This window comes from Lonchura striata, chromosome 1 (assembly GCF_050655825.1).
Source record: "Lonchura striata isolate lonStrDom1 chromosome 1, ASM5065582v1, whole genome shotgun sequence".
NCBI lineage: Eukaryota > Metazoa > Chordata > Aves > Passeriformes > Estrildidae > Lonchura > Lonchura striata.
The window spans coordinates 7,959,999-8,032,087 of record NC_140703.1 but is presented as its reverse complement, the minus strand read 5'-3'; the positions used below and the strand labels follow the sequence as shown (position 1 = coordinate 8,032,087).

The following is a 72,089-nucleotide window of genomic DNA, read 5'->3' as shown; positions in this document are numbered from 1 at the left end:
TTTTTTTTTAAAGTAATTATCCATTAAAAATGGAAGGGAAGAAAGGATAAAATGCTCTAGTAAATGCAAATATTATTTCATGGAGAAACAGTGTAATCACTGAATAAAAGGGACATCATTTAATAATGTTAGTGCCATCCCTTCCTTGGCAATCAACAATAAATAAAACTAAAATTAATAAAACTAAAAAATATTTTTCATATGAAGACAGATCAGTAATTTAATTTAATCATGACATTCAGAAGAAAGAAGATGTTTTCAAAATAACTAATGGCTATCCAATTAACCTAAAAATATTTCAAGTATTTTTGTAGTTTTGAAATAAATTAAGCTGCTTATTAATTAGGTATCAAAATATTAAGATAATTTTACTTGTAAAAATTAATAAATCCATTCCATTGTCAACAAAAAAAAAAAAAAACAAACAAAACCAAAAACACCTAGTTTCAGTAGTTTTAGAACAAAAAAAGAAGAAAAGATAAGAAATCTGTGTATGTCTTTAAGGTTTTAAGTGGGTTATTTCTGAATTACTTGAAAGAACTGATCAATATTTCATTGAATCTCACCACTGTATGTAGTTGTTTAAGGCACTTTGATCAAATTGAATTATGGGTCTTTTATCTCACTGTGGCAGTCAACATTTCCAATAGATAAATGTTGACAACAGCGATTCTTAGTCTCTAATTATATTGTCCAAAAAAAAAGACAGCTTTTTGAATAACAACTGAAACAGTCATGACCTGATACTACAAAAATAGTCAGACATTAAATGCAAGGAAAGAACTGAGTCACTGGGAAATGTGCAAATAATAATAAAGATATTAAGAGGCCAAATATCTGTTGAATGCTATTTCATGGAGGCTTTCAGTAGTTCAGGAAAGACAGAGAAAACTGCACCATTTAGATATTTTTCAGATACTGAGAAAAGAGTAATCTCATTTTCACAGAATCACTGAGTTGGAAAAGACCTTTAAGATCTGCAGGTGCAACCCTCAACCAACCACCACAGGGTTCACCACAGGGTTCACCACTCAGCCAGTGCTACACCTTTAAAATCCCTCTGGGGATGGTGACCCCAGCACTTCCCTGGGCAGCCTGTGCCAGTGCTTGACAACTTCTCAGTGAAGAAATTTTTGCTAATATCCAATTTAAACTTACCCTGGCACCACCCAAGGTCATTTGTTATTGGGAGAAGAGAACAACCCCCAGTGGCTACAAACCCCAACCAGGTACGTGTATACAGGACAAATAAGGTCTTCCCTGAAGATCCTTTTCTATAGACTAAACAACCCAAAAATCCCTCAGTTGCTCCTCACCAGACTTGTGCTCCAGACCCTTCCCCAGCTCCATTGCCCTTCCCCAAACAAGCCCCTCGATATCTTTGTTGCAGGGGCCCAAAATTGAACTCAGCATTCAAGGCATGAACTCACCAATGCAAAGGGGGAAGACCTGTGCCCTGATCTTCTGGCCACCCCATCTCTGATGGAAGACAGCTTTTATTTGCCTTTTTGACCACCTGGGCACACAGCTTTTGTAGCCACCTCCTTGTAACTACAATACCACAGATATTATAACTCCCCCACCTGGTATGTATGTCAAGGCTACCTGCCTTCAAGAGTATAATATGTTAAAGTAGGCAGAGTAGGTGCCAAGGACTAAATAAAAACCCCCAATCTGATGAAAGGTTGGAATCATTTTGGTTTTGTTAACACATATGCCAGTTAAAAGCAGTATTTGGTGTCTTATGAGATGCTCTTTTCTTTACTGAGAGTTGTTAAAATTTAGTGTGACTAATGAATTGTTATTGCAGGAAATGTGAGTTAGAAGTTGGTAGAACATAAAATAAGTTTTATCAGCCAAAAGTTGAGTTTTCTGAAGATCAAAAGGTTGGGGGAAAAGCTGATTAAGTTAAAGATGTGAGTATATTACTTGAAAGTAACCATTACTGAAGTAAAAATCAATTATGGTAAAGAAACATTTGCTACTTTTAAAGCCCCTTTAGACAAATGCAAGAGGACACCCTCTTTTCATTGTCTGAAGAAGGTCTTTGAAGAAGGTCTCTGATGTTTCAGGCAGACCCTGTATTGATCTGTAAATTGGTAAGCCACATACCACTCCTTTGCAGTCTTCAACTGCAGGAGTAATTTATTTAAATTTTAAAGAATTTCATAATTTGAAGACATTTTAAGAAAATAAATTTGATGTAATTAAAGAAATAATTTTTTTTTCTAGGTTTAAATTTTGTTAATTAAATAGATTTTTTTTCCCCTAGTTCCATTCTTTTTCTGCCCACAGAGGTGTCAGACATGCATTTTTCCACATCTTCAAAAAACATTTTTTTAAAGTTATAAAGGTTAATGTCAATATAAGAACCAAGACAGTCTGCTAATTCCTAAGTATACAAGGACAATTTTGAAATTTCTGATAAAAACTCTGTGTTATCATTTCTCAGAAAAAAAAAAAAAAAAGAGTCTGGGGAAACAGAGTGAACTTCTTTGCTGGGTTTAGGAAACCATAGTCTAATCCATTCTGCCCAAAAAGTAAATGGGTGAATCCACAAATACTAACACTTGGTAGAAATTCCCAAGTCTACTCAGATGAAATGAATAGTAGCAGAAAACCTTGTAAAGAATACACAAAAAAAATTCTAGTTTATAATTACCCTTTTTAGCTTGCTTTCTCCTCACTCTCTGTAGTTCCTTTCTTCCATACATTATTTTCTTTGCTAAAATATCCACTATATAAACTCTTTTTAAAATCTCTTTCTGACTGCATAAAAGTCAGAAACTGATGTGGAGTTCAGTTGCACTGTAGTTTCTGCTCATCTTAATCAAGATCTAGTCAAGAACTGAATCAAGATTGCTCCTATCAATCCTATGTATATCTATGCATTAATCATGATTGTCCCTAAATGTATTAATATAAAATGAACAACTCAGAAAAAAGTTTTACACTGAGAGGCACTTCTTATTCCTATGATTTTACTTTTTAGTTAACAGTCAATTCAGTAATAGCTTAACAAATTACTAAATCACATAATCATCCTTAGGATTGTTAGCATTTACAAAGAGAACAATTCCTCATGCCTGGAGGAATGTACAGCTCCAGAATCCAAGATTTCTTATCTTAGAATCAGATAAGAATCAAACGGAGCCCTCTGGGAATTGCTGAAATGATGAGTTTGCTGATTGTGACAGGAAAAGTTTTCTTTTCTGTTAACAGCTGACACACATCACATGGAACAGAACTGAGTGGCTGACTGTGGGATCACATATAAACAGTATATCAAAGACCTACTGTGGGGAAAAAAAAACATATTTTGGTTTAAAAATGTCCCATTTTGCAAAGAAGGGTGTTGCTTTCTTTTCTTTGCATATTTTGCAATTAAGGGCTGTTACTTGCTGATATAAACGGAAAGTATCTAGGAGCAAGATTTTAATATTTAGGGCAGGGGAGAATCTCATTAGTGTATTTTGAAACACCTAGAGAATCCTGTATATCCTTCTCAAGATTAGCAAAGATATATCTAAGATCATTTCTGACCATGACATATGAAACTTTTTTTTCCTATAATAATAATAATACTAGTTATACAAGACACAGTCATATAATTCCAACAGAATTAATATACCCACTGCAATTTAGAAGCTTAATTTAGGAGTACACTTCTAGTTCTCTGATTTCCCTGAATGATGTGTGACAAGGATATTTTTTCCCTTCTGTTTTATTATCATTGCAAATTATTTCTCAACCTGCACAGATTTCATGAGGAACCCCAAACGTACTAGGTGATTATGTAATTAGATCTTTTATTGTAATGAGCATGCCATGAAAAAGAATGAATTAAGGTCATAGAGAATAAATTTAGCTCTGACATTTGCTACTTCAGAGTGCTTGCTTTTACAGCTCTAGTAGTCTATTAATAGCTTTGTTTGTACAAATGTGTAGATGTGGCATGCCACTATGACATTTTCCTCTCACTTGCAAATTCCAGAAGGAGTTGGATTAAACTGCTTTAAAAGTAATGTGGTACTCATTTGGAACACATTTTTTTTTTTCTTCTCAGCTGAAGATGTTAGCTGATTCTATGCTTAAAACAATAACAGAAAATTCAGAAACAATAACAGAAAATTCAGTAGTTTAGACATCTACAGGTGAGCTTCTTCTGTCCATATATTAATTACAGGAAGTGGTGACTAGAGAACTCACCTGGGTTGATATCAGAAAAATCTATGGGGCTACTTATGGAATGCAGATTCACTAATTACTTTTTCCCTGAAGGAGACCTGTAAAGAGAACTGGGCATTTAGAACCTGATTTGCATTCAGGCTTCTTCTATCTTCATATCTTCTTGTTATAAGGCACAGATGCATTAATTTAGGACTTGCATAACTTAGAAGAGAAAACAATTGGGGTGGTTTGAGCATATAAACTCTTCTAGCTTTAGATGGCTCCTGAAGTTTTGACAAAAGATTCTCAAAATACAGATAAAGCACTCTAAGTCTCCAACTATGTTACGGTTCATTTAGTTTGGTTTTAATTCTATGGTTTGTATAATGAACCAAAATATATCAAATAAATTATTTTCAGTTTGGGATGTAGAAATATATGTACTGACTTTATACTACGATGACTTGACATTTATTTCACTAAAAACAACCTCTGAAGTAAGGAAGTTTTCTCATGCTTTTTTTTTTTCCAAAAAAGTCAATTTTCTTGGCTTAAAGCCAAGTTTATGTCTCAGTTACTTTAGATTCCAGAAGCAGCATTCTTGTTTGTTTGACTGCCTTTTTTTTTTGTATGCAAATGGACTATATTTTAGCAATAGGTAGGATTCAGGTTTGCATCTTAATTGGTGACTTAGAATGCCCAGCATTATCCTTCAGCAAAGTCAGCCTTTCATATTGAAATTCTTGAATGTCACAAGGACTGAGAGTAGATGGAGAAGTATTATTATGTTTATTCTAAACTGTCCTAGAGTTTCAATAACTCTCTCTAAAGGATCTGAAGAGCATAGCATTTACCCACTTGTATAGATGTTACTTTATATGAATTTTTTAAAATGTTCTAATTTGTGATACTGAAAGAGAGACTGTGTGACTTCTTTTAGCTGAGCAGGAAGAGTCCTTGCAAATACAATATCAACAGATATGTAGAAACATGCATGTGTGATTATATTTTTGTGTTTGGATCTATATAGAGGCACATACACAGACAATAAATTATCTATAAAGGCATTATGTATATCCTCATGCACAGACAAGATCACGAGGAGTTTAAAAACTATTAGGCTAAACAGCAGTGGGTTTAACCCCCCAGTAAAACATCAGAAGAGGCTTTACTGGTCAGTCAGGCACCATTCAGGCAGGAAGGAGCCCTCTGTGTTAGCAGATTGCTGTCTTGCAAATCCTCTCAGACTGATGCTTTTCCACATTTTTGCTTTAGTGTTTTAAGCCTGTGCAGTTCATTGGTTTTCCACCTTGAATTTTTTAGGTAGTAATGATCTCTACCTCTACAGCTCTGTCAACATTTCCTATCTTGCATAACCCTCACTGATCTATCACAAAATGTAGCAAATTTTTCTTGTCTCTGAGCCATGGTATCAGTGCTGGGCCTTGGATCCTTGAAGAACACCTGCAGTATTCCCTGCTTGATGTGAGAAGAAATCACAGTGATTTAGGAAGGAAAGGATTATATGTGTATTCTGATCACAAACTTTCATTTTAGTTAAATCAGTTAGCTTTAGCAAAAAAGTATTAGACATGTCCATTAGAAATAAAATGTAGTGAGGATGGAAAAGGAAAATGTCATAAGGAATGTTGAAACAGTCCAATAATTTTTGAAGATTGTAGGAGGCAGCTACTGCTAAATGGTTTATTAGTCTTGGCTTCAGACAAAAAAGAACTAGCCTTGGCACATAAGACTTTATCAAATCCCATAATTCTCCACTTTCTTTTTCTCTGGTATATGAGCTAAAGTAGGAACATCTTAGAAGTCTGGTAAATGTCTGGCACCAACAGATGTAAAACTGGAGTATGACAATGTAAAGTGCAATACATATGGAAACATCTTTTCCTTCACATAAGCATGTGATTTTTATGTATAGCACATCTAGAACAATAATAGTCTATCTTAAATCTTATCATCTGAACACTTGTTTCAGGAGGAGCAGAACTGTTATTCTCAGTTTACAGATATGAAAACTAAAACCACAGAGCCAGAATACAAGGGAGAAAATATAACACAGAGGCTGCAGGGCAGGTCATAATTTAATTCTCAGTTCAATATTCTGTCTGTGTGGCTTCACTGCACTCTTGTCCACACTTGAAGCCCTGCTAAGACTCCTAAGTGTATGATAAAAAGTTTATACATTCATGTCAGACCACTGGGTAACCTCAGGTGATGAGCCATGATAAGCTCTATTGTTTGAAAAAATAATTCATCCCTAAATTCATCCACTGAAGCTATCTAAATCAAATCAGATACTAAAATGACATTTCAATAGGTTTATTGGCAAGGTTAGGTGTTTAACCACCTATAAAGTTCTTGGTCAAAAGGCAGGAGGATTTAGACATGAAATCTCTGCCTTTCTGCTTTGGTATCATGTCATGGTGCAGCCTTCATTTCCCTTGCTTGCAAAAGGAGGATACAAAAATGGTATTTCCAAATGACTTGATATCTAGAGCAAAGTTATGTTTTCTGATGCAAATGAAAGCCAGACCTCCTTGAAAAGCTTCTAATATTCAGTACCTGCATTATAGATATTTTGATGGGAAGGGAGTGAACTCAGAAAAATGAACATTAGTTGTATAGGATGAGGAGCTAGGAGAGGGACACTGATACGATCCCCTCTACATGTTTCCTTGAAATGACCCAATACCTCTTGATATGTGAGAAGAGACACTGTTCTGATATATAGTGCAGAAATTATTGCCTTCTGTGTCTGTCCAGCACCACACTTACAGTAGAAGGCCTTTAAAATATTTGTGAAAGATCCTGCAATATGATTTTTTTTTTTTTTTTTTGGCAGCAGTGGGGTTGTTGAAATACCTCAGACTGTCTTCTGAAGGTTAATTAATTTTATGCTAAGGAGCTACTCTTTCAGAAGCAGCCATCTAGTGGAAATAGAAAAGTCTTTAATTAACAAACATTGGATATCATACTCAGTAGTTATATGAAGACACACAAACCTGCAGTTTTTATATTATCACACCATATAATTATTTCTCCATATCTTCCACCACCCCAGGTTTTCATCAAAGGAAAAATGCAAAACCTTTGTGCTTCTTCAAATTGGATCTTGCAGTATAAACTGCTGCTAATACTAGAAGAATACTTCAGAATATAGAATGAGTAGAAAGATTCTTTTCTTGGAATGTGCCACAAAATAATGAATATTAAGTTTTTTTCTTTAAAAAAATTACTTTTTTTTTGACTGTGTTCTTAACTCCAAACATTAAGAAGCAGCATTCTAAGAAAATATATCCATTTTTAAGTAAATTTTAAGAGAAATGTAAAGATATTTTCTTGTAAATATCTGAAAATTATATTACTCCATTACACAGCAGGGATTTTTTAGGACATAAGTCACTACAATATAAAAGAACTGTTGATTATAGTTAAGCTTTTTAGTTCTGCTTTAAATTTCAGTTTCACTCTGCTAAACAATGACAGAACAGATTATTTGAATTGTAGAAGATGATTAGGAAAAGCACTTGTGCTTGTGTACATTCTTTTAGTGCTGTGGGCAACAATTTCACTGCATGGAGAGGACACCGGTTAAAAGGAGAAACCAAATTATTGATAAACCTGTTCCAGTATGGAATCTCCACAGACTTCAATCCCTTCAGAAACAGCCATCTGCTGCAGTGTGGGGTCCTCCACAGGCTGCAGTGGAGGATATTTGACCAGCTGTGCTCTCCCTCTCTCTAGGGGCTGAAGGCATGCCTGGCTCACCTCCTGCTCCTCGCAGCACCTGAGCACCTGATGGAAAAAATAATTCATCCCTAAATTCATTCACTAAAGCTATCGAAGTCAAATCAGATCCTAAAATGACATTTCAATGTCTTATCTACTTGAAATCTGATCGTATTCTCATCAGGAACTGTCTAGGACTCCTCGAGGATGTCGACCAGCATGTCTAAGGTGCTGGGAGTTCAGGTGACTGTTTTGACTGTCCTCTCTTTCCAAACAGGCCCCTGTGTTGCCTGTTCAAACAAGAAGTTGGGGAGTTGTGCCTTTGTTCAGGGAGTCTGCCAAGGATTTAAGAACAGCAAATGTGCACACATGCTCAAAGAGCCTCTAAATCTCCAGCAGAAGTTGAGAAGAGCACAGAGTCTCATCCTTACACCTTGCTTTGCTCTTGGGCTGCTGCAGGCGGACTGTGAGTGAGATTTGCCACGTGTCACTCTGCCTCCCAGTGGGAAGGGGTCACCCCTCCAGCAGCCTCTCAGCACCCCTGTGTCTCACAGCAGCCTTCATCCCAGCTGCAAGCACCACCAGAAGACACATTAGCAGTGCATACTGGTGACCCACAATAGCTCATGGAAGCAGCTCGGAGTCAAGCCCATTATATAGCTAGCTGCTAACAGCTCTGGCTGTGCTGAGGTCTCTTCCTGTTGCCCTGATTCTTAAGATTTTCTAAAGCCTTCTGAGTTTACATTCTTCTAGAGAACTTTCTCACACAACTTTCTGTAAACAACCTATTGTTTTGCATTCCTCCATAAAGGTGGAGAAATTTGATGTACTGGTAGTTTGTCTAATGTCACTGGAGAGGTGGCACATTCACCCTCCAATCCACTGTCACTTTTGGAAAAGTATAAATGCTGGAATCAGAAAATAAACTTCCCCTTTTTCACCTTTGCAATAGCAGTGGCTCACGTCGTGCTTTCACGTCTCCTGTAGTGACATCTTCCCATTGTAGCTACTTGAATTTTAAGTATTGTAAATTTTGACTCCACCTTATAATCCATCTTAATGTTCCTCTGTTATTGGAAGGGGCAGGGAGAAAAGGGAGCAGCTTGAGTGGGTTTAATTTTCTAGCTGTGTTTTAAGCCAGCACATTTATAGAACTGGTTGCAAGGCTAATATATTAACATAATTATTCAGTTTAAGAATGTTTAAATATAATAAAATAGAAGTGCTACAGAAACTTAAAAGTTAAGTCCTAACATCATTTGATATGAGAAAGACAGATGCAAAAACTCAGATATAAACTTTTGAAACATTTGAGTATGAATATAGTCATTGATTTGGATGTAATATTTGAAATTTAAAGGGTGAATAAAAGAGGAATAAATTCAAAATTAACTAATTTAAGTATTTAAAAAGAGTGACCTCTTCTTCACTGAAACTAACTATGCTTTACATTTTATTCTGGGTCAGGTCAGAAGAAATATTTAATTACTTATTCTACTTCTTAATTAGCTATCTTCCAGTTAATATTCTTTTTTTTTTTTTTTTTACTTCCACCAAATTAATCTTGAACTTCCAAGATAACCATTTGTTCTTAATAGTTTAAATTTGGACTTTATCCTTGATCTCATCCAAGTTAAGACAAAAGCCATACCTCCCAGGAAGAAAGCTGTTTGAAGCTTTCCCAGTCACAGAAAAATTTGGGCAATCTTAGGCATAAATATTCTATATAATCATCATCACAGTAAAAAAAATTCAAGATAAAATATCAAGGAAAATTTTAAAGATCTTTTTGTTGGGGGGAGGTGCAAAGATAAATAAGTTGTAATATACATAAAGCTGGTATAAGTTCTTCAGAATAGCTGTAGGCATGCACTGAGGTGGTTTTGCACTCTGTATTCTTGCCTGTCCACTGTCCTTTGCACAGCAGCATAAGGCAGCATTTCTAAGAACTGACATCTCATTGTCCATCCTTACCCTAGCCTTGATGTTGAGGAAGCTTCCACTTTGTTAAAAATGGCTAGTGATTTCTCTATCAGGAAAGAATTTCTAATCTGGACAAGGGAATTTTGCTGCTGGAGACAGAAAATTAGTATTGTATTAAAGAATTTTCTGGGGTATAGGAGCTGTTTTACTAAATTCATATGGATGGGTGTGCCAGTTTTGACTGAGATAAATTGAATTATCTTCTTAGTAGCTGGTACAAGGCTGTGTTTTGTATTTAGTATGAGAATAATGTTGATAATAGACAGTTTGGCTGGTGCTAAATTGTGCTTACTTTAAGTCAAGGATTTTCAGTTTCCCTTGTTCTGCCAGGAAGCAGGGGCACAAGCAGCTGGGAGGGACCATGGCTGATCCAAAGTGGCCAACAGGATATTCCATAACATAGAACATCATGGCCAGTATATAAATGGGCAGCAGCTGGATGGGGAACGTGCTGGGCATCAGCAAGTTTGTGATGAGTAAATACATTGAGCATTGTTTGTTTCTCTTGGGTTTTATTCCCCTCTCTCCCTGCCCTCGTCCCTCTCTCCCTCCTTCCCTGTCCCCTTCCTTATTATTGTTACTACTATGATAATTGCTGTTTTTTGTTGTTGCTGCTGTTATTATATTTTATTTCAATTGTTAAACTCTTTTTATCTCATCCCATATGCTTTATATTTTTCCAATTCTGGGGTACTTGCAGACACTGGGTATGAACCACAATACTGGGAAACAAAACTTAGCTGGTACCCTGCTCCTCATTGGTGCCAGAGGTACAGATTTAGAGACAAGTACCTGCTCCAGTGGATGAAATGGTATTAGTTGTAATTAAAAAACTAAAATAATCCTGAGTTTCACATACCCGTATCCAAAACTGTCATTGGCTGTGAAATTTTCTGTATTTGTACAGAACAAAAAAATGGTGGGGTTTTGCTGTGTTTCCTTCGTTAATTTTTTAAGGAGATGATACTTCAACATAAAAAGATCAGTGTATTTCTATATTTAAAACCCAGTGAGATTTACAGTGTAAAAAGTTAAAGTTCCCTGAACATTGTGTTCAGACAGCAAGTTGTTTCACTCAATGTGTTAACTCTAAGATTTTATTAAAAATAGAAAAGACTCATCAAAACATATTTCCAAGGCATATGCTTTAGAATCATAAGAAGTAGAGATTTTTTTCCTCTTCTCCTTTTTTTTTTTTTTTTCCTTTAATGTCTATATTTGTCAACCTTTAAGATGATTTCTGAGAAAGTAGTCTGGAAAAGCCAAAGTATTTCTGGGGACATTGTAAAACTTTTGAAAAAGGCAGATGGACTTTCTGGACTTGGTATGGATGATTGCAAAACAAACCAATAAGGCTGAAAGATCTAAAGGTAGACACTGGTGTTTTCCATTCTGCATCACTGAGATTTAAATTATTAGGTGTAGAAATGCTACTGTTCTTAATTTTGTGATAGTTCTCACTAATGGCATAGCTGGAATCTTGCAAAAATGAATAATAAATATTAGCAGCTTTCTTTTCTGTTATTCATGAAAATTTCAAGGATCAGAGGCTTTGTAATTTCTGGCCAAAATCCAAAGGGGTACAGTATACTACAAATCCACTGTACAAGTATCAGTGAAATGCACCTAATAATTTAAATTTTGATGTTTTCTTCCCAATAAATTTTATTGAAAATACCATTGAAAGCATGCTCATGCATTTCAGTAAAATCAATTCTCAAGCTAATATAGATTTTGTCAATTGGTTGTACACACAGTTTCATGCAAGGTCCTTCTGCAGACTTCTGATGGATAAGTAGAATGACAAGAAATTTTGGGTTTACCTTTTTTTCCTTTCTATCCCTAGGCTTTTTTTTTAGAGTTGGTATGAGGGAAAGGGTGCACAAACAGCCTTTATCCCTTCATTCTTGCATGGCTGCATTGATCCCAAATTTTATTCTAAGCACATGGAAAAGCTAATGGATTATAGTGCAAACACTAGAATTAGAAGACAAGAATTCCATTTACAGACTTACAGCTGGCAGATCATGCCCTTGTTTACATGGAGGATAATGATCATTTCATTTTCACCAAGGGCATGAAATCCTAATGCCATACTAGAATAAGACTTCACACCTATGCTGAAAGCCAACAAAATCTCCAGGTCCACTGCAAAGACCTTTTAAATATAAGAGGCAAAGTTAAAGCAAGGCCATTTCCTGTATCCTCTGACAGAGGTAAATTTTGATCAAGCTCTGAGAAGAGCTGCTATGTACACTTCAAATGTTTTGCAGTCCATACTGCATGCTTGTTGGGATGATTTTAACTCAGTAACTAGTGCTATGTATGATAACCAAGATGTGAAGAACAGGGTGACAACCCTTGATAAGGACAAGTATGAAGAAGAGAAGACATTTAAGGAGTGTGAAATAGCAGCATGTAAAGTTAACACAGAGTGGGGAGACAAATGAAAATAGATTTTCACATTCCCTGTGCTTTCAAGATCCTTGTAGTTTTCACCATTACAAATAGAATGGGAAAGAGTGGAAGGCACAATGAACATGAGCTCACTGGATTTCTAGTTGTAGGCTTCATTCACCCACTTTTAAACAGGCTGACACATTCACCAGCATGAAATATATCCTTCTGCTTAAGGTGAGCATATGCAAATATTTTGATTATGCAAATTGTTTCCTGAAATAATTACATAAATGCCAGACATGGAGGTGTGCAAAATATGGTAGTTATATAAGACAAGCAACCTCTAAACAGATTGATTTAAATGTTTCTCATTTCTATGTCCTTTTCCATAAGTTGTTTAATCATGTGTAGGATTTTCAGTCTTGCAATCACAAAATGAATTCTGTTTTATTTCAGTCCTTATTGTCACCAAACATATGAACTTGCTCTTCCCTGTGTGAAGAATCACTAAATAAGCAGTTCAAGACTCTGTTGGGGTCCCTGGGGCTCTGGGAAAACAAGTGGCCTTTTCCTGCCCACTCTACTCAGTCTCCACCTACCTCCACCCATTCAGCACTCACTCCTGCTGTTCACTGAGCAGATCCAAAACAAGCTATCTGTTAACATGAAGAGCCCATTCTATCTTCTGTTGAACTATAACAGAATTATAGAATCATAAATTCACAGAGCTGTAAAGTTGGAAGATTCTCTGAGATCACTGATTGTTAGCCCAGCACTGTCACATGCTAAACACCATCCCAAGTGCCACATCCACACAATATTTTGATACTGCTAATGGTGATTCCATCACTTCCCTGGGCAGCCTTTCCAATGGCCAATCACACCTGTGAAGAAATTTTCCCTCATGCCAAATCTAAACCACCTTTGGCATGACTGCAGGCCATTTCTCTTATCTTGCCACTGGTGGGCTGGGAGAAGAGATTGACTCCTCATTGCAACCTTCCTTCAGAGGGTTGTAGAGAGTGAGAAAGACGCCCCTGAGCCTCCTTTTCTCCAGGCTAAACACCCCCAGCTGACTCAGCTGCTCGTCCTCAGACTTGTCCTCCAGACCCTTCCCCACCTCCCTGGACACGCTCCAGTCCCTCAATGTCCTTCTGGCAGTGAGGGGCCCAAAACTGAACGTAGGAATCGAGGTGTGACCTCACCACTGCTGAGTACAGGGGACAATCACTGCCCTGGTCCTGCTGCCACACCACTGCTGATAAAGAGCAGGTGCCATTGGCTTTCTTGGCCACCTCGGCACACACTGACTCCTGTTCAGTTGCTGCTGACCAGCATCCCCAGATCCTTTTTCCCCATGACAGGTTTCCAGCCACTCTGTACCCAACCTGTAGCACTGCTTGGGATTGTTTTGACCCAAGTGCAGGCCCTGGTGCTTGGCCCATTTGAACTTCATGCCACTGGCCTCAGAGCCTGTCCTAATCCCTCTTCAGAGGCTTCCTGCTCTCCAGCAGATCAAAAATCTCACCATGTTACTTGCTTGCCCTGTTGGTTTTCCTCCTGATTCTTACCCACAAACACTCAACACTAGCATCTCCAGGCTCCAAAGAAAGCACTCCCTGATTTACAGGGCATCCCCATTGTCTCTCCTTCCTTGCCTATCCCCTCTGAAGGGTTTATAGCCATCCATGGGAGTACTGCAGTTGTTTGAGTCACCACCACATTTCTGTGATGACAAAATCTTCCTGCTGCACCACAATTTCCAGTTCCTCCAGTTTGTTGCCCATCCTGCGTGCATTAGTGTAGATACCCTTCAGTGGGTTATTGATCCAGCTTCCTTTTCATGGAGAAAAGCTCAAATTCCTGCATGATTGTTTTCAGAAGCCCTGTGGTTTCTACCACACCAATAATCCTTGTGTCCTCGCTGCTGCAAATTGCTTTGCAAGTAATACATAGACACCAAAAAATGGTTTAAAGGATGCTGTCATCATAGTTACAAAGAAAGGACTGATATTCTGAGCTTAAATGCCATTGCAGGTTTTGAAAATTTTGATAAATATTGATAATTTTACCTCAAAATTTTCTAAACTGAAGCTCCATAAATGCCCTAAATGTTTCAGTTTCCCAAATGTCCTTGAATATCTCAAGTTCGGAACAGACATGGCTGCTGAACTGAGTAATGTGCAAGTGCCATAAATATTTAACGGTTTTTAAATATTCCTAAATTAAAAAAATGACACAATGAATGCTATTTGGAACTACTCCATTGATATAAGTATGTCTTCAAGAAAGAAATATGGATAATGTCTGAGTCCAAGGTGTCAAGACAATGGCAAAAAGCCTCGATGCTTCTTAAAAGGTTTAAATAACTCAACTGAGGTTGAATAAAAAGTTGAATTTAGATAATGGAAATAGAAACGGTCTGGCATTAATAGGTAGAAAACTTACTGGTAAGTTTGGGTCTGGTACACAGTATTTTTAGTTCACCTTTAAACAAGTAGAACTCCAGTGACTTGAGTAGTTCTGATTTATGCTAGGATAAATGAGAGAAGAATCTACCCATACGTCTTCCTGCATGCCTGTAATAAATCCTGAAGGCTATTGGTGCTAGATAAATAACATAGTACGGTTGGGATAAATTGCTAGACAGAGGGTTACATATAAATATTGTCAGAATTGGGGTTTATGAGGTGATTTTTGTGACATGGCTTACAAATAATGTCGTCACACTCAACTTTTTCACAAATTATTCAGGAACAAGATGAAATAGCAAAAGAAAATAATTTGAGATTCAAGTGAAATTTCTAAGCAGTTTGTAGCAAAATACAGAATTATTTTCAAGTTGTAATTTTTGTATTTATCTTACTGTCCAACTTTTGTTCTTTTTCTTGTAATATTGTTTATAATGATAATAAAAAAGACAACTGCCCCTTGCAGCCTTCAGCTGGGAATACTTCTATTGGAGCAGGCAAAGATTCTTTGCAAATACTGGATTTGGATTCACTTAAATTTCAATAGTGGGTTGAGAGCTTGAGTTTTTTTGCTCGTCTCCTTCCATCACCACTAACAACACCCCTGCTTAACTTGGTTCTTAACTGCGGGAGGACGTCAGTGCCATTTATAGAGCATTTAACTGTGAAGGTAAAATCATTACTTTTCAGTATACTCCCAACAGGCTTCAATGAGAGCTTTTTATGTCATAGTTTGTTAAATTGTAAATAAATAAGCAAAGATATGTTGACCTTCAAGAGCAGTTAGATTTAGGCCCTCTTTTTGTTACTGTTCTGGACTAAGGACTGCCTGATTTTTCTTTTATCTTGTTTATCTATTTAAGCACAATACTATTAGAAAACTGAGTCAGTGATATGATTTCCAGACAGCAAAAGCTAATTTGAATTTAGGGCTTCTCCCTAAATCACAACTAACCAGATTATAGACTAATAAACAAACCTTAGCCCTCAGATTACAAGTAGTGTAGCCACATAGAAGACCATATGTCTAATCTTTAGTTTTAATTTATGACCAGCTGTAGGTGTAAGTTTTCATTAATTGTCCAATGCCCAAAACTTGTGAATGCAGTTGTTGTCTTAGAAGTTCAATGAATGCTTATTTTATTTTTTATCTCAAAGTTAATATTTATCCTTACTCTTATTTTTAAGCATTTTTAAATGTGTGAATGTTAGGATGGCTTTGGTTTCTGCAATATACTTATGCTATGATTGTTAAAAACTGATTCCAAGAAAGAAGAAATTTATAATTAATAGTCTCATTTTACTGTCTGTACATTTTGCTAATACACTTATATTTTGCTCCAAGCTTTCTGGCATAAGTCTCTATGTATTCTTGATGGTGTGTCTTCAGAACCTCCATTAATGTTAGAAAGATTTATATCTGCACAGTAAAAGGCATATGCTGTGTCTACTTTTAATCCACCTCTCCTAACTAAACTAATTCCCAGGAATCTGTAAAAGTAGAGGGAAAATAAATTCAAGTTCAAATTTCTTGGATGGTTACCATGAAGACTGTTTCTCCTTGGGGATGCAATATTTTTAAACCCACATTCAATGCAGTTTTGTACTGCTGTTTCTTTCTATAGCTATATCCTATAATTTTCCCCAAGTTCTCAGTATCACATCTGTAAAAAGATGAAAAGTCTTGTGGTGTATTCATGTGGAGGATGGATTGGATCCCTGCTTTCAGTCACTTTCTGAAGAGTCAAGCTTAACTCCACCTATACTCAAAGCCCACAGGTAAGGTTTGTGGTCTTGTCTCATGTCCTGTCAGGGAAAGTTAACATTGGTTCACAGTTTATCAGAATAATGATGAATATTTAGCAACTTTGACAGACTCTGGATTTTACTCAAGATTAAGCAGAGTGGAAAATTTTGAAATTTGATGTATTTATGTAGGATTCGTATTCTACCAGCTCAGATTGTATGTGTCTTCATTCCTTCAGAGTACAATTAAAATTCATTCCTACATTTGAGCAAACTCTGTCTGGTTAATACATATTCTCTCACTTGATGAGAGAGGCTGTGATCCTTCATAAGCTGCTAACCCTGCTAAATCTGAAGGGGTGGATATGGATGCAATCAGCTAAGTGGGTCTTTATGCTGCCTGGCATCAGCACAATCAGATTTCATCATGGGACATAAGTGAAGTGCAGATTTCAGACTAGGAACTGAAAAATAAAAAGTATTTTGCTGTAGTAACCAGGGAAAGGAACATTATTGGGAGCAAGAGTGGAGTACAGTATATTAAAATAATCTGAGAGAGAAATCACAGAGGTAAGATTTATACATAGTCAAACAGAGAACATTTTATTGTTATTTTGGAGGCCTCAGTCAGAGCTGAGCTAGGACGGTAATTGCCTTATAATGTGCGTATATTATAACAAAATATATAATTTTCTAAAAACAGAGATTCTAACTTGAGGTATCTGTTTCTGTGATAGCTGTTTAACTGAGAAGACAGAAACTGGCACCTCTTTGGATATCACTAGGGAGAAAAACTGTGAAACTGTGAAGATACTCTATTACTGTGTGACAGATTTGAAAGGTAGTTCTTTAAAGACAAACAATCCATCAAATTAATTTTTAACAGATTATTGATCACAATGCAAGGAAAGGGTATGGTCTCAGTTAATCTAAGTTCTACAGTCTTACATACCTGGTTGTAGAAGAAAAAAAAACGTGTTTATTCTGAGCCATGATGTATCTCTTTTTGTGGTATCCAAGGTGGGAAAGCCATTTCCTCTGATATTCATTTATTAGTTTCAACTGTGTCTGTTTCATTATTTCCTGCAAGCTCCATTAAGAAAAGGTAAAAGAGACATAATCTTGGTCATGATTGTGGAGTTCTTCCACAGTAACGAAAAGAAACAAGCAATCAGGGTAAGAAAAATGAGAAATGATAAGGAAATAACAAGGGGGAAAAGAGAAAACAGTAAAGAAAGAAATAAGGAAAATAAGGAGGAAGAAGAAGTACATAGTGTTCAGGGAATAGTGTAGGAGATCAGATAATTATTGAAAGAGGAAGCTAAATCATCCTAAGGGGAGCCCTTGATTCTTCTGAAATCCCAGATTTTATGGATATTAACTCAAATATATTAAGTACAAAGCATATAATTACAATTTTCAGAATGTAAAATTGGTTCAGTGTTTAAAAGCAGTTTTCTTCTGCACCAAAAATAATAGCTTCAAAAGAAACTGAACTACCTGGGAAGGTAGTGTGCAGGGGTATGTTTTTTTTATTTTATATTTTAGGGTTTTTTTGTTTGTTATTTTTTTTTCTGTGCAGTATGACTCTTTTAGTCCTGTCAGTTTACTCCCATTTGTATTCGTTATGCAGATCCCAAACAATTTTTCTTTTTAAATTTAGTATTCATCGTGTGGCTTTCTCAGTGACACTGAAATGTAATAAACAAAAGTGACTCACAAGGTCACTTGCTGCCACTCCTATGTTAATAAGCTCAGTTTTCCCCAATTCCATATGGAAGAATTGCTTCTGCTATGAAGGTGAAGAAAATTCTGAGGGCAGAATCTGTGACCATGGTGACCTACCCTAAGCATTACAACATAAGTGAGCACATTCTTCTCTCTGAAAAACAGTTGAATCCAGTTTTGTTGTTTATGCAAGTAAATATTTACATTCTCATGAGAGCTACTAACACACAAAAAAACCACCAACCCCAAAACCTCATTGTGTTTGAAAAAACCCTCCTTTTATAAACTCTTTTATTGGGTTTTGAACTCCTTTAGTTTAAATGCTGCAGTGAGAAAAAGAAAATGTTAAAGCTCTTAATAATGATTTACTAAGCATGTTCTGATTCTTTGCAATTTAGCCTGTTCATTAATTTATATTTATGAATATGAATGTTCATGTGTCTGTACCCTAAAGAATATTTGCTGTAAAGCAGAAGTGAACGAAAAAAAATCAGCCAGAGAAATTTCCAGCAAATGAAACTCAATTTGTTTCTTTCATGAGGCAGAAAGCCCATTTGGAACAGCCCTTCTCTATCAATAGTAGACAATATTCTAAAGTACAGGTAAATTAGGATAAAAACTAAATTAGAAATACAAGGTCATGGTAAAGAAAATGAAGAAAAGCTGTTCTAATTTTATACTGTCTTATCAAACTGTGGATGTGTTTGTGCTAGTGTTTTGTATCTTCCAGAAGAAGCAGAGAGGTACAGGAAAGTGAAGGAGGAACCTGAAATTTTATTTCATCTCCTGAAGTACAAATTAGTATATTGGAGACACAAGAGGATAATTCAAAAATTGAATATTAATTGGGTGTAGAATATCTGGCTCAGGAGGGAGAAGAATGGCTAAAGAATTAGCTACTAGATCCATATATCCAGTTATCTCTGATAATTGGAAATCATCCTTCTTATCCAGTTATCAGAGAAGGAGGCCGAAAATATCTGATAACACCCGATATTGTCTACTTTAGGTATCAACTGGACAGGACTTTTCACACACAAATGCAAAGTCATTCAGAACAGGCTTCAACATAAAATTAAATTAAAACATCCATTTGGAGGGACATGCTTTCGGACTCAGGGTGGCATTCAGTGCCTAATCTGAATTTAGTATTTTAGATGCTGTTCTCTTGCTGGCCCTCCAAAAGGGTGAGAACAGTCCACTTGTCTCAAGTCATATCTGTAGAGTAATACAGATATCTCAAACTCCTGGCATGTCTAAAATCAGCTGAAAATTTTGTGAACTCCTTCTTGCTTACAGGAGAATTGAAAATAAAGAGAAGAGTTCTAGATGTGCAACACATCTACCATGGAGGAAGCTTCAGTAATGCAGAGTAGCAGGTAGCTTGGGCAAGCATGGCTAGGAGGTGATAGAGTCCAGAACTTTTAGGAAAATAAGGAGCATTACCATAAATTCAAAATAATGGATTTAGGAAAAATTACTCCAGTCACCTTGAAAAACTGGTTGATGAGCTCTCTTGGGAAGAGTTTCCAAGACAAAATAATAGTGAAGGTGGTACGGTGGTGATGATGCTGATGGTAGCAAGAATGTTTCTTTAAGCAAATGCTAGTTCCAGAGGTTTCAAATATAAACTATTCCATTAGGAAGGAAAAATCAAAATAATAATGAAATCAACTTGACCAACACATATATTATCTAAATATACTTCAAGTAAAACAGTGAAGAAATACAGCAGAAGTTTACATGAATAAAAGCAAAAAAGTCAAGCTTCTGTGCTGATATCAGCAAAGGATGTCAAGTGTATGTAATGAAACAATGCACAATGTAGAGAGTGGAGAAAAAAAGAGAAATAAAGGATCATGCTGCTTCTTCCAAGAAAACGAAAATTATTGGCTAAAGGTACTGAGTAAGCTGAGGTATTTAATGTCCTTTTGCATTTTTTTTCACCAAAACAGGCAACTATGACCAGATGGCTGAAACAATTAGAAATAGTGATGTAAGAATAAGACCTTAAGTCACAGTAAGTAAAGGACAGATTGGAGTGTACTTATATGAATTAGATGTTTTCAAATAATTTGGAGTGGTAACTGAGAGGGCTAATGAGATCCTCAAGTCATTAGCAATTACCTTACAGAACTCATGTACATGAGCAAATCTTCAAATGCCAAAAAAAAAAAAAACGCAAAAAAAGATTGAAATATTGGTGAGATTATTTTATTTCCTTTGCAACTTCACAATTCACTTCTTCCTCTCAGGTCCTTCTTCTCTAATCCTTCCTCCCAGATAATCAATTGCCCCTCTGCTGAGTGTGTGGAGCATGAGTATAAATCCAAAGGGATCTTAATCAACCAAAAAATATAAAGGTTAAAGACCTATTTCTGTCCAGATGTACAGAAATATTCTTGTGTCTCAAACATCGCCAAGTTTCTACCCTTTTGGATCTTAATCATAATTTAAAGTAGTAGAGATGTAAATATTATCTCTACAATAGATTTAAAAATTGCATTCACATTTTAGTTGTTCTGTTCCTTGGGAACAAGTCTCAGTTAATCTGAGCAGTGGCAAATGAGTGGGAGCACAAAGCTGGGTGACACACCACTACAGAAGGTTCATCTGTGGGTGGGCAGAGAGTTGGGCACAGTTTTGTCTTAAATTGCTGATGCTAGAGCTCATCTGCCGGAGCCTGAAATGACTTCCTAAGGTGCAAAATAGTGTATTATCAGCTTTTAGAATGATTCATTTTTCTGAATTCTTTTAAACATGAATCTGGCTGTAAAGGAAGGCTGATTACTCAGTTCCTCCCTGCACCAAGTTCAGTCTTTTGTCCACAGTTCAATACAGACAGGGAAGTGACTAACTTGTCATTTTTCTTTTACAAACAGCTGCTGGTGTAAGAGAGAAAATGAACAACCATCTACAATTTCTAAAGTCTTGAGGCTGAGAAAAAAAAAAAACAACAACAACAAAAAAAGAAAACAAAACCAAAACCAAAAAATACAATCAAGAGGAAACAGGAGAAACTGCAAAGCAATACAAAATTGGGAGAGAATTGGAAAATTGTCTCTTTATAAAGAAAAGGAGAAAAAAAGTTGTGAAGAAACTGGAAAAAACAAAACCAAGGAAAATAAAATGAGATCTAAAATGAGCTATCATTGCTTTTTAAAGTTAAATATTTAAGAAATGCCTTTGGTTACATATATGCACAGAAGCAGAGTCACATCAACACAGGCTAGGAGTTAAGCTGGCAGTTCTTTAAGCACATAAATATGGTTTCATGACCTAGTTACTACAGTTTACCTCTCAGTAAGAATTTTAATCTCACATACAGCGTAGTACTGTGGTGGTTGTGTGCCTTATGGCTTACATCTGACCAATCAGCTCACACAAATTTGAGCCTGGGAGCCATTAGTTTCTTGGAACATATTTTCAGTAGTGTCTTGTTACCCTTATTACAGCCTTTGAGAGAAATTTTTACAGATGCTCCTGATGGCTACTGCAGCATCATGCAGACAGACTGTCTACATGACTGTGAAGCAGGTAATTGAATATAACTTGCTACAGCTTTGGGCAAATCAGATCTTGCTGAATAATTTTTTCTCTCAGGGAGGAAAGAAGGTAAGATTTGGTTTCAATAGTAATTTTGATAGCACCCAAATGTGTTTGCATCTGTACCATACATGCTACTGTTTTGGATCAGCTCTGGTAGGCAGCTAAACCCACCCAGCTGTGGGCTCCATACTCTGCCCCTCATCTGGTGGATGAGGCAGAGAATCAGAAGGAGAAAAATGAGAAAACCCATGGGTTGAATTAAAAACAGTCTAATAGGTAAAGCTGCATGTGCAAGCAAAACAGGAAATAGAATTCATTCACCTCTTCCCATGGGCAGGCAGGTATTCAGCCTCCCCAGAAGAGAAGGAGAGAAGACAAGCACTGTCACTCTGAAAAAGTTCCTCTGCCCCTTCCCTTGTCTCCCAGCCTTTATTCTTGATTATAATGTCATAGAGTATTGGATATTCTTTGGGTCAGTTGGGGCCAGCTGGCATATCTCTGCCCCCCTCAAATTTTAGCAGAGCCCATCTTCCTCTTTTGTGGAGTGATGTAAGAGGCAGAAAAGGCCTTGGTGTTGTGAAAATGCTGCTCTCAACTGAGTGTTATCAACCCTGCTTTGATCACAAAAAACAATACATAGAACTATGCCAGATAATATAGAGAAAATTAAGTCTATTCTAGCCAAATGCAAAGCCAGTACATATACAGTTTATCAGTGTAGTAAGTTGGTTTATTTTCATTATGTGCAAAATGAAGTAAAATAGCAATTGCAACCTGTTTCACATTGACTTTGGGACAAATGTATTATCATATGTGTATAGTTATCCATTTAGGATGCTCAGAGAAATAACTCCTTGATGTGATGGTGATGATCTATAATCAATTTATCATTAAGATTTTATCTTATTTATGCAATTGGATGCTGTCCTGAGCAACTTGCCCTGGCTGACCATGCTTGAGATGTTTTAGAATAGATTATTTCCAGAAGTCCCTTTCTCAGTCTGTGTTCTGTTATCATAACTAGATACAGGTCTCATCTGCAATAAGCCCTTTCTAATAAAAAAGAGAGAAAATAAAGTTTCTTTTCTCTTTTATTTATTGCCACCCCACCCAAAACCTCCCTCTGTAATGTCTCTTGGCCACCCCTCCCTTAACAGTTCAGTAATAATGGTGGTTTAAAAAAAAAAAATCTTAACCCATTCATTTTTTTCTTTTTTCCTTCAGAGTGGGATGAAGGACACACTAAAACATAACTCTATAATTTCCAACACAAATCTGAACTTTTTTGAAGTTAAGATGTACTTCAATCTAGATTTTGACAGATATTTTGGAGGGGGAGGTCTCGGGCAGTAGAGTCAAGCAAGCAAAAGGGCAAGGAATGGACTCATTGAAGACAAACTACTGCTCTGTCCTTTATGAAAGGCAAAAGAACATCTCTTCAAAGATTTTTATCAAAGCCTGGACACAGAAGTTGAGTGCACACTAAGGACACTTGCCAACAGCACTAAATTAGCAGGAGCTGTTAGTTCCTCAAGGGCAGGGAGTCCTTACAGGGATTTTGATAAATACAAGTGCTGAGCGATCCCCAGCAATATGAAATTTTAAGTAGAAATGCTGGATTTTGAACATGGAATGGTGTAATCCTGGGTTATGGCAATGGTGAGGGACAAGAGGCTGGAGTACAGTCCTCAGAATTCATCTGGGGGTTTGGGTTGGTGATAAGTTCAATATGAGCTAAAATTGTGTCCTGGTGGCCAAAAGGGACAAGCTATCTTGGGGTACATATAAGCACAGTTGGGAGAAGTGATTGGACCACTGTACTCAGCATTGGTGCAGCCTCTTCAGGAATTCTGTGCAATCTTAGGCTCCACAAATTCTATACTTTGTGATTTTTTTTGTTTGTTTGTTTGCTGGTTTTTACTTTAATGAGAAATATAATTCAGTGGTTTTCCTCATGAAGAAAAAGAGAATCAGCCAATTACTAGAATTAGAAGATTTAAAAATTTTCTAACTACATGGTTTCCACATTCAGCCAGGTTTCAATTTTGTGGTTGAGAAAAAAGTCAGAAACAATGTTTATGACCACATATCTAATTCAGTTTACAGTAAAAATCTCTGCATTTTCTATGTCTACATATACATGAGACCTTTCACCTGCTGAGCCAGACGTTATGACAGTAAAACAGCATGGGCTTATGAAATTAAATAAGTGGTTTGAGCTGCAATTAATTCCTTTATCTACAAATTACTTTTCGGCTTTAACAAATGCAGATTGTCAAATCCAGTTTGGCTAAAATTAGACTGCTACCTTGGTAAGTTTTGAGCGCTTAAAGATTGACTTCAAAACCTGGCTTCCTCAATACTTGGTTTTTCCTCATACATTATTGCAAATATTGTTCTTAAATCTCACATGTGTTATGGAATTACTGATTATCAATGGTTATGTCTATGTAGAGTTTTGCAAAGGAGAGCCTCATATGGTCCATCTACATATTAAAGAAATGCAAGTCTGCTCTTTTTCTGAGACAAACCAGAGCCTGAAGAACTTAAATTGTGAGGTACTGGTCCAAGGAAATAATCCTCCTTGGGAGTTTTAGGACTGAACTTTATAGCACATTCAAAGCCCAGAACCTGCCGTGTGCTGGGCTCATGCCAAGCCCCGTGGGCAGCAGGGCGGGGAGGGGATTCTGCCCCTCTGCCCCGCTCTGCTGGGACCCCACCTGCAGGGCTGCATCAGCTCTGGGCTCCAGCACAGCAAGGACAGGGACCTGCTGCAGCCAGGCCAGAGGAGCACCGAGGGGAGCAGAGGGATGGAGAGATCTGCTGGGAGGAGAGGCTGGGAGAACTGGGATTGTTCAGCCTGGAAAAGTGAAGACTTTGGGGTGACCTAATTGTGACCATTCAGTGCCCAAAAGGAGCCCACAGGAAAGATGAGGAGAGATGATTTACAAGGGCCTGGACAATGGGGAATGCCTTCAAACTGAGAGCAAGTTTACGTTAGATATATAGAAAAAATTCTTCCCTGTGAGGGTAGAGAGGCACTGGCACAGGTTGCTAAGAGAAGCTGTGGCTGCCCCATCCCTGGAAGTGTTCAAAGCCAGGTGGGATGAGGCTCTGAATTATCTGATCTACAGGAAGGTGTCCCTGCCCATGGCAGAGGGTTGGAACAAAATAATCTTAAAGATTCCTTTCAATCCAAACCACTCTATTATCTTATGATTCTATTTTTTTTTTTTTTTGATAGCAAATATTCTACTACAATGGAGTTAAGACAGTTAAATATCGTATCAAAATTACTTTTATGTTCACAGATAGAGTGATCTGTGTGCATCAGTAGCAAGACTACCCTACCCCATGCAATGTTAAGAAGTTTTGTTATTGTGACAAGTTAAAACTAAAAATATATTGTTCAATACTATGCTTTATTTATAAATACATTAATCTATCCATATAAATACTTTTTCCTTTCTGTGATTTATTAAGCTTATTCAGTAATTAGATATTAACATAAGAAATGCAAAAGCATAACATTGTTTTAGAAAACTATTCATAATGTAAATAGGATTAACTCCTGTGCCTAGATTTACTCCACAGTAAGTACAAAGGATCTTCTCTAAGTGCTTTTCAACCAGAGTCATAGGGAAAGCATCTTGCCTTACCTGTTAGAGAAGTTACCTTTGTCCACACTCTGTGAGAATGCTTCTTTTCTATGTCAAAGGCATCTTGTCCTATGCTAATTAAATAGCCAGCGAGAAAGAAGCTGGTTATCCCTTATCTCACACTGTGCCACTGTGCCCTCAAAACGGCATTCAACTTCTGCTTGTATATTGAGAATGTTCACAATAAATATACCCAAATTCTGTAATCTATAAGGGAGGTTTTTGTAAGGACATCCTCAACACCAATGTGCTTCAACATTTAAATTCCTGACTGGAATTTTACCTCTCAATACTTCCAAGGTCAGGGTCTGAGGGGCAGCTGATCCATAAATGCATCTCAGAAGTTGATGCTCAGCAGGTGGCATGTAACCAGAAGGCTGAAAATTAGACAGGCTTAGACACATTTGTACAGCACAATAACTGGAAGGAGTCTAAATCTACTAGAAACATTTTAATGTTGACACTGTTATCAGTAAGAGCTAAAGAAAGCCTTGCACAGTAACCCTCCCTTAATGCTGTAAAGGCACAAGGATAAACAGCTTTGTAGGAAAAAAAAATTAAAACTAACATAAAGCAAAGAAAACATACCTCTGGGTGGTAATTCTTCCCAAGAAGAGGTCATTCCCAGCAAGAATGTAACAATAGAAATCATATTTTGCTCACAAAGAAAACTTGCCTGTGGCTATTACTTTCTGTAAGTAGGTTTTATGAAATATAAATGCCATGGTGAGAATCCTAAGAGACTGAGAAACTTGTGAGTAACCGTCCATTCAGTCTTGCCTTGAAAGCCATTCCTTTAAGCAGAGGAGGCAGAAAATGAGTCAATAAAATCTCAGTATGTGACATTTAATCTCTGCCACAGACCTCAATCTTGAGATCACTTACAACTCTTTTTTTCCTGATGAGTTACTAGAATAGCTTTGCAGAAATATCTTCTTACTTCTTTGGTACTGGGAAAGTAATCCTGTGCTAGCATCACATGGGCTGATGTCCTGGAATATCTCTAAAAACATCAGAAACTTGTTGCATAGCAGCACTCTGCTACTTACCACTTCAGAATGATTGGCTAGGTTGGACTTCAAATGATTCAGCAATAAACTCCATGCTGTAATTCCAGTTACATTTTTTTTCACAGCTTTTTACAAGTTAGTGAAAATGTGATTAATTTCAAACATAAGAAAATATTTGCTGTGAGACTTGGGTATTTTCTATTTCAGTGGGAAGGGAGTTTTCTTTCACAGGAAGGGAAGACCTGATTATGGCTTTGCCAAGCAGAAGGATAATTATTGTCTGAGTAACTTCAAAGAGACACCAGCATCTCCAAAACAGAAGAAGGCAAACAAAATGCAGTGTCAGGAAGAACTAACCAGGTTATTTATATAAATAAATAGTAATTAATGTGGTGAAAAGTTTGTACAATCTGATTTATAACATGGATGGATTTGGGACATAATGGGACTAAGGTTTCCCAAGATTAATAGTGTGTTTCAAAAACAGAATTTTCAGCTAGAAGTGCTCTGATCAGAGACCTGGTCTGCCAGGTGAATTGTGTAGATGGAAAAAATTAGAGCTGATGATGATACACATTTCTCTCTTATGCTGCAAGTTTTCATCTATTTTATTTTTACCTTGATAAAACCCTGAAAAACAGGATACTGGATGTTCTTGTAAATAGTGACCACGCCTGTAAATCAAAAAATGTGTTGTTAACATATTTAACATTTCCCCATTGTAGTTTTAGCCCTTGTCATCCAGCAGCCTCTGAAACAACTTGCAGGTACTTTCCAGGAGTCAATGCACGAGCAAAGGAGGTTTTGTCACTGGACATCCTGATGTGAACATTCTATTTCAGAAGTTAGGGGAGTTAAATTGTAAAGAGACAGGACTTTGAACTTTGTCTGAGCCAGCACTGCAAAGAACAAAATATTTTATTAGTGAAGATGTGGCTTCAGAGACTGGATTTCGAATATGTGTTTGTCAGGGTATTGAAAAACTTACAAGGTGTTTTTCCACCTATCCTCACTAGCCCTTTGGAAAGCTGCTGTCTCAGTGATGGCAAAGTGAACATAAGCATGGAATGCTCTGTTACATATGCAAAGCAGGAGGGGTGCCAGCTTTACCCTGAGAGTCTGAAAAGCCCATGTCCCAGTTGAATAACACAGCAGGATTTGTACCAGTTAATCTGCTTAATAGTTTATTCCCTGTGACATTAGGCATTCTAAAGTTTCAGAGGAGGGTTTTTGACAAATTCTACCCACAACACACAGGTCAGAGAGATGTGTTTCACTTTACACATTTATTTATCTAATCCAAAACATTTAAGCATCCTAATCCAGCACACTTTGGCATTCTCCTGCTGTTAGTGTAAAGAAAGGGAAACTCAAATAATATAATAGAGCATCTATTAAATCTTTAAAATGCATACACAAAATTTTGATTGTACAGGTACACTCTATTCACAGAGGATACATTCACTTGTTTCTCTCAAATCTCAATGCTGAAAATTCTTGTCACATGATTTAACTTCAAAACTCATTAAAGATTGTGGAAACTGATCTGCATCCATAGACAACTTTCCAAATTAGTGTTATTATGTACTTTAGCTCATTGCTTTGTTGGAGATTTTAATTTGCTTTTGGTTTTATTTATTTGGTTGGGTTCTGTGCGGTTTTTTTGGAGGGGTGAGAGTGGCATTGTGAAGGCAAATAACAACCAGTGAGAGATCTTGGTGCTGTGATTTTGTATGGAGTGAACATGATATAATATTAGCTGTTTCATCATTGCAGTACCCTATGGAGGTGAATACTTTTTTAGATCTGCATTTAAATTTCAATCTGTCTTGGACATATCCAAGTATAATAAAAAAGACTAGAACATTTGACAAATATGAATGTTATTTCATTAATTTTTATAACTTTAGAAAAGTCCCATGAATGTAAAAAAGGTCCTTATATATCCTTTTTTGAGACAGGCCATCACTAGAAATAACATAATGATGTTAATTTTCTAATCACTGTCGCATATGTATAAAGCATAGCAATTGACAGTTTCAGCAATTTCAGTAGAAATATGTGTCAATTAAAATCACTTGGTATGTATGAGAAACTGAAACTCATATTATAGCACTTGCAAAAATTTAATGTCATCTTAATTGCCCTGGTGAATTTGAAAAATATAATCTGTTCTGTACTTAAAAATTATAACATTTATTTAACTCATTAGAAGATTTTATTTTTTTTAAAGATTACTTTTAGGTGGAAAGTACCATAAAAAAATTCTTTCTACACATACTTAAGAGTTACAAAGATCTGGCATTGCACAACAATTAAGTTCTAGAGTGCTTCAGTGGTGTTGCACTTGATGTGCAAAGGAGATTTATGTTACTACAAAGAATCTTTGATTGCATTTTACCACTGGTAAGCATAAGATTTCTTGGGGTTTCCTTCCACAGAGACAGCATTTCTCCTTTTGAAACAGAAACTGTTTTTAAGAGTCAGTGAAATAAGACTGTTAGGAAAACTGCGATGGTCAAGCTTCGCTTGAAAGAAAATGCCTGTTTTCAGGTTACTTCAATGGAAATAATGAACAATCTAAGCACCAAAAAGGCATACAAAAGAGTAGTTTTGATGTTTCTTTTGTCAACTGAAAACCAGAAATGGCAGGATAAGAGGATCAGAAAGACAGACATGTTACAAAGATTAGTTTTGCAGAATATTATGCTGTCTACAGCGTGAAATTAGGAACTAAAAGACAAATCCTATTTGTCTCACTCAGAGAAGTTGCTTTCAATCAATAAAGTCACATTAGTGTTCAGACTTTCAGGATCATGTGTTCTACTTACACTGCTGAGCAGCTGAAATGAATAGCTGAAATGCCAACTGAGCACTCACAAGACTTATTGGCTTCACATTGAGTTGTAAGTGCTTGTCGTTTCCCAGATTCAGATCTTTCATGCATAAAGCTCCCAAAAAAATCAATGCTTTCTATGTGTCTGGACCACAAGAAACTTCACACTACTATCTTTGACTCGTGCCTGTAGATATTCCTGGTTTTATTATGGAGAAGGCAACTATTCACACTCCACAGCCCCAGATTTTTCAGTCCAGGTAACTTCTTGGGCACAGTGTAGCTTTCCTACCTGCTCAGATGGTTTTAAGTCCTGTGTTAAAATGGGATGGGCAATGATTAGTGCAGCTCAGAGACAAAGAATTTGAAAACCAACCCCTTTGTCCTGCACTATAAATACTCACAGAGACACAACACACATTAAGATCTGCTCAAAACTGAAAAGAAAAAAATAAATTCATTTCCATAATATCAGGGCTTATAGGCAGGCAAGACTGTTTGAATAAAGAATGACATCCTAGATCATGGAGATTATTTTTCTGAGTTAATTGACACTATTCCACATTATTCCACACTAGAACATACACTAGAACACTCCAGCCCAGAGCCTCTGCAGAAGGGAACAGGACATGTTGTTCAAGCTGCAAGTTACTGCCAGGACTAATAACACTTCATTTTTTCAGCTGCAGAAGACATGGAACTCTATTACTTTTTAAAAGTGAAAAGTACATGTGCTGAGGTTTTGCCCTTCCACCCCTCATGGGGGAAAGAAGTAGAATGGAGGCATCTCAGGCCACATTCCTTCTGTGCAATTTACTGTGCATGTTAAGAAAACACCCAGCTTTGTGTAGTGGGAATTCTCTTAAGTAAAATGTATTGCACTGTTTCCAGTTCAAATGAAACCTCATTATTGTCTATTTTATTTCATATCTACTTAACAAAATATTCTGAGCACACAGCCAAATCTTAAATTGCAAAAGAGATCAGAGATTGATGTAGGCAAAATGTTTTTAGAATAAAGCAGTGCTTGACTCCCCATCCAAGACCAGTACATGTAGCATTCATTTTAAAATGAAGCAAAATTACAGCATTAAAACGACAGGAAAATACCCCAGAGCTGTGGTTTGAAAAAACTGAGAACTCTCACAGAGAACATCAGTTCACATCAGATCAGTGTGAGTTAACAGGGAACATAATGCTGAACATAACCAGAAACATCTGAAAGTGAATCCCATTTCAGCAATAGCTGTTTCTAATAGGAAAAGGAGGATTGAGAAAGACAACCCTTATTAAGTGGCCTAATATCTTAATACTGTGGCCTATTAGTTTTCTGACATCTACCCACTGCAGTTCTATTCCACTGTTTCTAAAACACTGGGGGTTTTAAGGTGCTGACCTGGTGTTGCATAATTTAAACTGCTGTAGTGAATATTCACCTGACCCTGCTGCTGTCAGAGTCCAGCAGGCTGAAATTTCCATACAAAACAAGAAATACTGTACAAGACATCTCTGTTCTTAAAGTTAAAAATTTTTTATCAGGCCAAATTTGTGTGTAGCAGATAGCTATAGAATGGTTGTAGAGGTGATATTTAATGTCTGTATTATTTTGTTTCTTATATTTCAGTATCGAATTATTAAACATTACAAAAATGTAATTTGTTTTCATTTATGATAGCAAAAATGAGCTGAGAAAGTACTACTTCTTGAATCAGTTTTGATCAAGAAATTTTATTTATGAAATTAAAAACTATAATGGAAACTTACTTAACCCAGTTGAAGAAAATATTTTCTTTTTTCCTGACATAAATCTGTACTTTAACATCAGTAATATGGTATGTGAAGGGTTTTCTTCTGTCACAGAAATTTTGTATAGTCCAGAGAATTACTTAATAATAGTAACATTTTCAAAGTAAAAACTGGAAGATTTTTTTCTTTTAATTAAATTTAATCTGTTTTTTCTGGTCTTGTCCCAAAAGTATTCTAATGGAATGAGTCCGTGTAGTATAGAGGGTTTAGCTAGCACGCCCACTAAAGTGATGCCACTAAAACCACAGTGCAATATTTTCAAGTACTTAAAATCAGGAAAGGAGAAAAATGTTCCTTTATTATATTTATTATAACAGACAAAAGTAGATGTTAATTATAGCTATCTGGATGAAAATATTTATACTATGATCTAACTACACAAAATACATTCTTAATCCAGAGCTTTTTTCCCCAAAGTCAGTTCATGAACGTCAACTCAAATCAGGGGCTAGTCCTAGGGAAGTTCACTGCTATTTTAAAACATTACTGAACTTTGTTTAGTTTCACATTTATTTTCTCATGACTTGACCTAACTCTTCCAGAGCTTCATTGTGGAAGTTATTTATTTAAAAACTGTATCTTCAAAATATATCTACCTGTCTCAAACCCAAATAACAAGTTATTTTATTCATCAGCTGTACATCCTGATGAACCTTGTTCTGTACCATAACAAATATACAGCAGACTCCCTGGTAATTGTTGTTTCATCACTTGTGTATTTCTAGTGAAAAAACTCAATAATACTTCAATGCAGAAAATATGAATTTCCCTCAGTTGTTTAAAGATATGAGGTCCTCTGAAATTTCACTTTGGGAATTATTGTTGTGAATATGGCATCTTTGTCTCCATAGCATCAGATAGCTGAGAGTGGATTCCCTGATCTCTAAAGCCCTTTTGGTGTTTTGAAATGCTAAATGCTGGAGGAATTGTGCCAAGTCTGATTGGTTCTCCAGTTTGTCCTTTGTAAACTCACTCCTGTTTTGCTATTAGACTCTCATGCTGAGCAGCAAAGAGGCTCTCAGGGTGTAATGCAACATTGCTCTTTGAATTGCAGAGGGAGATACTGGGAAAATTCCTATTAATCAGCTCCCAAATCAGCACTTTCCTTGTTTCTACTGGTGTGCTTTCCTCTTATCTTGTAATTTATTTTCCTGCATCTTTATTGTCAATCAGTTATCCATATTGGGATCATAAATCAAATACTTCAAAAGACTGCAAGTTCTCAGGCTTTTTATAAATTTTTATTTATAGAAAAAACTTGAATGTGCATTATTGTGCAGGATCAGGTGTATCCACAGATAAGTTTTTATCCTTTATTTTTTGTTTTGTTTTCTACATTGAGCAAATATTTACAGACACCTTTTAGAAAATTGTAGATGGTCTCAATACATAATAAAATAAAAAGGACAACGCTGGAACTCTGGTCTCTAATCCAACTTGCACCAGATTGTTTTCAAAATGGAATTTTTAATCAAAGCCCTTCAGAATGCTTTCAAAATTATGTCTCCTTGAAAATATTAGCTCTAGCTTAATCTGTCCAAAGACTCTAAACTGACTATTTCTTGCATGTTTTAAAGCTACTTTATGCTGTTCATCTCCTTAGCCTTGGCCAACATACAACATATACCAACAGTGACAGTGCTTTCCAAGCACCAACCTGTATCGACAGCCTGGGAAACTCTTCAAATTCTTACCTTGGAAACACCACCGATTCCAACTTCCAGAGCTATCCTTGGTCCTGATATAGTAAATACTCAACAGCTTGGGCAGGCTCAAATGTTAAACTCTGAAACATCAGGTTTAAGCCTAGCGTGTTAACTCCTGATAAAACAACCAACCAATCAACAATAAAAATACACAAACCAAACACAAAACAAAAAACCTCTCACAAACAAGCAGAAAAAAACCTCCAAACCCCACAAAAAGCCCCCAACCAACCAAGGAAAAAATAGAAAACAACCCCAAAAATCTTAACCCAAGTCCAAAGTTTATTCAAAATTCAGAAATCTTTGCTACTCCACAGCAGCCATTCAATCAGGTTATTCAGGCAGATGCCAGCCAAAAATCCCTTTTCCACGTTCATATCACATGGCAATTCCATGGCAACTTCAATCACCCATCTCTGCCAGACTGAACCACTAATTCTGCATTTAGAACAAGCTGATTTTTCCTGTACAGAGACATAAACGTGTGTGTCTATGGAGGGAGATGGGGGAACTGAAAGAGAGATGACTTACTGGGATCATGTCAAGTAGACAGGATGATGTGATTTCAAAGCAGATAATTATTAAATTTATGTCTTTAGGCCATGCTTTAGTTTTGTGCAGGTGGATAGGTTGTTAATTCCTATTATCAGGCAGCAGAAAAGGTGCTTTTTAGAAAGGTTAAGGTGAGCCCAGAAAGACTGATGAAAATCACATTCTATATGTCTGGAAGGTCATTTTGGAAAGAGTAACAAGATAACTCTGTCTTGTAACATTAGAGCTATAATAAAGCACTCTCTGTATCTAAAAATCCACTTTATAAGCCCTGCAGACAGGCACAAAGTTTCCACTAGTGATTCTGAGTTTAAGGCTCAACTGTCCTTGCCTTTTGTTTTATTAGTGCATTCTGCAGCTGGAGTGTAAAATAGTCCCTGATGCCAGAACTGAAACAGGTCGCTGAAATCAGAGCAGCTCTCTGATTCTGAGGGTCATCCCATGGCTCAGTTGGAGCAGTGTTGCCATGGAGAAGCTGCTTTTTTTTTTTTTTTTTAATTAAATGAGGCTTTTTTTTTGTTCTTTTCCCTTTAAAATATATTGTGAAATTCAAGAAAAACTCATTAAAATAATTTAGTATGATTAGGCTGACACCAGTGTCCCCCATCTCTGGTTCTAGATTTCTCTGCCTTATGTACACATAGTTTTGATGGACATCTTCAGATAAAGCTCCTTTAATTCCCCTAATTTACTGCCCAACCACTGAGCTGTCATGTAAATTACTCTCTTCAACGAGAAGAACTGAATGAGAGATGGAGAGCCTGGGTTTCTACCTTCTGTTACTATTCATTTGAAAGATCTTTCTGTTAAAAAAAACCCTGAAATTAATAGTCCCAATTGATACACATATCTATTTCAATAACGTTAACTAGTCTTATTATTTCAAATAAGACTAGTAAGGAAACTTTAAAGCAGCCCGTGCCATTAAGTTCTGTAAAGCATTTCCTGACAGTATGGAGAGGAATTACAGATAAACACTTAATAATTTGAAACTGGCTATAGTTTAGTCTAACAGTGTTCTGTCCATGGGACTTGGATAGATACTTTTTGACAAGGTATTCTCTGTTGTGTGGTTCAGGAACTTTTTGCATCAGAATAATGAAAATGTGCTCAGCTGGAAATAAACATCTCCATATGGTGAATTTTTTGTGTTGGTCCATGTTTTACTAGAAATTTTGCTGCCATAATAAAGCATACACTTGAACAAGACAGAAAACAAAACAAAACAAACCCCCCCAAAAAACCAAAAAGACACCCAAAAAAAGCCAAAAAAAAAAACCAAACAAACAAACCCAGAAACAACTACAAAAGCCTCAATATTTTAACCTTTTTCACAAAATTTGTGAACAAAAACAAAACTAATTACCTATATTATGTGGAACTTGACATTAGCATTCACAAGGGAATGGGAAAAATCCACAGATTTCTATGAAATTCAGCTTCATGTACTTATGGAAGTGACTTTTCAGAACTGATAAAAGCCAGTGCTAAGTGTTTTTGAAAATTCCAACAGAACACATCTTGTGTACCAATAAGTAAATGTCTAGCAAAAAGGCTTGAAACATAGAAATTACTGTAATGTGAAATAGAGAAACCAGAGGCTGAATATTTCAAGTTACCTGGCATTCTGAACCAAAGAAAACTCAAAGATTAATTTGATGCACAAATTCTAGAAGGATGACATTTTAAACAACATTTTTTTATTTTCCCCTCACCCCCAATTTTGAGTGAATATTGTACAATCCTAGAATTCAGAACAAATGCACATAATTATTAAGAGCTAAGAGCTATCATGAAGGTCCTGGATCCCACAGGATTTTTTTTAAAAAAATATTTCTAGATTTTTTATTTAACTTTTGGTTGATGGATCTCTGTAAATAGTTTCTTACTTAATTTCCTGTATCAGAAGTTTTGGAAGTAATTTTTGACATTTAAAAAATTAAAGTTTAAAATCCTTAATTAAAAAAGATCCCCAGAACATTAACACCATGTTTTATTGTTTTATATTTCCCAAAAATAGTATTTTCTTTAAACATATATAGTACTCACCCATCCTCACTTGGAGATATCTTTCCTGTTCTCCTTTCCCCTCCAAACTCAAACATGATAAAACATGACAATTAAATTAGACTTCTCAACAATATAGCTTTAGTGGTGAATGTCAAAATATAACTAAAATTTTAAAAATAATCTCTAATTTTATCTCCTTTTATATTGAATAATTTAATCTAACTTGGTTGCAAAACATTTTATTGACTCTTTCATAAAGAGAAATGCTTAATTAAATTAAATTTGACATTCAAATAGCAAGTCAGGCTATTTTCTGAATGCAGTAGCACTAAGTAGCACTAAGAAGTCTGGGAAAGACCAGAACAGACTCCATTTGTATGACAGCAGCAAAAACTAGTTTCTACTAATACTTCTATTACAGCAAACAAGAAAGATAAAGAAAATGTTAGAGGCAGTCTGAAAGGGAGGAATTGATGCTCTCGGAAATTATGATTAAGTGATTTTAGGAAAAAAGGTATTTGTCAAATGAACAAATTATATTCTGTGCATCATTCTAGTGCACAAAATAGAGTAAAAGATTCCAATTCTGATGTATCTGTGCTTTTGTCAAGCTACAGTTAGCTCAGCAAATATTTGAGGACCATTTCAGTATAAGGGTAAAGGCAGATGCTTTGTGAAAAGCAGTGTGTCAGCAGATTTCTAATTTGGAGCAAAAACTAAGAGGAAAGAACAGATGGAGTAGAAGACTTACAGTGGTTATAGTGCACAAAATGTAATTTATATTTAAACAATTAAACATTTTGAATGGACTTCCTTAATTAACTTCCAGTGCACAGCAGTAAGTACTGTAGGAGGAGTTATCAGTAGTTTCCTGTGATTTATGAGCTGTGTATGAAAAGGTAATATTCAGAGAGTGGCATTGCAATAGCTACGTGTGTGTGTGAGGATAACACTGGCTACACTTCGAAAGAATGAGTAAAAGTGATCTATTAATTCTTGGAGACAGCTCATTGTTCTTTGTGCATAATTTAATTAAACTACATCCAAATATAATGGAAATCTTGCTAATTGGCTCTAGGAACTTGCTGAGCAAGACTTACACCCTATTGTTAACATTTGGGTTATTTCCTTTGAATACTTTTTCTGAGCACGGGGTCTACAGAGCAGCTGCATTTGGATTTCTTTGTGGGTTCCTCAAAGGGCCAAGAGCTGCATCAGGGGTACAGATAGATTACCTCCATAAGTATTATCCTTCTTGACAGCTTTTGCAAGAATGTACTTCCACAGTTACAAAACTCAGACAAAGCACTGTTAATCACATGCCAGATGTTTTATGGTCCTTGTCCACTGCTTCTTTTCCGTGCTGCTTTGGGAGTGTCACCTTTCCTGGTTCCTGGTACTGCCTGGATGGCCCATCTGTCAGATTTTGGGATGTAATAACTGCTTCATCTAAACCTCTCTGAGACTCTCTGTACTAAACATTTCTCAAACTACATCAGGGAAGGTATAGGTTGGATATTAGGGAAAAAAAAAATTCACCAAAAGAATAATAAAGTACTGGAATTGTCTTCCCAGAGAGGTGGTGGAATCACCATCTCTGGATGTGTTTAAAAAAAGACTGGACATGGCACTTGGTGCTACAGTCTAGTTGAGGTGTTAGGACATAGGTTGGACTTGATGATCTTAGAGGTCTCTTTCAACCTCATTGTTCTGTGATTCTGTGATTCTGTGATTCTGTGATTCTGTGATTCTGTGGTTCTGTGGTTCTGTGGTTCTGTGAATGTCAGTCTCTCTGCTGCTCCACCTAGTCCTTCTTCCTCTCATTGTTTAACTGATGAGTTTCATCTTGAGACAAAATCCTTCTTGTTCCTCAGTGTTTCAAATGCCACCAGAATCAGCTGCTTACAGTCTCAACCCCAGCTTAGTGTCTACAGGTTGTGCATCCTCCTCCCCAAATGGCTTCATGGACACAATACCCTGAGACAAAAGTCTAAGCTCTGTAGGGAAAAAATGCTGAATTGCACCTTTGAGGATGGAGCAGCAGAAACTGACTTTTTTTGGGGGTAAAGAATAAGTTATGCTCTCCCTGAGTCAGTTGTGGAAAATTGAAAATACAGAATCAGCTACAGCCTAAGCTAGAACATTTGCCATGTCATTCGCATTCATATAACAGCCAGTACATCCTTCTTAGAGCTATTGGAAAGAACTGAGTGGAATTTCGGACTGAAAAGAGTTAAAAAACAGATTTGAAGAAAAAAGAAAGAATGACAAAAAAGGCAATAAAGAATTTCACTGAAACCTTAAGTGCCCAATGGGATGTAGTCAATTATTGCTGTTCTGGTAGTCTCCTTTCTGCTTTTCCTCTACTCTAGCCTGGAAACCAGTGGCATCTACACATCTATACATGCATAGATGCATGTATAAAAGTGAAACCATTTTACACACACACACACACACACACACACACACACACACACACACACAAAATATAGCATTATATAAGATTGTATAATGTGGCATTATAATCTGTATTATGATGACTTAAATATCTTTTCTTATATGTTTCTATTCATATCTTGCATTTAGATTATAACCAAGCTTCAAGGGTGGTGGGCCAGGAAAAATGCAATGAACACTGGGTCAAAGACAAGAAATGAAAATTTCTTTTTAATAACAATTAAATGCAAGTACATGTGTATATTGTTCAGGATATCTGGAGATGTGAATAGTGGCCACATTCCAATTTCAGCAGCAGCTCCTTGTTTTAATCATGGTCTTGTCTATAACACATCTTCACCCATACTGTCTATCACACACATTTCTAGGCACCTTAAATTAGTAGTCTAAATATTATTCTACTAATATGTCAAGGTTACATTCCCACAGTGATTAGTAGTGAGCTCTAATGATGAATAAACTTTTACTGATTGGTGTTTAGAGCTGTGGGAACAGTGGTGTCATTCTGTACTTAGATTTTCAAAACATCAGTTATCTTTTTGTGCCTGCACTTTTGGTGGTCCTAGTTCCCAATGCCAGTTCTCACTGAATGGGCTCCAAGCTGCAGTTCCTTGTCAACAAACATTTTATTCAAATAGTCTAATAACAACCACATTCATGTTGCAGGATCCTGGAGTATTTGACTGGGGAAAAAAATATTGATCTGTGAGAAGATAGATGCACATGAGGTTATTTGCTTATATTAATATATTTTAGTTATTGGTACATTCTCAAAATTGGTTCAGAGCAATCAGTTCCCTCTTCCAATATAATCTGTTCACATTACTGTCATGAGTCCAACCAAGCTGTACACTCCTGAACCTGCCTCATCTCATTTCCACTGGCCCCTTGATAAAGGAATGTATTTTGAAATGCTCTAGGCTTCTGATGTTTGGTATCTATTAAATTTTTTTTTTTAATTACTAGTCATGAATAGTTTTATTGCAATACACAAATATGTTTCCATAAATATAAAAACTTCTTTAAAGTGATAAAAACATTTGCATTTTCCACAATACAATAATTATGTGTATACAATACAAATATTTTTTGTATACAATACAGATATTATTTGCATTATATGTATACAATACAAGTATTATTGGAACACTGCACATAGTAAAATTCTTAAGAATCAACTTCTGATTTCTCAAAATCCAACTCAACATCTATATTTACCTTTCCATATACATATTCTGAAGTGGTGATGAGAATCCTGATTTTGCATTTGATATGTAGAGTAAAATTCCCATTTTTATGGATTTATTCATTTGTTACAGGCATCCTTGAGTTCTCCAGGTTGCAGGAGTCAGTGGGAAATGAATGCCCTACAACCTCTTGTTCAGCCAGACTGACAGCAAGAGCTTGTGCTGGAAACATTTCCAGCAACTGGAGCAACATGTTCAGCTTTAAACTTCATGGGGAGAGCAGGAAGAGGGATCATAAAGGGTAATTGGTTTCTCCCTTAAATGTGTATTCAATTACACAGTCGACTACTACCAGCACAGAAACCTCTGTGTTTGATTAGGCATTTCTGAGATGCAGAATCCCTGCCAGGATGCTCTTCCTTTTATTGTGCCATGGAATAACCTGAACCTTTTTTCATAGTTGTCTTGTCCACTGATTACAAGTTTGATTCATGAAGATAAGGCTTCCTTTCTTCTCTTTCTTTTAATTTCTTCTTTCTTATTTTTTTAAAAATTTTCTTTTATTTTAAAAAATGGCATTAAATAACCAGAGATTCCTGCAGTTAGTACATACAGTTTTCTATTGATTTATTGTCATTTTTCCCCCTTTTTAACTGCAGAATTCTCTCATTACAACTTACTCAAAATATTACTTATACACAACACAATTGCATCTATTGTCAGACATTTTCAAATATCCAGAAGTACCACTTCTGTTTTTATCATCTTTACCCTAGGTTTCAATAAAATCCTATATTGTTTTTAAGTTTTTGTGCCCTAATTTGAAGACCTTCTACAGTGGACAAAGACCAGTATATCTCAGAATTTTGAATCCATTTTCTCCTTAGAATTCTTAAGGTAAGGGCAATACTTATATTGTTATCTAGTATATAATGCAATTCAAAGTATTTTGATGCTATGTCTTTAAGCAACTGAGGCTGGTGACTGAGGAAAAGATGTTGAAGTTTTATTTGAGATGATCAGTGTTTCTGAGCAATTGGGTTTATAGAAATCTGTATTTTGTGGTGATTTTAGGAGCTTTTAAAAATCATATTATAATAAAACCTATTGCCTTTGGATAAAAAAAAAATTAGTAGAAAAGGCTTATGGTTATTCTCCTCTGCCTATGGGGTATGAGCAATGGAGTGAGTGCTGATGAGGTATCTAGGGATGAGACCCAGGGAATTCTTCAGATAAGCACACACTGCTCCCAGAGTTTAGTGCTAGACCATTTTACACAGCTTGAAGGCAAAGGAAGTCTGTCCATCTCACAAGTCACTTAGGAATGCTTTCCACTTCAGTGAAAATGGTTGTGTTTGTGAGAAAGCATAACTTCAAAACACCCCCCCCCCCCCCCCCCCCAAACAGCAACAACAAAGTCTAGTTTTGTTAAGCTCTTTGTAGCTAAATAAATGTGATTGCACTATAAAATTCTTAGGCAGGCTTGGGTTTGTTTGAAGACCATTCTTGAAATCCATCCATATTTCTTGATGTACACATAATGTAATTTCTTATCTGGTACTTTGAATGTTTCAGGGACACAAAATCAATTTTTTCGAAGTTGTAAAGGACAGAACATCAGACTTCAGCATACTTAAATGCTGTACAGTCCATTGGTGAAATTGCAATAAAACTAAACATCAAAATAAAACTTATATAAAAGTTAATAAGCTTAGCATGCAGGATACTTTCAAGCATTTAGAGAAATTGCATTACCAGAAGCCATGATCACTATAAAGCCAGTATCCTCATTAAAGACTTTGAGGAGGATATAAGCTTTTCCAAGCAGGTTTCCTCATTATAATTCTTGCAGTGTATGCGAGTAGCTTAAACATTTGCCTTATCACAGAAAAGCAGTAAAAACTTTAAAGTCTACATTTGATACTACCAGGGATTTACATGGTACCAGAACATCATTACTTGGTGTGAAAGACCAATAGCCTGAGTGAGGAAATCAATTGACTTTCTCAGATTTTTATGCATCCAGGATTGTCATGGGGAGTTGTTAGCTATGCACCATTTATTTTCTTTCGAAACCTGATGTTGTGCATTGGGTCTGGCTGGGTTGGAATTCACATTAAGATGTGAATTCATTCACATCATCCAACATTGTATTGGGGTTTGTGGATAAAGCAGTCTTACTAACTTGCCAAAATTCTAGATTTTGGGAGGACCCAAGTGTGGCCCTCCAGTACCTGAAGGGAGCCCACAAGAAAGATGAAGGCAGACGTTGTACAGGGGAGCCTTGAATGAAAGGACAAGGGGGAATGGCTTCAAACTGAGAGAGAGTAGGATTAGATTAGATATTGATAAGGAATTCTTTACTGTGAGGGTGGTGAGGGCCTGGCACAGGTTATCCAGAGATGCTGTGGATGTCCCATCCTGGGAGGGTTCAAGGCCAGGCTGGATGGAGCTCTGAGCAAACTGGGATCGTGGATGTTGATAAAGGAACAAGATGAATGTTCTGAAGGAATTAATGACCTTTAAGGTCCCTTCCAACCCAAACTACTCTACTATTTTATGATTTCTCCTACTGCTGGGTAGTGCCAAGACTTTCTCTTTTACCCACTCCACCCCCAGAGTTTTCTAGGAATGGGCAGATAATTGGGAGGGGACAAAGCCCAAAGGCACATGTCAGAATATTTGACATCATGCACAGGCAAAGGGAAAAGACAGAGGGGATGTAATTGTTTATGGTGTTTGTCTGGAAGGTGTGCTGAGACCATGCTTTCCAGGACATGGTTGGTCATCTGCCTGCTGATGTAGAGATGCACACATTGACACTGTTGGGATTGCTCAATTTTCCTGAAGAGAAGAAAATTTCTTTATTAGCATTGATGAATTAATAGGCCTTTCCAGGATGGTCATGGAGCTGGTTACATTTGTCTCTGGGACACACTGGCAGCATCTCAAAATTCTTCTTATTCAGAAGCTGAAGTTTTTGACTGTTAGTTCAAACTCCTGCATGATAATCTAGTTTGTATTGCCAAATATTTAACACCAATCTGTGCTTTGGACCTTGACTTCTTGTTACAATTCTTCAGCCTCTTATTTGATAATAACAACAAAGAAACTAAATTAATAAGCAAAGTTAACTTTTACCCAAACAAAATTTGTGGAGGCGTTTCATAAAAGAATCTATGAGATTGAATTTGTAATAGTAAATGCATCAGACTCCTTGGTGTCAGAAGAACTGACTTAAGAAAATGGATGATCATGTTTTTCTCTGAATAATCAAACTATTGTTATGGCCAAAAGAGAACACACACACACGCACACACACACACACACACACACACACACACACATATATATATGTGTGTGTGTGTGTGTGTGTGTGTGTGTGAAATTACAGTTTTGTTACAGCCCAATAACTGCTTTTACAGCCTAATAGTGAAATTATTACTCAACTTACAATAATAACAATACTCTTAAGTGAAATTGATACGGGACAAAATATTAAGAATTTTAAAAATCATTATACATTTAGAGCTACTAACCATAGCATATAGGTAAAACCTTACAGAAGGAAGGCCTTGTAAAGCCATGGCTCAGGCCTCTTACTTTGGTTAATAGGAAAGGACTAGGGGAAAGTAACACAGATGAATTAGAGGTAGAAAAGCAATTTATATAACAATTACGTGTTCACATTGTGGTGTATGGTGGTTTGGTTGAATTATGTTTGTTATGATTTAAAGCCAAATAACTGGAAAAGGCCTGCCTGCTTAAAAAAAGCTTGGTTTTTACAATAAAGCTGCTCTCCTTTGCACTGCCTGGGGACTCTGCATCGCTCTGCTTTGTACAAATAAAACCAACTTGTTTCCTCTGGTATTCAGCCAACCCTTCCAATGTCCCTCTGGGCACTGACCCTTCTGCCTTCCCCAGGGGTACCAGAGCCACTTGATGAAGCCAGGGGGAAAAGATGCAACATGAGGAGCATCCTTCTGCTCTGAGGAGAGGAGGAAGGATGAGGGAGGGAAGAGGCCACAGTCCCAGAGGAAGGAATGGTCTAAAGGTCACTGCGATGCCTGAAAAGCTAACAGCTATGATTCAGATTGGAGCAGAATAAATCTGGTTGTGGAACTGGGTTGCTGGTTTTATGTTTTTTGTGGTTTTTTTTTTGTTTTGTTTTGTTTTTTTTTTTGTTTTGTTTTGTTTTTTGTTTGTGTTTTCTTTTTTTGAGATTTTTTGTGGGGTTTTTATTTGTGTGTTTCTTTGGGTTTCTTTTTGGTTGTTTGGTTTTTTTTTTCATATTTCAAACATAAATTGAAGACAAAGTCTGTGGTAAAGACTTGTGGCTGAAGACTAACAGGCCCTAAGAGAGTACAAAATTCTTCACACAGTAAAGCCTAATGATATAAAAGGAACACAAATACAAGTCTATATTGGTGTTCTGATGAACTGAAATACCATCAAATGGGCTTGCTTTATCTTTGCAGCTATCTCGGAGAAAAATATCCAGGGAAAATTTACTCAGGAACAGCTGCTGTTATTTTAAATCTGGTTTTATCTAATCTTGAATTATTCTAAATGGCTTTCCATAAGGTAAATTTATTTGAATTAATGTTACCTCATATCTCATATTTCCTCTGGTACAGCAGAGTAAAAATTTGCCTTTTTTTTCTGACATTGAAGCAACATTTTGAAACAAAGCATTATTTATTGAATGCTCAAAGGCACAAAGTATTTTGGAATACAGATTAAAAAATGTATTCTGGCTACACCTCTGTAGAGTCTTCATGCTAGCTTCATCTATCTGACAGAGAAAAGAAAAATCAGTCAAAGCAAAAGCTGCAGAACCTCTTGCTGTCCCTTTGTCTTCCTCCCTCTGCAGATTTTTGCCTCTTCATCAGTGTTGTGCATACTTGGCAGGCTCTTCCTGCTTCTTCAAAACTCTGGTCTAGCCTCAAATGGGCAAAGTTTTACATCTCTTTTGGTCCCATTCCAACCTGAATGAAACAAGACAAATAAGGTTTATTCCCACTGATTATGGAGATATTATTTTCTTTGCTGGTTTGAGTGGTGACATTACAAAAGATTGACTTGCGTTTCCTCTAGATTGTGTCAATTGTTGTCTCTATTGTAGTTTTATCTGAAGAAAATAGTTAAATCACTATACCTATCTCCAAGAGATTCTTACAACATACATAAATATAATACAGGCATTTCAGAATTTACCATAATAGATTAAATTTGTTGTTTACTCTTGCCAGTAATAAAAAAATACTGTAAAATAATTTTGAGTTTGTGTTATCTTTTTGCCTCCAACAAGAAAACTGCAGCATACCCAGGCCCTTGCACAGAGATAGGCTTGACTAAGCATTTTAAACTTAATCTAAAGCCTTCTTTAGAGGATTTTGGGGTATAAAGAAACAACTACACCAACTCTTGAAAGAGAAGGTTTTTCTATCGCATTTAATCTCTGCCACCATTGTTTTAAAATGTAGCATTTTACTGATTATAGATCTACTTGTAACTGTTTGGGGGCTATTGTGTGAATAGGACTTTTGATAAATGGCTGTTTTATTTCCTCTGCAATCTAATTTATTGCTGAAATTTGAAGATTTAGAATTTCCGTTTATCTGGACAGGAATTAATTGACCCAGATCACCTCTGTTGCTCTGATGAAAAATATATTTATATATTTCCAATATATTTATGTATTTATTAGAGACAGCAAAAAGGTTCAATCGGAACAGATCAGACACATAATCTTCAGAAATTGTACATTACATGTTGATTCAAAATAATTCCCATTTCTTGAACTCTCTGAAGCAGAACTTCTTCCTTTGGAAACTGACAACTCCACAAAACCACTAAATTCTAGAAATTTCCCTTTTATCTGACATCTTTTAGTTTGCTTAGTTCCACAAAATATAAAGTGTCAGACCTTTGAATGTGAAGCCAAGAAAATATCTAACAACTTCAGTACCACAACAAAAATATTTTATAAAAATGAAAGCAATCAAAAGTCTCTCAAGTGACTCTATCTGTGGAAAACAAGTTTACTTCCTCAGAACTGGATGAGAGCTCCCAAATGTGAAGTCAAGCTCTCAGATTTTATGGCTCTTACTTCTAGAATTCTCATTAGAGGAAAGGCAATTCTATTCCACACTGAAATTTAGTTCTAAACTTCTGAACCATTGCACAATTTTGGCATGAGAAAAAGTGATTCTTTATTGGTGAGGCAGTAAAGAGGAAGGGTTTCTAGGTGATTACCCTGAATTAGGCTATTATGTTATATTAACCCAGTTTTCTAAAACAATGCTGCAAAACAGTGCAGTGGTCCTTTCACAGTAATATCATATAAATACAGAGTGACCATGGATCTCTAGTATTGAATCTTCCCTCTTTATGAAATATTGGTCTCCTATTCTTAAGTGTCAACCCTATTTGGATAGAATCTAGTGCATTTCATAAACTGGAAAGCAGCTCAGAGAAAAAAAAAAATGCGTGCTTAAGAGAAAGAATTAGAGGATGAAAAAAGAAAAAACACATTAAAAGAAAATCAAATGCCACTAAACCAAATCAGGTACTCATGGAAAGTAGAAGATCAAACCAAAAGCATAATGTCAGAAGTTTTTAATACATTGTGTTGCTTAGATCAGTAATTCTCCTATATATTTTTTGTGATTAAAATTAGTTACTAGTTATTAGTGTATTAGTTATTAGTGTACATAAGGAATACTCCTTTAAAATTATCTTAGTTGTCTTTTCACTGAAGGGCTGAGAAAGTTAGAATTCATAGAGATAGTTTGACGGCAATATGCCCAAACAATGTAGCTTATTGTTTGGAATTGTGGCACAAGGGGTTTGTATTGATTCAAGAAAGCAAATTGTAAGGTAGGCATAACTCCACAGCACTAAAAAAATAACCTCAGAGAAAGCTGTATGCTTTAACCAGCCTTAAAATAACTGTGATGATTATTTTTGTAGAGCTTGTTGGCTGCAGATGGGCACAGCCTGAAAACCTTCCTTTATGCAGCTAAAATTAAATAAGAGCAATCTGACCTTGAAAAAGAAAGACAAGACACAAGGGAGGGCAAAGGGCTCTTTCCTCCTCTATATTCTGCCAGAATGTGGAGGTCTGGCAACTTATACACCCTGTTTATAATGAGTTCCAAATCATTGACATAAAAAGAAGAAAATAATGCTTTAATATTCAGAATAAGATGAACATAGTAATGCTGCGAAGCCAAAATAGTTCTCCTTTTCTTATTCAGATGAAATGATAAATCTGAAATAGTTTGCTTTGGCTTTTTCTCCAACACACTGTCAAATTGACAGTTTCCTTTTAAGCATGCTGATTTTTACCCAAACTGTGTTTTCAAATGAACACTCTTCTTACCTTTTATGACAGAATCACAGAACCATAGAATATTCTGTGAGTTGGAAGAGACCCACAAGGATCACTGTGAGCAGCTCCTGGCCCTGCACAGGACCATCCCTACGAGTCACACCATGTGCCTGGTGCATTCTCCCAACACTTCTTGAATTATGTCAGGCTTAGTGCTTTCACCACTGCCCTGAGGATCCTGGTTTTCAATTATCCTTTCTGTATTTCCTAGGCAAGTGCCAATGAAAATTGTATTTTGGATGGTTTTGTTTGTTTGGTTGGTTGGTTCATTTGGGTTTCTATGTTTTATCCAAGTTTTTTGTAATTTATAATCTGATTTACATGTATGGAATGTTGGTTGGTTCATTTGGGTTTCTATGTTTTATCCAAGTTTTTTGTAATTTATAATCTAATTTACATGTATGGAATATGCCATTAATTAAAGTGCGCTATCTTTTTTTCCTCCAGCCTCTCTCCCCCAAATTCTAGAATTTATTTTTTAAAAGATTATGTAGAATAGGAATATTCCACTATCACTGTTTCCATGTTACACTAAGCATCATTAGCCAATGTATAATTTATTCAAGTTTGAGACCAAAGTAAATACAAGACTTCTGTCCAGGAAAATGCAATCTCTTTCTTTTTTTTTTTTTTTTTTTTTTTCTTTTATGCTTTTGTCATTATCAGCTACATATTGTAATTAATTACATTTCCTTTTTGATAAACCTGCATTCATGGTTCTCTTTATTGTTATATGTATAGTGAAATTAAATATAAGAATCAACATCTCCTTTGCCATCTCCTTGTGTTTTGCAAATAAAGATCATCTTCAATATAACTGTTGTAGCAAAAGTTGGATTAACTGCAGGGAAGAGTCTAATTAATTAGAATTTTAAAAGAAATATTGTCATGTTGCAAAAAGAGAATTTGGAAGACTTTCTGTGGATCCAGGATTTTACCCTTCAAATATCACAAAGAGTCATCCTAAGAATTGCTGGAACTAAAATGATGATCATAATGACAATATTAAGACAAAAGCCTACTCAAGTTTTCATAATTTTACAAACTGTATTAGAAGAAAACTCAAAATATCAATAGAAGTATGTTCTTGTGAAGGAAAATTCTTACATGTCCTTTGGTTCAGGGCAATACAGCTTGTGTTAAATTCTGGGGTTCATAAATACAGCAAAGTCAAGTAAAAATCATAGAACAAACTGGAACAAAAATCAAGGAAAACTAAATGAAACTAAGTGTTGCATGAACTACACCTGTCTACTAACAAACTATATCACGTGAATTAACAGAATATTGCCATAGAAAAACAAACATATAATTACATATAACAGCCAACTAGATCTTCAAAATATTTAATAGTAATAATAAAACCAACAACAACAATAAAAATATATTTTTTAAAAATCCTTATTTTTTATAGTGATGCATTTCCTGCATGAAAGGCTGCTTCCAATAAGTATTTGTTTCACTAAAAAATCCCATTTACAGTTATCAAGGCTGGTTTCTTCTCTAGAAAAGCCTCCATGAAACTTCAGCTGATTTGAGGCCATAAGCTACCCATGAGCCCATCTTATTAGCTGTAGGATTTGCTTTTGTCTGGCTAAACATTTTTGGTTTTCTGAATATCTGGGGTTTCTTACAGCAATTAATACAGCTTCCTACCAAAAACCCCCAAACCAAATCAACCATTTTAAACACCAATTTAGAGCTTCTTCCTTTAATTATGAGACTCTTTTTGGTCTATTTTTTAAAATTCTAAGATACCAGCCTTTTAATTACATTAGGCTGGCCCATAATTCAGCCTTTTAGACTTCTGCATTCTATGAAATTGTAAATACTCCCCTCTTCATCACTTTCTGAATTTAGAAATTCTCTTAAATACAGTGCAATAAAAGTTGTAATTTTGGCATCTGAATTTACATTCAGATATTTTTGTCTCTAGCAGATGTCACAGGGAAGTAAATCAAGACAGCTGGAAAAAAAGAATCAAGAGGAATTCATAAAGAATCCATTACCTGTAGTATTGCTATGACACATAAAAGTTCACACAAGGGGAAGAATGGTCTCAATTGACAAATGTAAAAATATTTTAGGCTTGAGGCACAATATAATTTTATATCTGTTTGCATCCTTAAAGCATTAAATATTAATGAAAATACATCTTTGTTGATGTGATAATTATTTCCATGATCCTTACTTGTGATCTTTATTCCTTGTCTCTCAAAACTATATTTTCATTGCTTAGTTTATTGTTCTCATTTTTGTATCCCTTTGTTGTACTTATTAAATTTCATATATGCCATAATTTCCATTGTGGAATATCTCATAATTATTCCAATGTGCTCACATGGGGTCCAGCCCTTTCTCTGTGTCATTGAAAGTTTAAATAGGCACTGTTGCTTCCTAGATTTGGAGCCAGTTTTCACATAAGAGGTGTGATGGCTGTGTTCAAAGTGCTCTTTGTGGTGAGGTTTGTGTTCATTTGGAAGTGGTTTCAGATGATTGCATTCCATCTTAAACACATTTTGCCTATCCCCATATACTGTCCATAGTCACAGTCTTATTAGAGAAATTGTGTTTAGCTGCCACCTATTTCAAAGCTGAGTAAGTTTATAATGAAGGAATGAAATGCTGAGTCTTTCCTAGATGAAATAAAGATTTTAGGTAGAAAGTCTGTATCAATTTCCCTGAGCTAAAATGGCTGAAAAAGAACATCTCAGCCTCCAGTAATAGATATTCTTGAGATTATTATAATGTATATCATCATACATTTACATAACCACATAGAAATGTCTGTCCACACCAAGTAAAACACACCCCTGTACACTTCCTTCTCTGCAGGATGTGGCTTAAATAGTAGTTAAGTGAAGTTTGCTCACAAATGTTCTCCCTCCAAAAATTTTCCTGTAGGAGTCTCCCAGCTTTTTTTTTTTTTTTTCTCCAATTTGAATTTAACTGGAGGCTTAAAAATGCCACAGTAACTGTCATAATGTTTATGTGTATCAGTGATGCTTGTAGTGCTGAAGTAATATATTAATGCAGAGAGGAAACTAAACAAGATGCTCAGCTTTTATCACAAGTTCTTCAAGAAATAATAGGTTTGCATCTCAGAATAATGACTAAGTAAAGAAACATTGGTTTGAGAACTCCTACCCATTCCCTGGTTTAGGCTGTGCTCCCACTTGCAGGTGTCTGCAACCTCCTGACAGGTTTCAATCCAGTTACAAGGAGTTAATTTGAACTTCAGTTACATACATCTTTAAAAGTAGTGGGGAAGTGAAATAAGTTACTTGTGGAGAAAAGTCATGGTTTTGCACCATAAGGTGCTCCCTTTAAAATGCCAGTCTTGGTGCCTTGGCTATGCTTTATCTTTGAACATTTTCAAGTGGTTCATTTGCACTGCTCCTACCCTTTCTGGCTGAATACACCCTCCTCTCTGTGATCAGCCAGCCAACATGCTAATGGAATGTAATTTGCACTGCACATAATTATCTGGATGGGAGACTCCCATGCTTGTGTTCTCTAATGGAGAGCAGGATTATGTAGCTTTATTATTCAAAGCAAATGGGAACACAAGTTACATGCTGTGTATCTGAAATGAATAGGGTCCACAGGTTCAGCCTGATGCTTATGAAGTGGCCTGCTATAGTTAACTCTTGTAAAATAGGATTTATAATGGGATCATTTAAAATAGGAACACCAATCTATCCCCATCTGTGGGACTCAGATTAAGTCAAAGGAAGAAACTGAAAGTTTCTATCCAGGTAGAGACCTGGGAAAGAGCTGGGAAAAAAATGTAAATAATTCTTTATCTCTCTTGTTTTTCACATTTTTTATAGTTAAGTTCTATCACTGTGCGTCTTCATTCCCGTCCTGCCTCGACAGTGACACCCATCTACCAGTAGCTATGAAAATATTTTTACATGGCAGACTGTTAGAACAGGAAAAACAAAGGCTCAGCAGTATACATTTAATCACATATCCTTTAATATGCCTAATGCAATAAGGCTTTAATAGTCAAGTCATTGTTTTTATAGTATTTCTTGATAGGGGAAATCTAAGAATGTACCCTAGTTTTTGCTGACTTGTCTACTTTGAACATATTGTCACAGAATTAATGAATTTTGTATATAATCAATCTCTGAAGAAGTCTCTTAAAAGAAATAGTTGCAAAATTAAACCAGAGTCAGACAGAAGGTTTTTTCATTTAATAATAATTTTGTTAGATGATATGCTGATAATATCTATCTTTGTTTGGTGTCCACATACACTCACAGACTAAAGTAAAAGTGGTGCTGGAAAAGTGGCCTTATTGGAAGTGGCCTTAAGGAAGACCTTGATGGGTTTTGATTTCTGTAAAAATATATTTTGTTTTATTTACATCTTTATACTTTTTTGGAGTCATACCCTAATCAAATGCACCTTAAACAAATGCAACTATTGGTATGAAGTGAAAACCTGTGTTGGGAATACTGAAAAAGTGTAAATATAGATTAGAACAGATATAAGGAAGAAAATATTCTAAGGGTGATAAGATGCTGGAACAGGTTGCCCAAATAACTTGTGAATGCCAAACCATTGGAGGACAGGTTGGATGGGGCTTCAAGCAACCTGGTCTAGTTGGAGATGCCCATTTCCAAAAGGGCAAGGAAAAAAGTTTGAAATTAATGTTTCATCATTCTTTTCCTTTAATTTGAAATATTCTGTATTTTTCCAAATTTTCAGTCAAAAGACAAAATCTGCAAAAGTCATATTATGCCAACATTATTACTATTATACACTCCAAAGTAAAATGACTTTTTGTAGGTCAGGGGAGAACCAGAACATAACTTACAGGTCACCAGAATGTAGTAAATCTCTGAGCAATGAACACCAAACAACACTCAGCTTCTTGCCTCATGGCCATTGTTTTCCTTTCTAAATATTAATCTCTATCAGAGCTGTGTTCCACCTTTTGTTTGAGGCAGTGGTGGTGCTAAAACGTGTACAACCCAATCACATAATTTCCTTATTTTCACCAGATTGTTAAGGTCTGTCTTGAAAAAGCATCTCAAAAAGAAAGGAAATGAGTTAAGAAAAATGGTTTGTAACACTGACTATAAACTTGCATCAAGAGATATGGCAACATAGGAAGAACTTGGTTTCTAGTTGGCTAACATCAAACTAATTATATGTTTATACCATAATTTTGTATTTTAGTCAATAAGAAAATTGTTCTTTTTCTACTTGTTTCAAGAGATGAAGAAAAGATTTCCCCTCTTCTTGCATGGTGTACAGGTATTTGCAGTGCAAACAATGCCTTGCCATGTACAGGATTAAACACTGAGAATCATACTGGAACTGCAAATCCTTTTATTAATTATGGAAGATGTCAGTGCAAAAGTGTGTTATAAATGAACATAATGACATTTTTGGAACGTTCATTACTACCGTTAATGTTGAGAGCCTACTATATGAATTTATCATATATAATAGCTGACTCTATCATAAATACAGTATTGAATGCTGAATTTATATCAGTCCTCTCCAGGCAGGAATTGTGCCATAATTGCATTACAGAATATATATGTTAACCTGGAAGGAGGCAAATCAAATTTATGTTTTAGTTAGTGAGAAGGTGAAGTATCTATTTGTTTATTTTATCAAAGTATTGTTAGAAATCACATTTTTATGCATGGTTACAAGTTTTCTGTTTGGTGTTTAACAGGTATAGATAATCCCTTTTGACAAGTACAAGAAGGAGTAAGTGCTTTAGAGAAAAGCATGTTTTTCAGCTAACAATATTCATATTTTTGCACAAGGAAGTCACAAGAGTTTTTATATGCTAAATACTACAATCACATTGATAAATAATCAGTCCCTGCAACTAATCACATTTCTTCTCAAGCACAGAAAATGTGTATGTGTTTGATAGCACATGCAGGTGACTGCACCTTGAAAGAGGGTAAAGATGGGGAAATACATTAAATGGCACTTTTTAGCTGAGGTATAGCTACACTCCTTCCTGCACAGCCAATGGACCCATCTGTGGTATCCATAAGGCTTTGCTTTGGAATGTGCCCTCATGTTACTGCTGAAATTTTGGGTTAAGGCATCTAATGATGCAAAATAGATTTTGCAATGACTTAAAGTTGCTAATTTGAGCAATAAATTTAATTAGAGATGACAAATCTTTAGCTTTGGCTGAATTCTGACCTCTATTTGTCTACTAATTACTAATAAATTACTAATTATTTAGTAATTTACTTTGTTAAGATTAGCAATTAAGTACACCCTTATTTAACTGTATTATCCTAGCAGCAGAATTCTTCTAACTCCATGCTAATACACTGAGACAATACTGACTCAGGAAGAGGCATGACATTAGTTGATTCTACAGTGTCACTTACTGCTGCTTCCTTGTGGATTCAGGATATCATTTTTTTTTTTTTTTTCTAAGATTAGTCATATAAATCAATGTTTCTGTTTCTAAGATGATAAATATTATACAAAGTTTTCTGTCAAAGTTTCAATAATCTGAAATTCCCCTCTTTCTGCAATACTTACTTGAAACTACCTCGTGTTTTAAAATTATTTTAGTGTCAAACAAGTGTGAATAAAGTCCAGCATTTCCTGAAGTTCAAATAATTTCAGTGATATAGTTTAAATCCATTAAAAACAGAAAGAGTGCTTGAATAGGAAAACATAGGATAAGAATAAGATGTTGTGGAAACTAGGAGAACATACAGTTACCAACTTGTAAAATCCACAGAACCAAATTGTGGAGTGCAGAGAGCAGGGAGTAATAAAGTAGTTCTGAAAAAAAAATTCTTAAAATAGAATAATGTAAATTTCAGTGTCAAGCCAAATTTTGCTGATTGCAATTACATGGAGTCAAGATTACCAGCAGTGAATATGATCTCTTACATCTGCAAAAAACTTCTGTGAGTAAATATGATGAGAATTTGGAGGGTTTGAACCATTTTCTTGAGCCAAAATTGAAAGACAGCATAGCAGAAAAAATGTTTAGACTGAATACGAAAATGAATGTAGAGTTTAAAGATTTTATTATTTATCTTGTCTGAAGAAATATGACTGGAAAAGGCAATTTCCTGACTTATCAAACAAGTATAATTTGCAATTTATGCCTAAATATCAGCAAATTGCTTTTGGTCAATAAATATATAGTTATGCTGAAAAAAAGCACTAGAGAAACCATTTCATGAGGTCAGTTTGAATTGTAATAGAAGATATTCATCTTAAAATGACTTCTAGATACAAAGAGTAACTTCTGCTTGCATGCTAATGACCAGGAATCCCATTTGTTATTAAATAATATGTGATTAAGTTTGTGCTCCTGGATCTGAACAGCAGACGAGATTTTCCATTCATAAATTCTCTTACTCATGATGTTCTACTTAGAACCTGGACAGCTTTTCTGGCAATATAATGCAATAGTTAAGATATCCATAAATGCTCCAGGTAAGTGCCCTGTCCCTCACTACAGTCATAAAGGTATTTTACAAGTGAGTAGAGCAGATTATGGCTGTACTGCATGTTCCTGCAGCCACAAAGAAGGTATCCATCCCTTTTAGGCAGGAGCTGCTGTGTTAATTGCAGCTAACAGGTAGGATGTTTTTGGGCAGCTCTAACCCAGTTTGATCCACAGGAGAACCACACACTTCATGGGGACACGAAGAGCAAAATTACTCACAGGAATTCAAGATCCAGGTACATCCTGTGGCATAATAACCATTACTATCACACAATTTACTATATGATTTGCTTTCCTAATTTTTGTGGCGACAACATTTACATAGAATTAACTTGTGTGATTGCAATAATTTTTTTTCTTAGTAGTAGTAGCCACTATAGCATATGTACTTAATACCAGGACTCCCCCCAAATCTTGTGCATCACTATATTTCTCTGTAGCAAATATTTTTAGTCATTTTATCAACAAGTCACTATTTATTGAGTGTTTCACTGTTGCAGTAAGGTAGAAAAATCATGAAGAAAGGCTTCATAAAATCAAGCCTGCTCTCCTGGAATCAGTGGCTGGCCCTGTCAAAGCTAACATTTTGCAAGTTCTCATGTGAAAGCAATCCTGTTTTGAGTAATTTGTTAGTATAACAATCTATTCCTGAGTAAAAAATAACTTGCATCTGCATAAACTGTTTTTGCACTCTTAGATAGAAAAATGAAAATTACCTTTCACAAACAACTTCCCTGCACATACTCACCAAGAGTTTTAGTGACCAACTAATACAGAATACCAACTTGTTGCTGACCAATAAAAGTAATTGGCAAGAAAACTATGAACCAATTGGAGTCTCACACGAGGTCTGTAAAACTATAAAAAGGAGTTATGTGAATAAAGAAGGGCCTTTTTTTCCACCATGAAGGAAATAGAGTCCTGTGTGATTTTTCCCATATTCCACCCTAATTTGTGACCTTCATTTTATCACCTTGGTACCACAGCACTATCAGACTGTACTTTTAGCAAGAGCTGATACTTGGTATAAGAAGAACTCTTGGGCTGTTATCCTGGTGACAATAAAAGCTCTTTTCTTGGCTGGTTTTGCACCTTTCTTCTCCATCTCCTTATTGTCAGTGAAGGCAAATTGCATAGAGCCCTTTATGCCACACATGGAGCCCATGGAGAAGCTCTGCATAATTCTTTTAGTGGCCAGCATGGGACAGAAGTGCCATTTAATTGGTTTTCTGATACTATAGCTTTACTCTCTTGCAAAGCAGCACCTCTCCTGTCAGCAGTTGTTGATGAAGTTGTTCCTTTCCTGTGATGCTATAGTTCCAGGAGTTACTTTCAAATAAAAATTATGTCCCTTCTTGTCTTCTCCAAAGACAAAAAAGAAAAGCTTAAAATGGGCTGGGGCAGGGAAGAGATTGAATTTTTGTATGTTTCATAAACATAATGGTGAATATGAACAGAAGGAATCTCTTGAAGTGAAGGCTCAGGGATCTGCACTCTGCTCATCTCAGCTGATCCACCCTGAGGCTGTTGGGTGACAACACAATCAGAATCACAGGTGACAAGCATCATCAACTCCCACGAGCCCATGCATTCGTTCTACATATGAACAAATAATGATTTTACAAATTTTCTTGTGTTTGTAAAGCATTTTCAGTAACACACATAATATTCATTCTTAATAACATGTTTCAGTATAGGAATTTTCTATAGGTTCTAATTTTCTTACACTAAAATAACCTAAAATCACTATGCTGGGAAATGGAGATATGAATAAAATGTTATAGATTGCATTTCTTTAAAATAGGAAAAATAATTATCTCAAAATTAATTGCCCAAGATGTTTATATATCTCCTGTTACATGACACTGACATTCATTTCATTTAATATTACAATTTGTTTTCTGGTAGCACAGAATTTGACTATTAAAGGGTGTGAAGTGTTTCAGTTATTCCCTTCCTTATTTATTGATCTTTGAAAATTTCCAAGCTTCCTGCTACAAAAGACTATTACAGAACTGTGCCATATGCTTTATGCATATGCCAAGCATTTTGGAGAAGTTCTCAGTGTTGTGTTCTGCAGATCTGCACAAGAAGTGCCACTCTGAGACTTGGCAAATTGTTACAGCTGGAAAAAAAAAAAAGGATTTTTAATTATAAAACAATAATGGAGCTGTGTTGGACTTCTTCAGGAAAGCCTGACACAGATGTTTGTGCAATGGAAGCCAGTTATTAATGGAGAGAATTAGCTGTGTCCTGCAAGCTGCTCCCAGCATGTGGACCCCATTGATTTCAGCTGGACTCTGCAAGGGCACAGTGCCTTCCAGCCAGATGGGCCAATTTGCAGGGTCAGAGATTAACCTTACCCTTTGAGTGAGAAAAAACAGTGACACAGGTGCTTCATGCTTCTAGCCTTCAATGCAGTGGTCACATCATCTCAATTTTTCACTACTTATTTCCTATCATTATCATGTGAAAACTGCCCATAATTCAGTGGGATTTTATTCAGGATGTTAAGAGCCAGATTCTCAAATAGTAAGTGATCCTATGAGCGAAATGAAATGTAACTAGCTATCAAATTCTCACTGCAAAATAGAATTAAAACCTGTATCTCTTTTTTAAGCTATAAAAAACCATGTCACAGTGGTTGGATGGTCAATTTAGTGTCTCCTAAGGCTTTTTCTTTAAAAGCAGATTACGTCCTCTGTGAACTATGAAGAAAGGCACAGTAGATAGTCCCAAAATCTCTGAACTGTCAGAAGTACTCACTGTAGAATCGAGGTTCTCTTGTTTATATTGAAGATTAGGCTACTATCAGCATGGTGAGATCCTCTGAGCCCAGTTTAAGGGAGACCATGCAAAGCTTTAAGTTTGAGTTCTAGACAAGAAAATAGCACAATATTCCATTTGTATGTCCATGTCCATATTGCAGCAATCCTTCATTGGTAAGAATACGGCAATGTGCAAGCCACACTGTGCAGATTGACAATTTTATTTTGAAATACACAGAAAACAGGAATCAGAACATATCAGCTGTTGCAAAACAGGTACATTTTCCTTAACAGTGAAATAAAAAAAGAAAGTTCAGAAAAAACCCCAAACACATGACACTAAAAAACACCCAAAACTACCCCAGAAAAATAAAACCAAAAAAGAAAAATACCAATCAAAAATGCATAATACTATGATCGGATTTGTATGTGAATTATTCTTGACTTTTGTCTTGGTTTGAAAGACAGGTGTCTGCTAGGGAAGTCAGGATTCTCCCTTGGAATGGAGAATATAAACCCTCTCCCTCAGAATTGTTATAATTTTGAAATTAAGGGGCTTGCAGGCAAAGATATGAGGATAGGAATAATTTTTACTAGCATATTTAACAAGGCAAACAAACAGCTCCCATCCTTTACCTGCCTCGATTCTCATCCCTAGGAGAGAAACTCCCAGAGAAAAGAAGTGTAGCCTGATGCTACACTCCTCTCCTGACTTCAGCCACTTTGTTTTTTTTTAAGTACCCAGTAGTTAGTTTCCTAACAACTTATGGGAAAAATTCCATAAGTAAAAGAAAAAAAGAAAGAAACCCAACCACCAACAACTTTATATTGCTATTTAGAATCTGTAAGGCAGAACCTAAAACAGTAGGAAAAATAGACATCACAAAAATGTTTTAGAAAGATAAGGTGAAACAAAGGTATAATATAATTTAACCTTAAAAGAAGTATATTAGATCTTTTTATACAGGATATTATTCAGGCATTAAATGGTCATCTATGGTCATTCATTTGATCTATTTAAATCAAAAGTACATTTCTAATTATGACTTTCTGTTTTACAAAATTTAAAATATCTTAATCTACTTCTTGAGGCCTTGCTAACACTGAATGTCCCTAGGTAACTTTGTGATGCTTGTATCCCCAATCCCCTGTTCTGTTTATGGTAATATGTTTATGCTGTTTATGTTATGCTGTTTAAGTTGTGCACCTTTAAGACTGGTTCTGAGAGCAGAGGGGTGAGGGGGAGAAGAAGAGCACACTTTGTTATCAGAAGCTGCACTTGCTCCCCTGCATCTTTCCCTCTCTCAGTGGGTGTTGTCTGCAGCACAGACAGCAGGAGAGAGCTCTCCTTTGCTTTTTACTTTTTTTTAAATCTAACTAAAGCAGAAAAGTTCCCCAGACTGTGGCTTTTCTTTTTCTTACAACTAATTGGCCCTGCTCTAAACTAAAAACCCAGAAAAAACACCAGGAGCTCACACCTGTGGTCCACTGGGGCACAGAACACAGCACTGGAGGGACTGAGTACATTGAACTATGCCCCAAGAAGAACTTTTTGAATTTGTCATCTGTTCAGAACAACAAGAAATTTTATTGTTTTATTGTTTAATAGTATTCATTTTTTTATGTTTGTGAGTACTTTGCTTGTTTAATAAATAGGTTTTTTCCACTTTTCTCCAAAGAAACCTTTTTCCAAACCAATTGCAAGAGGGGCTGCTTAAATATTTTTTCTAGAAGGATCCCTTAAGAAATATCCTCCCAAATTTGCCCTAGACCAAAACATTTCCATTTATTAAAATAACTAATAAGTCCTCTCCCTCTCTAGAGAAAAAAATAATAATCTGGTTTAGGAGGGTCCTCCAAACATCATATAATCCAACTTCCCCCATCTGATGCCTTGATCATGGACAAGCCTGATATCCTCTCTCCCCTCAACTCTAGTTGAAAGCTCTGTAATGAACTCCTGCAACCTAAGAGCAGAGACTCTTTGAGAAAGGTGAATCCTATCTGACACCAACAGGCCTGATGCCTTGTAGGCCATGCCATTATTAAAACCTAAAAATTGTGGGCCATACATTAATAAACTGGGTCCATCTGTGCCTTCCAGTGTCACTGTCTGCAGCTGGAAGATAGAAAAAAAATCACTTGTGCTCCAGATTCCCTTACCAATCATCCCAAAGACCTGAAATCCTTTTTGATCACACTTGACCACACTCCACAGTTTCATTACTACCGACATGGAAGAGCAGTGATGGGCAATAGACCAATACATTTACTCAGTGCTACAAGATTTTATGGGTTTTATTATGTTTGTCTGTATCAACTTGATCTGTGTAAAATTTTCCAGCTTTATTAGTTCTACTTCAGTCCAGTTACTGTTTTTATAGGCAAGTTTCATGAGTAATCTTGATTTGTATGTCTGGTGATTTAATCAGAAAATATAGTAGATAGAAAGGTAAGGAAATAATCCACTCTACATTTTTTTAAGGCAATATATGAAACCAATAGTTTTAAATTTCTTTCCAGTAATAATGATTCTGAGGTAAAAATCAGAGATTTCTATTAGTTGGGGCATACAAACTTTTTTTTTTAAAGTCAGAAATCTTGAAATCAAAGGCAGTAATCCTTAAGGTGTAAAATTAATGCTCTTTATATGACTGTCTTCCATGACCTTCTGCCTTTATAGGCAGAAGATACCTTCCAGACTTTAGGGATTCTATTATGTGACTAAACTTTTCACATGAACTTCCAGGACACCTAAACACTGCATAAGACTATTCAGTGGAAATAAGAGTGATATGTTGGACATGAAATTTAAAACACACAATGCCCAGGGATGAGCATAATTATGATACATACTAAGATTATAGGTTGCCTCAACATTTTGCTGTGATTTCTTGCAGGTATTTGTGCTGAGTCTGGCTGGGAAAATGATAACTTTTTCCTGTATCATGCTGTGATTTAGACTTGTGGCTAGAACAGTGTTGGTAACACACTGATATTTTGACTGTTGCTGAGCATCATTGGCACAGGCTTCAGGCACTCCTGAACCAGCAGTTGTGCAGGTGTTTAGCTGCTGGTCTAGGTCAGCCCAGAAAAATTGTCTTTGTTAATAAACAATCACTGAATTCAAGTTGGAAGGAATCCCAAGAGGAAATCCTGCCCATCCTCTGCACAAAGCAGAGATGGGTCAGGGATCAAACCAAGTCATTCAGGGCTTTGTCCACACAGTTCTTAAAACTTCCAAGGATGGAGAGACTGCACAGCCTCTCTGGCAGCCTGCTTCTCTGATTGACAATTTTCAAAAGGAAAAGGGGATTTTTTTATGTCCAGATGGAATATCTTTTTCTCACTTCATGCCAGTTGTCTCAGGTCAGCATGACACATTACTCATGAAGATTCTGACTCTGTCTTCTCAATGACAACCCCACAGGCAGCTGCTAGGTCCCCCTAAAATGTACCTCCTCAAGGTTGAACAAGCTCATTTGCCAGTGTCTCTCTTTAATGGGGAGGTCTGAGCTGGACAGTGGCTGTGCAAAGAAGAAAAATCATTCATGAGCCAAATGAAAGTGTACACCATTTTCTCTTCTAAGTCACTGATACAAACATTAAATAGGAAAAGTTCCTTTGTATATCCTGAAGAAACTCCACATGCTTCTGGCCTTGAGCCAGAGGAATCACTAAGCATTATTCTTTGAGACTGACTAAAGGACCCAACCTGTTTCACATCCATCTAGACCATCACCTAGACCACAGATATGCCACACTACTCACAATGAGGATGTTCTCAGGGACCACTTGAAAAGTCTAGTTAAGTAAAGACAGGCAACACCCACTGCCCTCCCCTCACCCACAGCTACTTCATCTTAGAAATAACCAGGTAAGTCCAGTAGTCTCTACCCTTGAAGAAAATAACACAAACCACAAAATAAAAGTTCAAGATTTCCTTTTGATATATTCTCATCACTTTCCTTGTTGCCAGCTCCCATGACTATATTATTCAATTGAAAGTAAATATCAGGAATTCACTTTATTAGCTGTATAATATCTTCTAAAAATTGGTTTGGCTATAGTAGGCTAAGGCTAGATATAGCTTAAACTTGTTATGTTGCTTAGCCAAATATTTCCTAAATTTTAAGCAATATATACAGGTCTAGTTGCAATACTAGTTTATTAATAATTGTGAATCACATGTGATTCACAACAGGGGGTTTGGATTCTGTCTTTGCATTATGTATTGTATATTTATTATATTTGCTGTAATAAGCCTTGGGAAATTAGTACTTCACTAAGATTTTCTGCAGCTTTAACCTTTGAGATAAAGTTGCTATGTAATTAGTAAAAGCAAAAAAGTCCCGCATTAAATTACTTTTGAAGTAATTTTTGCTTCTGAAGAAAAAGTGAAATAATAAATGGATTTTTTTCTTCTTCAAAGTTAGAGATATATAGAGATTTTTCTAGCATTATTAATTTACTCTAAGACTTTATATGAAAACTGTGTCAGAAGTTTAACATTATTTTCTTTTTCATCATGAAAGCTAACATGCTAAAATTTTTCTTGATACCTCTTTCCCTTCATCCAACATTTGTCCTTCTTAATGAAGGAAGCTATGAGGACTTTTTTATGTAGTAAAACGACTCATTGTAAGTGCTCCTCACCTTGTTGCATCTTCTTGAACTTGAAGCTGGCTGAAAAGGTTTTATCACGCCATTGTGTTTTTTTGGCAATTTTAATTGCAGAAAAGACAATATACAGTGCATGTGCCTAACTCAAAGCTGCCCAACAAGCAGACAAGGCCACTGTCTACATATGAATCAGTTCATTTTATTGTTACATAAAAAGCCATTACTTGGTGCATCAAAGTCTTCACTTCTACAATACTTCATTATATAGCACATTTAAGGAATTTCTTTTTTGATTCTGCATTCACAAAAGACATTGAGAGCAGGTGATTTTGTAGAATTTCTTTAAACTCAGCAACTTTTTATTACTTGATTTAACTAGAAAGTACCCCTAGGGTGTGGCAATATTTAGGTTTCAGCTCACATTACAGTCATTGAAATTTAAATCTTGTTCCCATCACAGATAGTGTGTATTGTTTAAGTTTTTGATAGAGCTGGATGATGAGTCATCAACTGCACTATCAAACATTGATTTCCCCAACTATTTGGACACTTCAAACTTTTATTTAACTACTTCAGGTTGTTATTCAGAATCTGTCCATTAGGTACTATAGATTTAAGCTGTGTCTCTCTAATTTAGAGACAAGGATATGGTGCAGGACAATGTCAATTCCACTTCACAAGTCCAAGAAGGCAGTATCATCTGGTCTTCCCTTATTTACCAGTAATTAATCCCTTTAACACTGTGGTCCTGTTACAACCCTCAAGGTCCTTTAACAAAAGCAAAATCCATTGACAAAATTTTGTAATATTTATTTATTCTTCTTGGTTGAAGATGGTTCAAATATATCCATATATATATATCTAAAAAGAATAATAATTTAAAAATCCACAACAAATAACAGTGCTCTATTGTAGTGCATTTTAAAATTGACTGCACTAATTGGCATTTCAAATTTAAATGATACAAAAAAGGAAAAACATTATAGTAATGTACTTTGTTCATTTGCTAGAAACTGAAGTTATTCTAAGATAGCTAAGTGACCAGCAGCTACAGTCTTATCTTTCTTGTGTTATAAAATAGAAAATCTTCAGAGTAGAAATGAGCCATTGATTTACCCATGTAGCTGTAACATAAAAATGAAATATATGTCAGGACCACAGAGAGAATTAATAAAGGAAAGCAATGAAAATAAATGAAGATGCTGAATGGGATTCATTTTTGGGGCAAATAAGTGCGATACATAGCCTTCAGGCAGAGCATGAAAATATTTGAGCAATCATTTCATGTTAGAGAACAGAAAAAAAGATAGGTATGGAGATAGGTATGATTTCATATATGCATAAACACATTTGTTTCTACTAAGCAGTATTCATGCAGCTGAAAGAGCAAAACTAAGTGAAGAAAAACTGAAACTAGAACACTGAGCCTAAAAATAAGCAATGTAAAATGAATTAGGCTATTAATCAGCATCTTTTGTCTTGGTTAGCTAATATTTTCTAACCCATATTGGTAAAGTATTTTAAGTTTTGTTTCTGCAAACTTAGCTTACTTTTCTGTTTTGTTTTCATAACCAACTTTATCCCCAGTATTCAAAAGTCAGGAGGCTATTTATTTAAGCAATACTTAAATCTTAACCCAAAGTGATGCAACACACACCAAAATCTTTCATTAAGTCTTAGCAGGCATCTTCTTATCAGTAAAGGGAGAAAGAAAAATTCAGTTTATGTAATTCTGCATCTACATAGTTTGCTTTGTTTCATAAGGTGAGGAATGTGTGGTAGTCCTACAGTTATCTTACTATAGATCCAACACTAAATTATGCACATGGTTATAGGAAATTTTTCATATGGATAATTAACACATGACTCACAGAAGTCCTTGGACACTGGCTTCCTTCCATTTCAAATGTTAAAAGCATAGAAGTGACTAACAGTAGATGATATGCAGTCACTAGGCCAATTGAAAATTAAGATTTACTACTGGTAAGAATATGATATTGAAGGAAGGAGAAGAATGAAAATTGCTGCTGAACTCTTCAGAGAAAAAAAAAGCATGTCTGTATTTTTCTTACCTAAGTGATTAATGGAAATAAATTATAAAATTAAAGAAAATATATATGTTATGGAAATTACCTTAGAAGTTGACTACATAAGATTTTGTTTCTACAAAATGGAAAAAAGGAAAGCAAAAAAGACCCTTCTCCCTCCCCCACTCAAGATCTTTTACTGAATTTTAGGATATGCAGATTTTTTTCCCAACTATTGTCCTAGAATCAAGTTTTAAGGAATTCTTTGTATAAGAGGAACATAAAGGTATCAATTTCTACAAAGGACAAATTACTCTTTTTTTTCAGTGACTTGGAGGTTGAAAAACAATGGAACACTTAGTTAACAAATTGTCATATATTAAGGCATAGTATTGTGGGTTAGAAAAGTGTGTGTTCAATATTTAGGGTAGGCACTTATTCAAGCACTTTCACAGTATATTTAAAAAAGAAAAAAGAAAAACTACTTTCCCTCCTTATTTTAAAAGTTCTGGGTTGGTGGTTTTTTTTGGTTTTTTTTGGTTTTTTTTTTTTTTTTGGGTAGTATTTATAAAAAGCTTTAGGCATCAGTAAAGAAAAAAATAACATTGTGAATGATGATGCCTAAATACAAAACTTGCAAATACTTGAAGCAAATTCCTAAACATCCTCAGGGAAGATAAAGTTGAAAACAGACATCTATTGAATGTAAGGGAAAGAGATGGTGTCTTATCCCTCCTCTCAAAGGTCTGATTAAGAGGATTGCTTAATTGTATCAAATAATGACTTATTTCTGCACACAAAATTATCCAAACCATCCTTTAAGATGGCTAACTATCCATTATTGAAACAATGGATATTTACCCCACTCCCCACCCCATGACTTCCAAGGAGCTTAAAGCCTTCAGGCATCTTTCTGTACAGAATAATCAAGATAAATCTACCTACTGTTTGTAAGATTTAAGTTTGTCAAACAGAAATCTGCAAAAGGACTAGCAGAATACATTATCCCATATGCTCCATACCTGTCTGAGAGGAAATATCTGTTGTAACAACAGTGAGATGAAAGTGGGGAGGTTGATTTTTAACCATTTAACATGCGTTAGGACAGGGAAATGTCCCTTATATGCAGCCTAATGTGAGCAGAACACTCCCGATAAATCTTCAGATGAACTGAAAACAATTCCCACTGAAACTCTGGAAATTGTGCCTCTTCATCACCACTGAAGTGCTGCCTTCTGGAAGGGCTGAGTAATTAAGAAAGTGCTTGCCAGTTCAGCACAGTGTGGCAGCAGCTGTCTGCTTGCTCAGGTGAGAGAATTGAATTCTGGAGAGCTCTTTATTCACTTTCTCTGGCTTGCTGTTAAAAGGGAAGGTCTATGCTTCATGATCTCCCCTTGGTTTTCCATCACTACCCTAAGCAAAGCTTCCCCCCGGAGAGTTCTGTTCATCTTTTTCTTCTTTGCTATAGGCATTAGGTTGTTGGGCTATTGCAAAGTTTCAAATAAAAGGAGTTAAAAGGGATCACAGCAAGCCACTGATTATCTTCTGATAGATTCTGGTAGATTTTAAACCCTCTTTCTGGCCTTTTTAAATAAACTAAACAGAATATTTCCTTATTCCCAAATACCTAGGCAAGTAAATAAAGAAAACATGGAAAGTGAGGGCAGTGAGGCATAAGTCTGTATGAAAGAATATATTCAGTTGCTAGCAGCAAGATATTTCATTTCAGCTTTGTAGGAGATTTTTAGCATGCAGAAAACATGAATTTAAAAGCTAGTTTCTGACTGAGAAGGGAATTTTACTGAAAGTTGAACCCTTGCAGACATTTATAAATTCAGACATTAGAACTGAAAAAAGCATGTTAGTATGAAATTGCCTGCAGGACTTTGAAGTCAAGTACCTGGTTTCATATCTTTCTTTCTCAATATTATTTTGATTTTCTCTTTTGTTTAGTAACACTCAGCTTTTGTCCTTTCTCTTTTACTTCTATTTATCTTTGTAAAGCATATTTGTAATCACTTTGATCTCAACCTCAGATCCCTTCATTTCCACTGAAGGAAGTCAGTGTCATGACTAGAAGTAATGCTAAAAGAATTTTTTTTAAAAGGCATTCATTCTGCTTCCCAGTTATTTTCTATTATATGTTATATTGTTACATCACCTGGAAGCTTCAAGCAGCATATGCTTTTTGCTGTAGTGTAAAATTTACTTTTCCATACTGCATTGTATATTTCACATTTACCTCCAAACTACTGTTTTGTGAATCATATTGTTGGTGGCATAATGTTCAAATAATCTTTTTCCTTTGGTATTCAAAACATTTCTCTGTATATGAAGCAAGCAGTACATCTTCAATGACAGTGTAGAATCTAATCAGTTTTTCTTGATATGATCACTATCCAAAATGATTTCCCGTCTACACAAAAAAGTGACTGAAGAGCAAAGGTTTTTTTATTAATTTTTACATTTGAATCGACCTTCAGCCCCTGTTTTCTTTCTTGTTCATATTTGATACCTTAATGAAGAACCTGATTTTCTTTATCAATAAACCATAGTTTTAATTTTTATCTGGAAAAAATGAGATTGCAGTTCACATAAATTTTATCCTAGAGAATGGAAGAGCTTGCCTTCCATGTTTGCTTATAAAGCTTGTCTGCTTGTTGACTCCTGTGTTTGTCTGTTTTCCTCTCCTTTTTCCTGTGATTGTTGTTAAGTGGAAGCATCTTTCTCCTACTATTTGCTAAGTATTATCGATATTAATGTTGATGATGATCACTTAGTGAAAGGGCTGGTAATTAAACTCTAAAAGCCATTCCCAAATCATCATTCTCATAATTAAAAGTTTCCCAGGAAAACTTCATTCTATATCTTATTGCTTTAGCATTGCTCGCCCAAAGAAGCATAAAATGACTGCATGCAATGTCTTGTAAAAAACGAGTAATTTTCCTCTTCCATCTGCTTCCTTCTTCATTATATGTCCACTCTTTTATTTCTGTCTTTTCCCTCTATGTTCATATTTTCCCTCCTATCATCTATTTCTTCTATTTTCTATTAAAAAAAAAAAAAAAAGTAAAAAGGACAGGACAGAGAGGAATGAAGTTGTCAGAGGAAAATGGATTTTGTGAAATAGCTGTTTTACAGTTCAGCAATGTTAAACAGAGACTGACTGTGTTGTACAGGAAAATTTAAGAACATCATTAATCCAAAATAGCTAGTTTTGACTAAAGGGTATTGTGGAATAATGTTCAGTACCTAAAATCCATTAGGTTTCATTCTTTTTCTTTCTACTTTCATCGCTTCAGTACAATCATATTTCTCAGTTATCACAACTTTTTCATTGAAAACTTTCTTCATGGTTCAGAGACATCCAGCTAAGGGTCAAGAAAATTTTTGAAAACATCCTGAAAGAGTCAGTTCAAAAACTATTTTGAAACAAAAGATGGAAACCGCTATGGTAATAAAGGTAAAGAATATTTAGGAAACCTTTTCCCTGAATGAGGGAGTTTGGCACTGCATATTTTTATAAATGTTTAAAGTGAAAAAAACCCTTTTTTTAAAAAATTCTGCCTAGAGGAGAGCTGATTAGTTAACAATTAACTCTGAAGCCCATTTTGACCCAGGAGAACTCTATATATATGTGGGTTTCAGATGACTAATGATAATGTTACTGCAATAACAACTATTTTAAAAATGCTTACTATATTGCTATTAAAAAAACCCAAAGAAAATGGGACACATACAAAAGAAAAAAAGAAAAAATGAAAATGCTGCTGAGTAGTTTGCTTAAGGAAACACATACACGTAAATACATTTTCGGGTTAAAGTCTGACAAATAGAAATGCCAAGGAAGGAATTCACACTGTAGTAATTCACACAGTTTTTTCACATCCTGGCACTAATGAAATTGGCCATGCCTGTATTCTCCTTTCACCCTCCCACCCCACTGTTATAGGAGCAGTAGCCACTTCAAACAGGATTATCAGGAGTTCTGATTTCATTGAGCAAAATGTTGCTATCAAAGTCACACTTGAAACCAAATCTCCTGGTATCAAATTATCTATCATCTATCTATCTATATAATCTATCATATCTATCTATCTATCTATCTATCTATCTATCTATCTATCTATCTATCATCTATATCTATCTATATCTATATCTATATCTATATCATCTATATCTATATCTATATCTATCTATATCATCTCCATACAGATGTATGACTCCACAGTCAGAAAGCCAGTCAGGGCCAAGAAACATACATCAGTCAGGTCAGCATTTCTCAGGTAAGAAAATAAAGGAGAAACAATAATTTTAAAAAATTTTAAAAACAACAAAATACCAAATCAAACCAAAGAAAAAACCCAACCCAACAAAAAAAAACCTCAAACTAACAAAAATCAACCCCACAAAAACCATACAATATTTTTTTCCTTTGTACAGCACTGTAGCACAGGTAAAAGAACTGAAATATTTTCAGACCAGAAGCAATTAGTTTCAACTAGATTAACTATTAGGTCAAACACTGCAAGGGGGACAGGCAGGGAGCAAGAGCTCCTCCTAAACACTGATGTGGAAAGCTCACGTGGCCCAATGGTTCTCCACGATGTTTGGATTGTTAAAAAATGCATATCAACATCAAAAAAAATCTGCGGAAATATGTATTAATTTTGACCTCTTATACTACTGCAAGAGGGAAAAGCTTAAAAAAAGATGGAAAAAATGTGATAAATGTGGGAGTTTTAGGCATAATTTTACTTAAAAATATTTGGTTTAGCCATTTATTTAAATTGTATTCTAAAACTGGCAAAAGTCAATGCTTGACATTTTAATTTGTTACTTTCATCTTCTAGCTTTCGATCCATGTAGCATTTTAGAAATAAGTAAAAGCATATTTTTGAGGCAGGATTGATTTTTATTGGTTTTTTTCCTTCTTAAATAATAATTTTTAAGAAAGATTTTGATTTAATTAGCTAAGATTGAGCCCTTATTTTTGCCTTTGAATACTACTGCAGCAAATTAACTGAAGAAACAAGCTTTTTTGGAAAAAAAAAACAAAACAGAAATTTCTGGTGCATCAGTTTCTACAGTAAAGAAGTTGATAAGAAGAACATACAATTTTATTTTCTTTTTATAAAGTGGTTTTAGAATTATTCAGTTATTTATTTTCTAAGTATGTCTTTAAGATGTTTTACAAGCTCATGAAAGGCTGACAAAACAGTGTGGAAAGGATTCCTTTAATCACTTTTGATGAATGCTTGTTTTCATACCTATTATGTGAGCAATAAATGGGAGCTTATTCTCTTACACAGTCATTGCTGGGGGCTTGCAGAAGCCTGTGCTCTATATTTTTAACTACCACTGAATTAATTATATAAAATTCCTGTTCCAAAATTCATCTTAAACTAGCAAAAGACTATTTGTGCCTCGATCATCACGTTCATCAAGTTGTCCTTTGTGTAAATTCACCCTGTAAATATCAGTTTAGAATCAATTCCTTTGATTCTGTTTTGAAAGATTTCAAAACAAACAGTGCCACTTAGCACTAGGCAACGATGTCACAACTTATGTGGGAACCAATTATAGTTAATTACAGTTTGCCTAAACTTCTGTGCCATTAAATTCTTGTAGACTCTCCCCAGCTCCTGCTCTGCACTAATATTTTTTCCTAATAATGTATCTGGTTTGGGAGAGTTTGCTGTTTTGGTTTGTGGGTTTGTTTTGGTTTGGTTTGTTGTTTTGTTTTTTTTTTTTAATTTTTTAAATTTATTTTTATTTTTGCATGGATTATCATATTAACCAGAAGAAAACAGAGATTCAGGAAATGAAGGAGAATCCAAAACAGATCCAGTACTAACAGTCTGCTAGTGACCTCACAGCAGGAGCCAGGTAATTTCACCAGTTTTAAGGTAGCCATAGTCAACATTTACTTCAGTAGCTGATTTTCTTTAAGTGACAATCAAAAGCCACAGAAATAAAACCTTCAATGGTGTGAAAAGCCTCTGGAGTAATATTGACTTGGAGCAACTCTGATCACTTCTGGGATACTAAACACAGCAAAACTGTGGTTCCCCAGCAACTAATGGGAAGGAATTTTTTCCAGGAAAAGAAAAAAAGAAAAAAAAAGAGATGTGAACACATTCTAGGAATATACAATGAACTCTCTTGCAAAAGCAATTAGATTGATGATGGTGATAGAAATTTCAATTATCAGAATCTGGGAATAAGGGGAGAAAAAAGAGGGAAGGAAGGAAGGAAGGAAGGAAGGAAGGAAGGAAGGAAGGAAGGAAGGAAGGAAGGAAGGAAGGAAGGAAGGAAGGAAGGAAGGAAGGAAGGAAGGAAGGAAGGAAGGAAACCATGTCATCATGATAAGACCATAATAAAACAAATAATGATAAGAAGTTATTTAATCTTATTTGTGAGTGTTTGAATTCCCTCAAGAACTAGACAGATGTGCATAAAATACTAGGTTTATGATGCAGAGAATCAGCACAAACCTATAGGACACAAATCAGTTTGCTCAAAGCCCAAAGAAAGATACAAGTGGAAAGAAATATGAAACATTTTTGGTTGGATAAATCTTACCTAATATTAGCTATCCAAGATGAAAAAGTCTGATGAGAGCTGGATGGAAAATCAGCTCTGCTCACATTTTTTATGAAGAGACATTTATCCTTTTCTTCTAACTGCAGAGGGAGCCCAGATGACAAAAAACTATAGATTAAACAGATTTATGTTTGATGTATCTATGAATACCATAAATTAGGTCTTATTAAAAGCATTGTCTATAATTATTTAACTAATAAAAGAAAGGCTTTTTAAAGGAAGACAAAGGGCATTTTCTCCTGCTCAGTGATGGCAGCTGTTGATCCCAAGGAGACAGAACAGATTAAAACCTTTTTGCTTCCAGGTTCATTGTCATCAGACACTTAAAAGAATACATTGCAATGACACAGACTAAGATTTTTCTTTCAATAGAAGTAGAGTGTATTAAAGAGTAGGTAAGACATATGTTTTCAAGTTGGCTGGGTGTGATGAAATTCACTATATCACAGTCTGAGGATTAGCTGGAGTAATCCCAAAACCATTTGCACTTGTCTTTGGGAGCTTACAGAAAACAGGCAAAGCCAGAAGTGTAAAGTTAGTACCCACTATCAAAGTGGGAGGGTAAGAAAAGGGAAAAAAGTGCAAAAATGGAAATTATTGTCCAGTCAGCTTTATTTCTATTAGCAGAAGAATGCTGGATCAATGCAAGTGCTCTATAACCAACTAGAAGATAATCAGGAGATCAATACAGTCCAGTATGGATTTATTATTATCTAGGTTTGTGAAGACAATCTAATTCCTTTTACAGCAAGAAAATTGGCCTTGGGGTTGCAGAGAGTTTGTAAATACTTTGGCATTGCTAAACTTCTAACATTTTCTCAGGTAACATGCTGAGGAAACATGATAAAGACATAACACCTGCTGAATGTCCTACTGTTTAGAAAATTATCATTAAATAGTGATTATTTTTTCCCTGTAAAATAAAAATCTGTTTGAGTGCAGTTCTATACTGATTACAATTACATTTTTTATTTTTATTTTTTTGCAATTTTGATACAAAGTGAAGATGGACATGAAATTTACAATTGACAACAGGCTGAGAGTATTTGCAAGCATGACAGAGGCCAAGCATAGAATCTAACATGATCACAGCCAATTGAAGAAACAATTTGGAGAGCAAAAATGCACTTCAATAGGATAAATGACAAGCTCCACACTCAGCAGAAATAATCAGCTGTCATAAATACAAGACAAGAAACAGATGATTAGACATCTTTGGTACTGAAAAGAACCCAGGTATTTAATGGGCCACAAACTGAACATGAGTCAACAGAGTCACATAATTACCTTAAAGAGAAATGCCGTCTTGAATACGTGGGCTGGATTGATGTCCATAAGGTTGGTGATATGCTCTTGGATTCTATTCAGCACCACTTTGAACTCTGTCAAGAAGAATTTGCCACAGTTCAGGAAAGATATAACCCAGGTGAACGGAGCTCACCAAGGAAAAATGAACCTTATTAGACCTCTGAAGGACTGACATAGGAAGGCAAGCTAAAAAGGAGACAGAGAGAACATGCACTAATAATTAAATGTATAATAAAAATGTTGTAAAAACGGAGAGGAAAGAAAATCTTTCCTTGGTAAAGACCAGGTAGATCCTTTTGGGTAGATCAGCCTGCATCTGGAGCTATTTTGTTTACATTACTAGTGCAAGCTTTCTCCAGTACTAAAGCACAGGAATGTATTTTGGAGAAGGTTATAGAAATTTTGTTATTCAAAGCTGAATAAGTAGCTGTCAGGAATGGCAGAATTATAGTTGATCTTGCCTTTCAATAACAGGTGATTTTTTATGTTGAAGTATTTCCTTTAATTTTGGTTATGAGGCTTGCAAAATAATCTCAATTTATTTCTATGCTTGCTTTCTGCTGATCCAAGGGCATATCTTCATCTGCTTATCATTTGATTTTGTGGTTTATTTGGAGAATTCTTTATTATATGCTCAGTAGAATTTTTTATAGATAATTGTCCCTTTTATTCGAAAGCTATATAGTTATGAAGATATTTTTAGTGGTTTTATGAAAATGAATGAAGGAAACAAACCGATACATGTTCCACATGGTATTTTTAAATTGTCTTTTCAGAGTCTACATTAGAGAAGTTATAAACATGACTATGCTATAGTTTAAATACATACCTTTATGCATTTTAATGTCTGGTCTTAATGTTTCAATTAATTGGTTA

General features: G+C 35.7%; 1 long non-coding RNA gene across 1 annotated transcript; it reads left to right on the top strand.

Annotated features, from left to right (window-relative positions):
* The first annotated feature begins 15,241 nt into the window (after positions 1–15,241).
* Positions 15,242–47,178, top strand: LOC146768581 (uncharacterized). Its single transcript, XR_014958633.1, has 2 exons — positions 15,242–16,550; positions 42,942–47,178. It is a non-coding gene; the product is annotated as an uncharacterized LOC146768581 (long non-coding RNA).
* The last annotated feature ends 24,911 nt before the right edge of the window (positions 47,179–72,089 follow it).